General features: G+C 42.5%; 1 protein-coding gene across 1 annotated transcript; it reads right to left on the minus strand.

Annotated features, from left to right (window-relative positions):
• Positions 1–282: 282 nt before the first annotated feature.
• On the minus strand, positions 283–46,001 carry IL15RA (interleukin 15 receptor subunit alpha). The gene is made up of 6 exons (XM_067030630.1): positions 45,917–46,001; positions 12,994–13,188; positions 11,138–11,230; positions 8,017–8,049; positions 3,819–3,903; positions 283–1,100 (listed from the first exon to the last, which is right to left on the minus strand). The coding sequence occupies exons 1-6, from the start codon at positions 45,999–46,001 to the stop codon at positions 1,004–1,006; spliced, it is 588 nt and encodes a 195-aa protein (XP_066886731.1). The 3' UTR covers positions 283–1,003.
• Positions 46,002–66,092: the final 20,091 nt, after the last annotated feature.

Consider the following 66,092-nt stretch of genomic DNA (forward strand, 5'->3'; position numbering starts at 1 on the left):
ACAAAAGTTATAAGCATCAAAGTATGAAAGAAAAGAACACTGTAGGGAAAGAGACAGTGTGTACACCAGGCATGCCTGGGTCACAACCTGCCACCCGTTGCTTCTGACGTGGAAATGCTATTAAAAATTCTCCAAAACTGTGATCTGACTTGGATTCAGACAAGACTTTTTCTTCTCCTTTGAGAAAGAAAAGCTGAGCTCAACCGTTTGGGGCTCTGCATTCCTGATCTCCTTTTTTAATTTGTGGTACATTTCTCGTGATTCTTTCAGTGCATTTTTTTTGTATTGAAAATAGACATTTTATTTTGTTTATACAAGACACAATTTCAAAATATAAATCTTATAATATGTAGCTATAAAAGACAAGGATATAAATATAAATGCACATCTATAGAAAATGTCACCAAGTTCAGTTTTCTTTCTGAACCTTTAAATCAAGAGGATTCATTGGGCACAATCTCTCTGCTCCCTTTCAATGTGTGCAGAGCACCTAGCTGAAAGAGAGGTTTTAGGAGCTGAAATGCTGGTGTCATCCTTGTAAACATCTCCCAAGCCAGGAGGAGCCTCGTAATTCACTTGGAGCCTCGAGCGCATTTCTTTTCTTTGTAAACTGCAGGTCCAGGTGAGGAAGAGAGGAGAGAGAGTCGAGTGGATAAACTGTCCTCAATAAATGTCATGATGAAATAAAAGCCCTGATAGGAAGACCTGAGGCCTTCACTCTCTCCTGGGAAAGTGTCCACCGCTGGGACTTTGGGGACTGGGCCTTATGCCCCAGGGCAGGGAGCGAGTGTCCATCCTGAACCCGGAGAACCCACTCATATGGGCGGTGCCTGAGCTGGGCAGTCGGTAAAATGGTACCAGGATGTTTTCTCACCCTGGCGGACTTTTCCCCGAGGCCACCGCCCCGAGACTTCTCTAGGTCCTCTTTGGCTGGAGCAGAGCTGGTCCTTCACTGTGGCCTTTGCTGTCCTCGGCGTCCCCTGGAGCCTCCTAGGTTGTGTGGTTAGTTTTCTGTGCCCTCCCCTCTGGCGCTGGTTCCTCCGGTCATTGGCACGACCTCCATGCTTTCCATTTCAACACTGGGTATCTGGTAAGCTTGCCTGTAATTCACAGGTTTTGAAAAGAGGAGAGATTAGGTCAAAAGATAGTTCATTTGGGCACTCTGATGGAGAACACCTAGATTGCCTCCACTCACAGGTGGTATTTAAATCTTATTTTGGTAATTTAAGCCCTTTGTCCACCAAGGTTTACCAATGCTGTTGGAGTGGCCTCCAGCACCTTGCCAATCCTCCCTCTGCTAAAGGTGGTGGTTCAAATGCCAGGCGCTGTGGAAGGAGCGAGTCACCAGGAGCCCAGCTAAGCCAGGTGTGACAATCTTAATAAAAATGGTGTAATGGTTACAAAGCTTTTAAAACAGCTCCTGACAGTTACTTAGTAAGTGTTAAATAAATAAACAAATATTGGACTTCCCTGGTGGCACAAGTGGTTAAGAATCTGCCTGCCGGGCTTCCCTGGTGGCGCAGTGGTTGAGAGTCCACCTGCCGATGCAGGGGACACGGGTTCGTGCCTCGGTCTGGGAGGATCCCACATGCCGCAGAGCAGCTGGGCCTGTGAGCCATGGCTGCTGAGCCTGCACGTGTGGAGCCTGTGCTCCACAGTGGGAGAGGCCACAGCAGTGAGAGGCCCACGTACCACCAAAAAAAAAAGAATCTGCCTGCCAATGCAGGGGACACGGGTTCGAGCACTGGTCCAGGAAGCTCCCGCATGCCACAGAGCAACTAAGCTGTGCGCCACAAATACTGAGCCTGCGCTCTAGAGCCCATGAGTCACAACTACTGAAGCCCATGCGCCGCAACTACTGAAACCCGCATGCCTAAAGCCCGTGCTTCGCAACAAGAGAAGCCACCATAATGAGAAGCCCGTGCACTGCAACAAAGAATAGCCCCCCTACCTCAACTAGAGAAAGCCTGCGCACAGCAATGAAGACCCAACGCAGCCAAATATAAAGAAATAGATTAGTTAATCAAAAAAACCCCCAACAAACCAAATATTAATCAGTCCTTGAGAAGCCAAGAGTAGGGGATGCAGAGCATCTTAATTCCACAGTTCTTTGTCTGTCATTGGACATGTGTTTTAGGCCCTGAGTATGTGGGTCTGTGGATTATACAGTCTACCTCCTGAGGATAAGCAACTTTTAGGACATTTTAGAGTAAGCACTTTGAGCTCCTTGGAGTGAGGGCTAAACTGTAAATTAGGACTCTAGGCCAATTTACCAAAAACAATTTTCTAAAAGCCAACTTGTTGAATGACAAATCTACCTAATAAACTATTTGCAAATTATCAGTTTATAGCAAGAATCGACTCACCAAATGCCCAAGTAGTCACACTTATCAGGTTTACCAATTCTTGTAGATATATTTATGATTTTCCATAATATAGTCAGTGAATATTGATGTTTTCCTTTTATGAGCATATTTATTGGCCATATATATCAAATTTACAAATCCTTTTAAAAATATATTTTAATGTATTCTTAAAAAAGATTGTGTATATATTCTTTTCTAATATAGTCAATGAATATATTCATTATTGGGACTTCCCCAGCTGTCCAGTGGTTAAGACTCTGCCTTCCAATGCAGGAGGCATGGGTTTGATCCCTGGTTGGGGAGGTAAGATCCCACATGCTGTGGGGTGCGCCCAAAGACTAAAATAAATAAATAAATAAATAAAGTAATGGAAGGAAATTTAAAAATATATATATTCTTATAATCTCCTAAGAATGTAATCCCAAATACAACATTTTATGTGGAAATTATTTAGTTGTAATGGTGTTCTTAAAACCCTTTTAAAAGTCATTTTCTATTTTGCTAATATTTTAGCATTTGGGGGGATTTTTTGATGAATTTTTATGAAAAATATCAACCTTATTTTATTGATTTCTAAACTGTGAGGTTTGTGGCATTTCTTTTGCTTGGGATGGTATTAACAGCTTTTGAAGATTTGTGTGGATTTTTTGATGGCTGCTTTTCATTTTGGCTTTACAGTAGCATTTCATGGAATGTTCATTTTGTCAAAGTTAGGCTCAAAGAGTGATATAATCTTTGTATTGATATAATATTTAGAAAACAATATTTTATAACTAGTGACTAAAAGTTTAGTTTCAACACACCTGATATGTCTGGAACAGCCATATCACTATGGAATTCTAAAATACTGGCTACTAACTGATGGAAGTACAAAATCAAGGCTAATATGCCACTTGAGGCTTTTACAAAGGAATAGTAAAAATGCATAAAGATTAGAAAAATAATAAAAACTGAAATTTCAGCAAGTGGCAGAAACAATCTTGCCACTACTGCTGAAATATAGAATTTCAAGTATTAGAAATTCCAAGGCCAACATGAATGAGCCTATTTATGGGGAAGCATATCTGTATTTAACGAGTACATTCAAGAAGAATACATCCGTGACTATATCATCAGAATTGCAGATCCATCAGATTGGTTATTTGGAACCTTCTTTCCTTCTGAATCAGCTTTCGGTGAATTGGCCCGTGTCATCTGTTGGCTTCTGGCTGCCCGGTTCGGACCAGTGGCCTGTGGGCTGCTTTGGAAAGTGAAGGGCACAGGCCCGACTCCGTGACCTCTCAGCCTCGACACTCCTTTTGGCGAACACAGACGGGGTGCATGGAAGTGCGTGCGTCTGCAGCCAGGAAGGGGGGTCTTCCCTTGGACAGGGCAGGCCCGGGGTCCTCCGGATGCAGCCCTTTTCTTGGGGGAGGAAGCATCTTGTGCGGTGCGGGTCGTCTGTCTACTCACCTTGACCTTATGTAACGTACGTAATGTACCAGAAGACATACCACGCAGACTCCACAGAGCACGGTGACCGACATGGAGACAGCCGCTGGAAAGAGAGCAGAATTGAGTTGGCATTGAGCTCGAAGGCCCGGCAGCAGATTTGTTTCTGAGACTGAAAATTCTTTACAGTTTACATTCCTGCAGTGAGATCCAGATGCCTTCCTAGCCAGCTCACCGTTACTAACAGTTCCCTGAGGTCCAGCTGTTCAGCCTGTTCTACGTCTGGGCATAAAGGACACTCCTTTCCCACCAACGCTGCCAGTTCAAACCGTCCCCATTCACATTATCCGCATCCTCGACCTTCATGATCAACGTGGCATGGGTGACGGGGCAGGGACGGGAGTGAGGCCGGAGGAGAAAGTAAGGGCCTCAGTGGTCAGAAGCTGGGCGTGAGCATCAGCGTGAGGGGACCAGCACCCCAGGAGGAGAGGAAGCTGCTGCTAAACCCAAAGGTGGGGAAATAGGGCAGGGATCCTCCTCTGTGGTCCCCACCACAATGTCCCCCTTTTCTCCACCTTCACAGAATCCTGATTTAGAAACAATAGCAGGCAGTGCCATTTTTCTTCCAATTTCATCTTACTATGTTTTTTTTATTTGCAACTTTCTACGGTGGTGTTAAGAAGGGTGTCATGAGGCAGGTGTTACAGATTAGAAGAGAAAAAGGTAACAGCTGAGTTGAAAGGACCAGCATTGGGAGGGGAACTTGAGGGTGGAGGGCCCCAGGCACGATGGCTTGAGATTGTTAGGGAGGGTGGAATCTTCACATGGAAGCCAGAGGGCTGAGCCTGAGGGCAAGCTGAGCAGAACTATCTTTAAAACATTTGTATCAATCATAAGCGCCAAACAGATTTGGCCAGTTTGCCTTACAATTGTGAAATCTCCCTGCAAAAAAATCGCCTAGGGCTTCCCTGGTGGCGCAGTGGTTGAGAATCCGCCTGCCGATGCAGGGGACACGGGTTCGTGCCCTGGTCCGGGAAGATCCCACATGCCGCGGAGCGGCTGGGCCCGTGAGCCATGGCCACTGAGCCTGCGCGTCCGGAGCCTGTGCTCCGCAACGGGAGAGGCCACAACAGTGAGAGGCCCGCGTAACGCAAAAAAAAAAAAAAAAAAAAAAAAAAAAAATCGCCTATGTGCCCTGTATGTAAGATGACAAGGCCGAACGTCTGGGGACGCAGGAATCTCACTGTGGACCAGGAGGCACATTCATCTCCTGAACTGTTGAGCTTTTCAGACCTGCACCTATACGGACAGCAAACAGCCGTGTGTACAAGGATGAACACCCATGACGTGGCCTTAAAAATAGAACTTTCCTGAAAAACAACTAAATATAAGGATGAAGGGAAATACCCAGATTCTCTGCAGGGTAGAAGGGGAAATGGGTGAAGTTTTTCTCACGGGCAGTTAGCAACGTGTAACAGAAGCTTTGGAGAAGTCCATTTCATTTGACTCTCTAAGTCCACTACTAGAAATTTATTCTAAGGAAACAGGAAATATATTTACAGTATTCACTAAAGTATTGTTTAAAATAATTTTTTAAATGTTAATCGAAATCTCTTATCAGTAGAAAATTAGTTAAATAAAATGTGACATACCCACACAATGGAATATTATTCAGCTTTTTAAAACTATGAAATCTACATTTGTTAACATGGAAAGATGTCTACAATGTCTTAAGTAAAAAAAGCTGGTTGACATAAAAACAAATAAAAAAAATTTTCCAGTAAGCCATGTGTGTATCCATACGCACAGAAAAGTCTTGAAGACTATATACCAAAGTATTAGGTAATACTTTAGGATAGTAGATAACCTTCTTTTCTTTTTTAAAAAGTGTTTTTTTCCTGATATTTTTGCAATGAATCTGTAATCCGAAGAGACACTAAAGTTACAGAAACATAACTAGTTGCACCTAAGTAAATAAAAATAAGCATAGAAAAGTTGTTCCAAAAGTAATGGAAAACATGGGAAATTAGTGGAAGTTGTTTTGAGTTTTTAGACTTAACATTAATCATCATTATGACTAAAAGACAAATTTTTTTTAGCAGAGATGTGACTCTCTCCGTTAAACTATTCCTTCATGTTGACTAATCGTGTTGGCATGCATTTACTGTTCATGGAGAGGTTTATTGGAAAAGGCAAGCTGATGTTAACTATAGTTCCACTTTCACAGTGCTGCTTCCTGTTTCTTCTTACTGAGAATAAAAACTGCAGACTCAAACTCAAGTGAGAAGAGCGTTCCTGAGCCAATGATATAACACAGCAATTTGAATTTAGCCACTTGAACTCAGACCCTTGGCCTCTTCCTCAGTAATTTCTAGGCAAACTTAGTAAAGAAACCAGAATCACCAAAACAATGGATTAATATATCAACTGCCACGTTCTCCACCCTTTTGTGTTTCCTAGGGGGGTGCATGGATTGGAGAAAAAGGAAAAGAGATTTGGCGAGACAGAGGAAAGAGGGGAGAAAAGGTGGATGATTGCACAGGAGCCCCCGCCTTGACTTCAACCCTACAGTGATGTTGGGTCTATAGTGGGGAAGGCAGCCGAGGTGGCCAGTGGTCACTCTTCAGTGTGGGTGATGAAAGGGTCCTCTGTACCCACAATGAGGGATCACCTCACACCGGTCAGGACGGCCATCAACAACAAGTCTACAAATAGCAAGTGCTGGAGAGGGTGCAGGGAAAAGGGAACCCTCCTACACTATTGTTGGGAATGTAAATTGGTGCAGCCACTATGGAAAACAGTCTGGGGGTTCCTCAAAAAATGAAAAACAGAACTACCATATGATCCAGCAATCCCACTTCTGCCTATATGTCTGGAAAAAAATGAAAGTACTAATTTGAAAATATATGTGCAGCCCAATGTTCATAGCAGCACTATTTTCCAAGCCAAGATGTGGAAGCAACCCAAGTGTCCATCCCCAAATGAATGGATAAAGAGGTGGTATATATATATACAATGGAATATTGCTCAGCCATTAAAAAAAAATGAAATTCTACCATTTGCAGCAGTGTGGATGGGTCTAGAGAATATGATGCTTAGTGAAATGTCAGAGAAAGAGAAAATACTGTATGATATCACATATGTGGAATCTAAAAAAATAATACGAATGAATGTATTTGTAAAACAGGAACAGCCTCACAGAGAAAAACTTGTGGTTACCAAAGGAGAGAGGGAAGGGGGAGGGGCAAATTAGGGGTGAGGGATTAACAGATACAAAACATTATACGTAAAATAGATAAACAATAAGGATATACTGCACAGCACAGGGAATTATAACCATTATCTTATAATAACATAAATGGAGTATAATCTGCTAAATTACTGAATCACTATGCTGTACACCTGAAACTAACGTAATATTGTAAGTCAGCTATGCTTCAATTTTAAATGTGTCCTCTGTGAACATCCAGGGAATCGTCATTTCTCGGCGGTCCCTGCAAACTAGTTCAGTCTCGGGGTAGTGTATTTGATGTGCCGTGTGCCTGCATCTGCTGAAGGTAGTTTTGAAGTGAGAATGTCAATTCCTTATTCCTGGGCAGTGGTTTCTTTTCTGTTTCTTCCAGTACTGAGCACTGTGCTGGGTTCAGAGCGGATAATCAGTAAATACTTAATTGATCAAATTAAACTGTTAACCTTCCATAAGCTGAAGGACATGTAAAGTGCCGTTTGCTTTTTAATGAGAAATCTGCATTTCATTGCAGCTTAGGACCATATCTGGCACAGGATAGGAACTCAATTTATATTGTTTGAACAGATGAATGACGTAATATAGGGGTAGCTCCTGTTAAAGACTGAGCATATAAACTGCAGCAAATGTATTTCAGCTATTGAAAGATGAGAGGTATAATACAGTCTGAAAGATAAACCCTTTACTGCTGGTGCACTAAATGAATATGGCAGTGTAATGTGATGCACCAACTCTGGCTTCTACGCCAGTAGCCTGACAGTGAGAAACTACCAACATTAAGATAAATAGTCAAGCTAGAATTCCATAAACAGGGGGATCATGTAACTTACCTAAACAGAGACACTTCTGAGAGTGAAAGAGGCAGCTGTTGGTGACCATGCTGGGACAGCAGGCATAAGCCAGGTCCGCCCAGCACCCTGGCACTGAGATCCCCTGAGCATAAACACCACAAGGACAAAGGAAAATACTTACCGGTCACAGCTCTGGGATTGTACTGATATGCACCTGCAGAGAAGAGATTGCAGCTCAGTTATGGCCATGGTCCTAAAGGCACTAATTTCTCACTAAGCAAGAGAGATCCTGGACAATTTGGCTCCCATCTTAAAGCCTTGAGAGAGACACGGCTAGCAAAACCAGCCTCACTTTAGCACAGAACCAGGGTCATTGATTTGATTGATGCTGGGCCGTGCTTTAAGAATCAGATACGCCCTTAGAGAAGATGCCAATTACCAAGTGCTCCCCCATCCCACACATTGTGATTCCAGATCAAGGAAAGCTTCCTCTGCCCTCCCATATCGGGAGGAGGAAGATCTTATTCTGATTCTTGGCAAAGCCTCTGCCATGTGGATTAATACGGGGAGGCTTGTCACATGTAGGAGACAGGCTTTCTCTCCCCGCTGAGCTGAGCCAGGGCGGAGCGCAGAGAACCAAGGCTGTGGCAGGGAGCAGGCGGCAGAGGGTTGCTCCGTCATCCTGACTTTGGATTGGATGGTGTGGTGTGATGCGATCGGCTTGCTCAGGATCTGTGACTCAGAAGCAGCCTTTGGGAGCTGCCCTCTCCTCCAGCACGCAAAGCCAGCACTAACCGGGCGGGTCCTGCGAGGCCGAGGGGGTGTGTTCCGGAGCCTTGGCTGTTGTCTGAGCTGGGACTTGGGAGGGCTCATTGTTGATTACCCTTGTGGTCCCCGCAGAAGGAGCTTTGGATGGCATCAGCCTGGAGCCTGGTCCAGTAGCCAGCCTCGTGGCCACTGTGGTGTCTGACTTGGAAGTAAAAGCTGGCTCTGCAGGGAAGTGCAAGACATGGACAACGAAAATATTGAGAACATTGTCTTTTCTCAGCTTTGGAAGAGAGTGTACTAACACCGGCTCTCGTGAGCCTGCCCCAGCCAGCCCGCCCCCAGCAAACTCCTCCACGGCTCTGGGGGAAAACCCCTTGAGTGGCTAACATCTTCATCCATCTGGAATGGCCAAGGGGCTTTTGAGGACGCTAGAGGATTTATGGTTATTTATCATGGGGCACATAAACTAACCATCCCAAAGATCTGTGTAGAACCAGGCACTAGAGAAGTGTTTACTAGGAGACCCAGCTCAGATAAACAGTGGAACTGTACTGGCCAAAAGACATTGGGATGCTGATTTTAGTTTACTTTTTACATGTTTGCACAAAACATTTGAAATCAGGGGAACCTGAGATTTGCCCCTTCTGACCTTTAGAGAGGGGACCTGAGGGACGTGTCCTGGCTTGGCCCCCATCTCGGGGAGGGTGGGCCACCTGCCTTGTGTTTAAGGTCCTTTACCTCCCCATCCCTCACTGGCCAACGGCTGCCCCAAAGTGTAAAGTGTAGTGGCACAACTCTGCTATTCTCTTTCTGTGAAAAGTGGGTCTTCCACTGTGACAGTACGGCTTAGGAGCCCAGCCCTGGAGCAGAGGGTGCGCAAGGGTGGCTGTGAGCCCCGCATCCCGGGCTGTCGGCCATACAGCCGGGCCGCTTCCCCACGCTCTCCCAGCCACGTGGGCAGAGCATGGGCACCCGTGGCCACGGCGCCCGCCTGGGAGGTCAGTCTCATGTCTGAGGTTTCACTGTGCAGCTGCGTCTGCCAAGTGTTCGGGGCATGAAGGCAAGGCTGGGGGAGGCCACCCGAACCAGGTGTGACTTGGACCAAAGGGATTCTGGGTACTCCAGCCCCTTCCTTCCATTTGTCATCGGCTAAGTAACTGGGAGGAAACCTTGCTCCCGCCTCTCCATCCTCCCTTCAGGAGTGGTTCTCAGCCTTGGGCACCAAGTAAGGGTCCCCAGGAGAGCTTCTAGAACCCTAATTCCCAGATGCTCCCCAGACCACCCAGAGTTCCAAGGAGATTTCAACGAGCATCCACGGTTAAGAACCGGCTCTCCAGGGAGGCGGCCCGAGCAGCACCGTCAACCACAGTGTGATGGCTGTGCCTGGAGGGAAAGGAGGAGACGGGTACCAGGAAAAGCCTCACAGTGCGTAATGGGCCACAGAAAACCAGGAGTCAAGAGAGGGTATTAGCGGATACAGTGCACGTTGTCCCAGGATGTTCCAAGAGCCTCCAAGAGCTCGGATTTTCTTAACATCAGGACAGTGCTGAGGAAATTGGGGTTTACCCAAGACTCGGTAGAAATGCAGAACCCTGGCAGCTTCGTGCAAGCGTCTGTACTAAAGCAATCACAGGTTATTGGGAGACGGCTCTGCGTGGGTCTCTTCTGGTTCTACACATCTTGCCAGCAGGGCACTGACAGCCCTTTCTTGGCACCATCTTTCCAAGGATGCTTAGATGGCCTTGGAAGGTGGAGACAGTGCCTCCCCCTGGAACACAGGTCAGACATATTCATGCCAGCAGTGAAACACTCAAGTTCCTGCTCAGGCTTCCCCTCCAGTGACGTAGGCTGCCCGTACTGGCATCTCTTTAGGCCTGCTTAAGGCATGTGGGGACGAGGGACTTGATGAAGCCTGCTGATGGTCCTGCTGCCTGTGGTGCCGGGTAGGAAAGTCCTCCATCTCTGACCCAGGAGGGTCAGGTTTTCTGCCAGCGCCCATGAGACCTGGGAAGGCTGACGTGCAAGGCATTCAGAACCTCAGACCCTCCCTCGTTCTTGAGGCTACGTTTCTACCATAAAATGTGAGATGTCCTATTAAGAGTGGATTTTAGGGCTTCCCTGGTGGCGCAGTGGTTGAGAATCCGCCTGCCGTTGCAGGGGACACGGGTTCGTGCCCCGGTCCGGGAAGATCCCACATGCCGCGGAGCGGCTGGGCCCGTGAGCCATGGCCACTGAGCCTGCGCGTCCGGAGCCTATGCTCCGCAACGGGAGAGGCCACGACAGTGAGAGGCCTGCATACCAAAAAAAAAAAAAGAGTGGATTTTAAACCGTTATTAATTATGTACCTGTGAAGCCTGGCTCTCAAGCTACTTTGGTGTAAAAGGGAAAATGAAACTAATGTCAGTCCTCATTCTTGACGTGAATAAGAGGTGTTTGCAGTGGAACCCTGGCAGTGGTCCACGAATCTGAGGGTTCTCTGGGGACCGGATGGCATCAGGGGATGAGAGTCCAGAGAGAGTCTGTGATGTTCCCACCTTTTCCAGAAGGGTTGGGGTTGTCTGGCTCTGGGGTCACCCCTGTCGGTGCTGCTGTGGAGGGTGGCCTTTGGTGAGTCAGGGAGGCGTCTCCTAGAGAGAGGATAACCACATGGCGTTTATGATGCTGAGGTGTGGCTTCAGAACTGGATGTAAATAGAAAATAAATATATAAATTTAAAGTGGACACATCTGGCTCCCTAGGCTAGGCCAGAAGCACAAGAGATAAACAAGCATCAGTCTGCAGTTCCCACTGCAAACAGACTGCACACTTTTTTTCTAGCCTTTCAAAAAGACTGCACAAGTTAAGTATCACATGCGTTTTATTTTTGGCTGGGATGATAGCAGCGATATCTACTCAGCTTTATAACGCTGGCTTTTGCGTGGGAAAATAAATGATTACTCAACGGATTGTTTTTGGCACAAGAGGTTGGGGAAAATAATGGAGGCAGTTGTTAGTGGTAAAAGGTGGGGGCTTTGGGGATGAGACCTAAAGTTTCCTTCAGTCTTTGGGTTCTAAAAGTCTACGATTCCAGGCCTCGCCCCCTTCTTTCCTCTCCCCTTCCGCCTGCAACCCGCCCTGTTCAGTTCTCCATCCTCGATTCATTCACCCAGAGGAATTGGAACTTTGAAGAAACAGTCACTTTCCCTACAGTGAAAGCCCTTATTTTTGCCCCTGGACTATGGTTCCAGTGGGTCCCGGACTAGACCGAGGAAGACACCTGTGTTCTCCCTGCAGTTACTGCTCAGACCCGTCCTCACCCCGCTCATCCCTCCAATGGCCCCAGGATGCCGTGGGCACCATGTTCCCAGCCCAGCTATTCCTCTGCAACAGCAGAAGGCTCCCTCCTTGCCCGGCCTCTGATGCCTGCATGGTGGCCACGCAGCGGGAAGGGAAGGGGGTACAGGGCGATCTCAGCGCTACAGGTTCAATACAGATTCACAAAGCCAGAGGGAGTCTGGCTTTTCTAGGAGTCCCCCAGCCGTGAGTTTGCTGTTGAACAGCCCCGCTTGTCTGCTTTCCCCAGAGAGGAGTGGCGAATTTTCACAAATATTATGTGAGAAGGTATCACTGCTGGACATGCACCACCTGTGCAATAAATGTTTGTTAAATCATCATTCCCTTGGAAGACCACAGATTAACCTTTCTTTTTCTAGAGAACGGGTCTTAGTATTCCTGAAAATCACACTATTGGCTTCCACTCCAAGATTGTTTGACTTCTGGTGTGGTTATCCAGCTGTGGATGGTTAAAAAAAAAAAAAGGGATTATGGAGATCTTTCCTCACACTCAGTCTTGAGCTCTGGCAAGACCCCAGACATGATTACTGGGCTAAGGGGGTCTCTGCTCTGTGGGTCTCCACGCTGCTCTCTGGGGAGGAGAACGGGGAGTGATTTCCTTGTAGGCTGTCTCCTAGGGAGGAATCGGGAATGCTCTCTGGGAAACAAGCATGCTGTGAGCACACACCTTTGTCTGTAACCAAACTCTTGCTTCTGTGATCTCAAAGCACTGAGGTAATAATAGTTAATAAATTTACCAGATTTCTCTTAATCCTCCTACAAGCCACAATGTTGACGTCAGGTCCATTTTCTAGATGAGGAACAAAGAGATCCAAGACATTAAGGCCCTCCCCCCAGGTCTCACGGATGGTTAAGTGGCAGAGCCAGGACTTGACCCCAGAACTGTGTGACCCCAAAGCCCATGTATTTTCACCTCCCGGAGGTGTGTTTAGAAGCCCATTGGTTTTATTAGTCTCAGTCTTCAACCCAGATATCAAGGCCACTCATTCTGCTGCCCACACTGCAGTCTGCTCTCTGCGTGGCCTTGGCAAAAGGGGCGGAGGGCCAGTGCACTTACTGATGCACTTGAGATTGGGAGTGGTCCAGTGGGCGAGGTTCAGAGTCTTGTTAAACACGCACTCGGTCAGGCTGGAGGTCCCGGCTTTACGCTTGAAGCCAGAGTTACAAACATACCGCTCCCTGGAGTTGAGGTTGTAACTCTTGACCCGGATGTCTGCATGTTTCACAGATGTGGGAGCTGGGCACGTGATGCCTGCAGAAGTGCAGATGAGATGGGAGAGATGAAGAGATTTCAGCTTGCTCCGTGGGAACACTTGGGTGGTAGTAAGTTTATAGTCGGGGTCCGGATTATCGTAGGGGCCCCTGGGGATACACCCCAGGTTCCAAGCATGTGGAAGATGTTGAGGAAGGGCCCCCCACTGTCTAGAAGCTGTCCAGAATCTTGCCTCAAGTACCAGCCGTTCAGCATAGCTAGATACCAAGGGTCATCAAGAGAGACCCCTCTCTCTTGCCTTCCACTCCCATCAGTCTCCAGCCTCAATATCTCTTAGCCTCTGGATTGCTATCCCTACAAGCCTTTGATCCATTTCCACAAGGCAGCTGGCATCATCTTCAGATGACTTCAAGTTTGATGACTTCACTCTTTCTTGGTTGCCCACTGTTCTGAGAATAAAAACTAAAATCAAGGCTCTGCTGGACCCGGCCCTGTCTGCCTCTCCAGCTACTCTAACCTCTGGCCACACTGGTCTCTGGTCCCCTCATGCCTCTCACCATGCACTTCCCCCACCCACTCTTGGCTGGCCATCTCCTGCCACCCTTCTTAGCTGAGTTCAACATTGCTTCCTCAGGAAAGCCCTCCCTCAGCCCCACAATCAGAATAGCTGTTGGCATTAACCAGGACCCCGCGGGGTAACCACTGGCCATAGATGAAAGGCTACACCGATGAGGACTGGAAGAATATTAGTCGTGTGTATATTTATATACTGTTTTAAATATATGAAATACTTCATAATAAAAAAAGTAGGGGAGGGGATTTTAAAATACCCTGCCACAGGAAGTCAGAAACGTTGGCTGACCACAGGGCAAGAGAGGGCTAAACCATGCCAAGTGTGGGTATTCAGTGCTTTTGCTGCTAAATGAATGTGAAAAATGTAGGAGATCTTAGAATTAGGAATTTTCTCCTTTCTCTGGGCAAGTTAGGGCAGCTTAGGGTAAAATTGAAGCCAAGAAGACTTGTGAGGCCATTTGGGAGGATTCTGGACAGGCTTTTGGGAGACAAGACACAAGTCATTCCCAGCAGACTGTGGATGTGACAAAGTGCACGTGGAGTTGAAAATAAGATACGCTTTATCAGAAGAATGTTACCAAAAGAAGGTAACAGCCAGAACTAGAACAATTAAAGTTTTCTTAATAATTGCCCCCTTCTAATTAGTTGGAAGTTGAAAGATTTGAGCAAGATTTAGACCCTAAGATTTTCTTTGTATGAAACTTGATGGCTAAAACCAGTGTCCTGGGGTTTGCCCCATCCTGGACCTTCATTTCATGTCCGAGGCACCTCTCTGTAGACAGATGCTCAATAGATCTGCAATCAGCTCCATAGCTGGTCTAGTGCTGTTAGCATGACACCTAGTGAAGTCCTTTGTTTTCATATCTGAGTTTGGGAACAGGCTAGGATCAGACAGTGCTAGTCTGAAAGTCTGCTATTTAGCCACCTGAGAGTACTGGGAACAGCCCAACTCCCAAATGGATGAGGTGGGCTCAGTCACCTATCCGGATGAGACAGTGTTCTATCCAGATTAGAGCCTGTGCTGTGCCCGGAGGGGGACAGAGTCTGGAAAATGTGACCATCTTCCACAGTTTTGCATGATGTGCTGAGGATGCTGGATTCCAGAACATGAATCTTCATCTGCCTTGGAAAATGTCTCTGTCTTCACCCGCGTGTTCTGGTGGTGCTGAGTTCCTTCTACAGCCTTCGAATAAGCCAGTCTTGTTTGATTTACCCCAACAGAACCTGTGCCTGCTTCCTAGAAATCTGAACCTTCCTTTGGTCGGGCAGGATCTGGGGTCAGCTTTGACTAGCTACGGGCCCCCCAAATAGCAGCTATCACCATCCTTCTCACCTGCTCCCTGTGGACTGGGCCGCCTCTGTCCAGAACCCTAGCTTTCTGGACCTGGGACTGCCCCTCTGCCCAGGTCTTGTCCATCGTCTCCTCCAGAGGGCATCCCCTGGATTTCCACATTCCCCAGCTGCTGGCCTAGGTTTGGATGTCAGAAAATGACTGCCAGAATCACCAGGACACTTAATCACCTGACTCTCAGCGTCACCACTACCTGGACCCCTTATGCCACATCCTGCTGGCCAGGTGGGCCTCTTTAGATATCAGAATCACAAGGAGCCATCTCCAGGGACTTCCCTGGCGGTCCAGTGGTTAAGACTTTGCCTTCCAATGCAGGGGGTGTGGGTTCGATCCCTGGTCGGGGAGCTAAGATCCCACATGCCTCGCAACCAAAAAAACCAAAACATAAAACGGAAGCAATATTGTAACAAATTCAATAAAGACTTTAAACATGGTCCACATCAAAAAAAAAAAATCTTAAACAAAAAAAAAGAAGGAGCCATCTCCAGATTCAGAGTGTGGTTGAAACAATCCACGATCAAGTGCCTGGCAGCCTGCAGACAGGCCTGCCCCTGCTGGGCCAGCTGTCAGACCCTCCCCTCCTGCTTCAGGCTCTGTCACTGAGGTGTCAGCATCCTCATACCGGAGCCCACCTGAGCTCGGTGGGTCAGTCACTCCAGGCTTTACTTTGGTCTCCCTAGTCTCAAGAGGGAAAATGGATTGTTTGCTTTTTGTTCTTAATCCAACCCCTGACTCTTCTTTTAAAGCCCCATTGACATCTAATATTAGATTTTTAAAACTATAACATACAGCTTTCCATCCTTTATCACTCCATCCTGTTGGTGACAATGTTCTCTTTTCACTTACGGGGCTTCTATAGTGGACTCAAACATTTTCATTTTCTTTTCAATGAGATCATAAGATAATCGTTATTTCAATGTACCAGTTTTCTAAAATATTTTTTCCTACTAATTTGTATAAACAAAGTTCATAGCGAAGAGAAGAAATCTGGCTGTTTAGGTTTTACTTCCTTCATCTTCCTCTCTCTCCCATCTGGTCTTTGGGTTGTACCTCTTTCGCCTGAATCCCTTCCCAAACATTTTTAATCGCTGTGTAGTCCTCAAGTTCAGCTTAATCCACTGAGTCTAATTTCAAATGATGTTCTTTTTTAAAAAGTATTTATTTATTTGGTTGCACCAGGTCTTAGGTGCGTCAGGAGGGCTCCTTAGTTGCAGCTCCAGGGCTCCTTTAGTTGTGGCTCACCAGCTTCTTAGTTGCGGCTCGTGGTCTCCTTAGTTGCAGCATGTGAACTTTTAGTTGCGGCATACGTGTGGGATCTAGTTCCCTGACCAGGGATCGAACCCAGGCCCCCTGCATTGGGAGCGCGGAGTCTTATCCACTGTGCCACCAGGGAAGTCCCTCAAATGATGTTCTGAATCTATTGATCTTTCCTCGGCCACCTCTTTTCAGTCTTCACGGTTTTCTGTGTTGTTTTCAGATTTGGGATTTTTGTCAGCAAATTGTTCTACATCTTCTAAGTCTTAAAATACTCCCCTCCATTTAGGGCAGTGGCTTTCACCTTTGAGTGTCTGTGGCACTCTCTGAAATAAAACATTTGTGCCCTCCCACTCAAGGGGATTTAAAACATTGAGGCAATGGCAACGGTGTCAGCAAGTTATAAAGAGCCACTGCCACAGCATAAGGGGATCCATGCTAATATGTAACTCACTTGGTCATCCTTCAGGGCTGGCTGCTATGTGGGTGGGATAGTTTATTGCATATAAAAGTACCTAAGTTTATGGCATATATAATAATTCAGAGTTCTTACAGCCTTCAGTAAATATGCAGTCTTCTTTGTGGTGGTTTGACTTCACCTTAGATTCATAGCAGGTAGTACCCCTCCCAGCTTGACACCCCTTCTGTCAATCGTTGTCATTGCCGGTATATTCACTTGAGCAACAGTGAATTTTACACACTGATCAGGAAATGTACTGTGCACACAGTTGAGGACCTCTGCTTTAGAAGGCAAAGCACGCTGGGCCAGATCCTGAGTGAAGGAGTAGTGACTTCTTGTAGCATCCGTAGATTTTCCTCCCAAGCCCATCTCTGCTGTTAAACCCGAGGGCAAAGGTCTGAAGTCACTGTCATCCCTCCTTTTCTTCCTGATTCTCTACTGGAACCAGTCATCAGTGAGTAAGACAGACTCAACCCAGGGTCCTCACTGTTGGAGGAAGAAGTTACAACTATGGAAACGGGGAGGGGACGATTGGAATGCACCCTGTGGTGCTGGGATAGAATTGGGGTTGGAGGGGTCAGGATGTAATCATAGTGTGTGTGTACACGTCTGTGTACACGTGATTCTGTGTGTACACGTGAGTGTGTGCGCACACGCTACCTGTGTCCTCTGACAGTGCCTGGAAGCAATGACATATAAGCAGAAAACATATTTAGTACCAAGATCTTGGTCTCCACTAAAAGGAACCTCAGCTTCTTGGAGAAAAGGCTGACCTGGGGCCGGGAGAGGGAAAACACAAGGTGAGCGTGGAATATCTGGTACCAGAAAGTAGGGAAGGGCTTAGAGAATGATGGCAACATGTCAAAAGGATTTGGTGGCCAGGTTGAACTGGCTATGGCTGGCCCATCTGGGACAATCTGAGTGTCAAAACAAATATACCAACAGATTAAGGAATAAAATAAAACAACTCAAGTCTGTGCTAATATAAATAAATAAAGGACTAATGACTAAATAGGGGAGAAGAGAAAGCCTTCAGTATAATGCTAACTAATAAATATAGACAGGATGATGGAATAAGAAAAAGGGACAATGCATGCAAAAATGAGGGACATAGTATTTACATAGTGTGGCAGATTTGCCCTGCGTCAGTTTAGCTGAGCTGGACACACACGCCCCAAATTCCCCTCCCTGCACGGTGTCCAGTTAGCCTGTGACACAACAAAGATTTTATGTTCAATCTGGAAGGAGGGAAGGAGCATCCATGTTCCTTTGCACTTGGGAGACGGAGGCCGCTGCCGCTCACGTACTGTCGCTTATCTGCAGGTTCCCTTGGGTGGCCAAACAGCTCCTCCAGCCCCGTGACTCTTTGCTGCAGCTTCTCCCACCTTTGGGCCAGGTGTGTATCTACTGCCATGATGAGGAGCGCCAGCTTCACCTGCTGGACACGCTCCTCGTGGAAGCTGGAGTCTCGGAGGGAAGATGAAAGACCAACATGGGATCCAGCTTGGCCTCACAGCTCCCAGGTGGCTCTTGCTTCCCCCACTTTATGACCATCTTCCCACTCAGACCGTGGCCTGGAGGCTCCGGCTCCAGACACAGAAGGAACAGCTCACCTAGATGGTGACCAGCTCCCACAGCTGCACAAGGTGGTTCTGCTCTTCTTAGATTCTTAGGCCCACAATCCTGACTGGTACATAGAGTCCTGAAGAATCTTCCCACAATTAGTTACTAGTTACAATGGGGAAAATGGTAACTCTATTGGAGAAAGCTGACAAACACCACCTGCACCAAGTGATCAGAAGTAACATCACCAACACTTGGACAAATAGCTGTCACATCCCTCCTGATCCAATTCACTGACAAGGACACAAGCATCACATCTGTGGTCTCTCTCCCCCAAACCCATAACTGGAATCTAACCACGAGGAAACACCAGATGAACCTAAACTGAGGGACATTCTGAAAAGTAGTTGGCCTGTATTCACAATCAAGAAAGATCAAGAGGGACTTCCCTGGTGGCACGGTGGTTAAGAATCCTCCTGCCGATGCAGGGGACATGGGTTCGATCCCTGGTCCGGGAAGATCCCACATGCCGTGAAGCAACTAAGCTCGAGTGCCACAACTACTGAGGCCCTCGTGCCTAGAGCCCATGATCTGCAACAAGAGAAGCCACTGCAATGAGAAGCCTGTGTACCACAATGAAGAGTAGCCCCTGCTCACGGGAACTAGAGAAAGCCCGCACGCAGCAACAAAGACCCAATGCAGCCAAAAAAAAAAGGCAGGGGGTATGTTCCAGACTGAAAGAGGCTAAAGAAATGTGACAACTAAATGTGATACATGGTCCTGGATTAGATCCAGAATTAGGAAGAAAACAGCTAAAAAGGACATTAATGGGACAATTGACAAAATTTGAATATGGACTGAGTATTAGATAATAATATGTCAAGATTAAATTTCCTAATTTTGATAGTTGTACTATGATTATGTGAGAGTGCTGTTTTTTAGGAAGGTATGTAAGAGAATGTGTTCTTAGGAAACATACTGAAATATATAAGCATAAAGAAGCATAGTGTCAGGCTTCCCTGGTGGCGCAGTGGTTGAGAATCCGCCTGCCGATGCAGGGGACACGGGTTCGTGCCCCAGTACGGGAAGGTCCCACATGCCGCGGAGTGGCTGGGCCCGTGAGCCATGGCCACTGAGCCTGTGCCCGGAGCCTGTGCCCCGCAACGGGAGAGCCCACAACAGTGAGAGGCCCGCGTACCGCAAAAAAAAAAAAGAGAGAAGCATAGTGTCACCAACTTAGTTTTAAATGCTTCAGAAGAACGTGCACGTGTATAATAAACGTAGATTTATTTAGAAAGAGGGGGAGTGGTAAAGCAAATGGGGAAAAATGTAAACAGCTGGCGAATCTGGGTAAAGAATATTCCGAAGGTCTTTGTACTATCTTTTCAACTTCATGGTAAGTTGAGGTTGTATCAGAATAAATAAGTTTAAAAATACGTATCCAAAGAAAAACCACCTGATGAGAGGCACTTGGGGCCCTTTCTTTGAGATTTCCTCTTGAAGGAAACTCTGTGAGCCCTTGACAACTCAGACCAAGATTACCTTTTGGTCAGGAAAATTTTAATTATTTCCCTAATTGTGGTTTTCATGGTGCCGATCTCCCCTTTCCTGTCCTCTCTCCACACCTTTTAGAGTTTCTTCCTCATTTCCTGGGGCCAGTAATGGTGCTTCTGCTCTTTCTACGTTTGGTCATGATCATAGCGTTAGTCTCCATCATGGCCACATTGGAGGCCTTGCTCTGCCACATCAACTCTGCTCCTTACTGCCTTCATCTTCCTTACTGCCTTCATCACCAGAACCCCCTGGATGGCCTGTTAAAACACAGGGTGCTGGGCCCTCTTCCCGGAGCTCCTGAATCAGTAGGTCCAGGGCAGGGGCCGAGCATCTGACTTTCTTTTTTTTGTTTGTTTATATGTTTTAAAATTTATTTTATTTATTTTTGGCTTCATTGAGTCTTCATGGCTGTGCATGGGCTTTTCTCTAGTTGCCGCAAGCGGGGGCTACTCCTCGTTGAGATGCACAGGCTTCTCATTACGGTGGATTCTTGTTGCAGAGCATGGGCTCTAGGCGTGCAGGCTTCAGTAGTTGTGGCACGTGGGCTCAGTAGTTGTGGCACATGGGCTTCAGTAGTTGTGGCACGTGGGCTCAGTAGTTGTGGCTTGCAGGCTCTAGAGTGCAGCCTCAGTAGTCGTGTCACACGGGCTTAGTTGCTCCGCAGCATGTAGGATCTTCCTGGGCCAGGGCTCGAACCCATGTCCCCTGCATTGGCAGGAGGATTCTCAACCACTGAGCCACTAGGGAAGCACTGAGCATCTGACTTTCTAACAAGCTCCAGGTGATGGTGATGCTGCTGGTCCAGGGACCATGCTCTCTGGTATTTACAGGCACACGAGTCTCTTGGCATCACAGCAAGTTATGGTACTTTTCAACATGCATTAGCACTTTTTGTTCATACTTTTCCAGGTCATGGTGTTGATTCTATCAATGAGGATTTCTTTTACAGGTTCTTCCTGATGTGATTTTCTGAATTTCTGTTCTAATACTTTATTTTTAATTAAAAAAATTATTTTAATTTTTTGACTGCACCACACGGCATGTGGGATCTTAGTTCTTCAAGCAGGGATTAAACCCACACCCCCTGCATTGGAAGCACAGAGTCTTAACCTCTGGACCGTGTTCTAATACTTTTTAATTGGATCTCATTCCCCCACCTCCATCTCAAAAATATTGTGTGTGTGTGTGTTTACCTTGGCAGTACCACACTATAAGATCTTAAATTAAATCTCAAATTTTTCCTACCAAAATCTTAAATCTGCATCTGCTTTGCTGTATGTTAACAGAGCTGGGGAAATACTTAGAGGTGGAGGGGTGGGGTGAGTGGAGAGGAACGACCATAAAACTCAACTCTAAAAACATCTGACAATGGACCAGAATGGATAGTGTCATAAAAATACTAGACTTTGCTCTATGATAAAATGTTCCTTCCTTCTGAGGGAGCCCGAATCGACCTTGGATCTTTGGACGCCTCAGGTTGTATCATTGGTGACTGGATGGTCTCCATCCAGCCACAGACCAGTAACTAGAGAATACAAGAGATGTGAGGTCCCCAGGGGAGAAGGCTAGGCAAAGACTGGATTTAGTTGGCAGGAGTGTATTTAACTGGTTTTTCCTCACCTGCCCCTTTCCTTCCTTATGCCAATTCTGCTCTTTGGAGCTGACAGCATTGTTGTCCTGGGCCTGGAGGAGCCTGTGATATCACAGAGTCAAGTGCTGAGTCTCTGGGGGACTGATGACCTCTGCCATGGGTTATTCTGAAGCCTCGGAAGGGAGAGAGAGCCTGAGAACCCCAAGCCCACCCCAAACACCATACACACGGTGATTCACAAGACCAGGCCATTTCCTTGGGATTGCAAAGACAACTTGCTCAAAGCTATGTTTGTCTTTTTGTGATTGGCTTATTTCACTTAGCATAATATTCTTAGCATAATCCATATTGCAGCATATTGCAAAATCTCCTTCCTTTTTAAGGCTAAATAATATTGTGCTGTGTGTGTATACCACAGTTTGATTATCCATTCATCTGTTGATGGACACTTGGATTGCTTCCACAATTTAGTTATTGTGAATAATGCTGCTATGAACATGGGTGTACAAATATCTCTTTAAGACCCTACTTTCAATTAATTTAGGTATATACCAGAAGTGGAATTGCTAGTTCATATGGTAAGTCTATTTTTAAATTTTTTTAGGAACTGCCATACCATTTTCCAACAGTGACTGTACTAATTTACATTCCCACCAACAGTGCACAAGGGTTCCAATTTTCTAAATCCTTTTCAACACATTTTTAAAAAATTAACAGTCATCCTAATGGGTATGAGGTATATCTCACTGAAGTTTAGATTTGCACTTCCCTAAAGATTACTGATGTTGAGAATCTTTCCACGTGCCCGTTGGCCATTTTTATGTCTTCTTTGGAGAAATGTATATTCAAGTCCTTTACCCATTTTTCAATCAGGTTATTTGTTTTTTTGTTGTTGAGTTTTAGGAATCTACATATTCTGGATATTAAACCCTTATCATATATATGAATTGCAAATATTTTCTCCCATTCTGTGGGTTGATTTTTACTTTCTTGATAGGGTCTTTAATGCAAAAATTTTTGATATTTTCATAAAGTCCAATTTGTCTATTTTTTCTTTGGTTACTTTTGCCTTTGGTATCACATCCAAGAAATCATTGCCAAATCTAATATCATGAAGCTTTTGTGTTATGTTTTCTTCTAAGGGTTTAATTGTTTTAGGTCTTACTGATCCATTTTGAGTTAATTTTTGTATGTTATATTAGGTAAGATCCTACTTTCATTCTTTTGCATATAGATATCCAGTTTTCCCAGCACTATTTGATGAAAAGACTGTCCTTTTCCAATTGAATGGTCTTGGCACCCTTGTCAAAAATCACTTGGCCATAAATGCAATGGTTTATTTCTAAGCTGTCTATTCTATTCCATTGGCCCATATGTCTTTATGCCAATACCACACTGTTTTGATTACTGTAGCTTTGTAGTAAGTTTTGAAATCAGGAAGTATGAGTCTTCCAATCCATCTATTTATGTCTTCTTTAATTTCTTTCAGCATATTTTGTAGTTTTCATTGTATAATTCTCTCACTTCCTTGATTAAGCTTATTCCTAAGTATTTTTATTCTTTTTGATGCTATTGAAAATGGAGTTGTTTTTGTAATTTCCTTTTCAAATTGTTAGTATATAGAAATGCAACTGATTTTTGTGTGTTTACTTTGTATTCTGCTCCTTTGCTGAATTGATCTATTCAGACATTTGTGTGTGTGTGTGTGTGTGTGTGTGTAATCTTTAGAGTTTTCTATATATAAGATCATACCATTTGCAAACTGAGATAATTTTACTTCTTCCTTTACAGTGTAGATGCCTTTTATTTCTTTTCCTCGCCTAACTGCAATTGCTCTGGCTAGAACTTCCAGTACTATGTTGAATAGATGTGGTGAAAGTAGGCATCCTTTCCTTGCTTCTGATCTTAGAGGAAAAGCTTTCAGTCTTTCATCATTGAGTATGATGTTCACTGTGGGTTTTCATATATGTATTTTATTATATTGAAGTAGTTTTCTTCTATTCCTAGTATTTTGAGTGTTTTTATTATGAAAGGGTATTGAATTTTGTCAAATACTTTTTCTGCATCGAGATGATTATGTGGTGTTTTCCTTTCATTCTGTTAGTGTGGTATATTATATTTATCAAGTTTCATATGTTGAATCATCGTTGCATTCCACGAATAAATCCCACTTGGTCATGGTTTATAATGCTTTTAACATGCTGCTGAATTCAGTTTGCTAGTATTTTGTTAAGGATTTCACATCAGTGTTCATAAGGGATATTTGTATGTAGTTTTCTTTTTTCTTTTTTTTTTTTTTTTGGCTGCGCTACGTGACTTGTGGGATCCTAGTTTCCCGACCAGAGATCGAACCCAGGTGCCCTGCAGTGGAAGTGCAGAGTCCTAACCATTGGACTGCCAGGGAATTCCCTGTAGTTTTCTTTTCTTATTCTGTCTTTGGTATCAGGGAAATGCTGGACTCACAGAATGAGTTAGGAAGTGTTCCTTCCTTTTTAACTTTTTGGAAAAGTTTGAGAAGGATTAATATTAGGTCTTTAAAAAATGTTTAATAAAATTCACTAATGAAGCTATTGGGTCCAGGGTTTTTCTTTGTCAGGAGATTTTTGATTACTGATCCTTACTAGTTATAGATTTATTCAAATGTTCTATTTCTTTGTGATTTAGTCTTGGTAGGTTTTGTGTTTCTAGGAATTTGTCAGTTTCATATAGGTTATCTAATTTGTTGGTGTATTTGTATAATTTGTTCATTATACTCTCATAATCCTTTGTATTTCTGTAAAATTGGTAGTAATGTACCCACTTTCATTTCTGATTTTAGAATTTGAGTCTTTGCTGTTTTTTTCTTAGCCCATCTAGCTAAAGGTTAGTCAATTTTGTTGATCTTTTCAAAGAACCAACTTTTGATTTCATTGATTTTCTGTATTTTTCTATTCTTTATTTTGTTTATCTCTGCTCTGATCTTTACTATTTCTTTCTGCCATCTTTGGGATTACTTTGTTCTTTTCTAGTTCCTTGAGGTATAAAGTTAGGTTGTTGAGTTGAGATCCTTCTTATTTTTTTCTTATTTTTTTAATGTAAGTGTTTATAGCTATAAATTTCCCCCATAGCACCACTTTCACTGTGTCCCATAAGTTTTGGTATGGACTCTCTGCTTCTTTCTAACTTCCTCTTCTGAGACTCCCACAATGCGTATGTTGCTGGTTTCCACAGGTGCTTTAGGCTCTGATCACTTTTCTTCAATCTTTCTTCTTTCTGTTTCTCAGACTTGATAATTTCTGTGGTCCTGTATTCAAGTTTGCTAATTCTTTCTTCTGCCTGTTCAACTCTGCCTTTGAATCTAATGAATTTTTCATTTGAGTTATTGTATTTTTCAGCTTCAGAATTTCTTTTTGGTTCTTTTTTAGATTTTCTATATATTGATATTTCCATTTTGTTCATACATCATTTTCTTTGACTTTCTCCACTTCTTCCTTTAGTTTTTTTATTAAGTTTTAAAAATTATTTATTTATTTATATAAATTTATTTATTTTGGCTGCATTGGGTCTTCGTTGCTGATCACGGGCTTTCTCTAGTTGTGGTGAACGGGAGCTACTCTTTGTTGCAGTGTGCAGGCTTCTCATTGTGATGGCTTCTCTTGTTGTGGAGCATGGGCTCTAGGCATGGGATTGAACCCGTGTCATTGGCAGGCAGATTCTCAACCACTGCGCCACCAGGGAAGCCCCTTTCCTTTAGTTTTTTGAGCATCTTTAAGACAGTTGTTTTAAGGTATTTGTCTAGTATATCTGCCATCAGGTCTTTTTCAGGGACAATTTCTGTTATTTATTTTTTCTTTTGAATGGGTTTTACTTTCCTGTTTCTTTCTATGACTTGTGACATTTGGTTGAAACTGGACATTTGAATCTAATAATGTGGTCCCTCCTACTCCAGGGTTTACTTTTTTTGTAATTAAAAAAAAATTGTGGGCTGTCTTTGTGCCAAGGGTCAGCCTGAGGTGTAAACCTAAGATCTTCTTGGGTGTTTTCTGAACTTCTCCCTGGCTTACACAGTCACTTTCTAATTTTCCCTGTATATGTAGTTGTTTTTGAATGTCCTAGTCTTTCATGTCTGGGCCCCAAAAGCAAAAACAAAGAAAAATGAAGGGGTGGTGGATAAAGAAGAGTGCTACTCCTTTAAACCCCCTGGGAGTCACTTTAGCTGGTTTAGGAGGGGCTGCAACAACGGGGGGGAGATATTATAGCAATGGTTGCCCAGCCCTTTGGTGGCACCTCTGTGATCAGAAGCAGCAATCATTCATCACAGCACAGATCCCTGATATTTGTAGGACAGGGTCCTTGTTGCCCATCCTGGCTCCAGCAACCTGTATGCAAGCTGCTCCAGGAACACGTGCACAGCTTCCTGCCACATGGTTGGGGGTGGGGGATGGGTAGCTGCTACTGTGCTAAGAGCTGAAGCTGACCACAGGTGAGTGCAATTTACCATCCAGTTCTTCCTCTGAACCTCGCAAGCCTTCAATAGACTCCAGAGTTCCAAATAGTTACATCAGACAAATTCTGCCAGTGTAATTATTGTCTAAGTGGGGAAATAGATTCCAGATGCTCCCTACTCTGCCTTCTTCCCAGAATCCTCTCCATTTTACCCTGTTCTTTTGAATGTTACCCTGGATATACAATTCTAAGCAGATGGCTTTACTTCCGAGCACTTGAAGCTTTCTAGCTTTTATTGTTGCTCTTGCTACTGAAAAGCCCACCTGTGTGCCTACTTATTGTTTCTTTAACAGTAATTGTCCTTTCTTTCTGGATACTTAAGATCGTCTCTTTGTCTTTGGTGTGCTGCAGATTCATTGCAATGGTTCTTGGTATGGGTTTCTTTTTTGTTTATCTTGTTTGGTTGAGTTTCCTAAATTTGATCTTTCATGTCTTTGATGGCTTTGATCAGTTCTGGAAAATACTCAGCTGTTATCTTCTTGAATGTAATTTCTTCTACTTTGTTCATATTTCCTTCTTCTGGAACTCTGATCGTGTGATTCTTATTCTGTCTGTCTTAGTTCAGGCTGCTATAACAAAGTACCATAGACTGGGATACAAAAAATGTGTATTTCTCACAGTTCTGTAAACTGGAAGTCCAAGAATGGGGTGCCAGCATAGTCAGGTTCTGGTGAGAGCCCTCTTCCTGGTTTACAGACTGCTCTCTTCTTGCTGTGTCCTCACATGGTGGGGGGAGAGAGAGAGAGAGAGCGGGAGCGAGCGAGAGCACAAGAGCAAGCATGCTCTGGTCTCTCCCTATTATCAGGGCACTAATTCCATCAGGGCTCCACCCTCACGACCTCATCTAAACCGAATTACCTTTCAAAGGCCCCACCTCCAAATATCACGTCTGGGATTAGACTTTCAGCACATGAATCTGGGGGGACACAAACACTCAGTCCTTAGTTCTAGCCTTCATATTTTTAAAACTCTCCTATTCACCATCTGAGTAATTTCTTCAGATCTGTCTTCTAGTTCACTGATTTCTCTTTAGCTGGCTGTAATTTGATGTTTAATTTCTCTATTGATTTTTTTTTTTGAGTAAGGATTTGAATGTTGATTTTTTGCAGTTGATTATATCAGTTTATTGTTGACAAGTTTTTTTTTTAATTAATTAATGGCTGTGTTGGGTCTTCGTTTCTGTGTGAGGGCTTTCTCTAGTTGTGGCAAGCAGGGGCCACTCTTCATCACGGTTTGCGGGCCTCTCACTGTCGCGGACTCTCTTGTTGCGGAGCACAGGCTCCAGACGTGCAGGCTCAGTAGTTGTGGCTCACAGGCCCAGTTGCTCCGCGGCATGTGGGATCTTCCCAGACTAGGGCTCGAACCCGTGTCCCCTGCATAAGCAGGCAGATTCTCAACCACTGTGCCACCAGGGAAGCCCCCTGTTGACAAGTATTGATTAGAGTAGATCAATAATCATTTAGTCCCAGAAGTTGTATTTGAGTTAAGATAGTACTCTCCTCCTCAGCACCCTCTTCCTCTTCTGTACATTCCTAAAACACTTTTTACTGTGTGTTTTTATATAAAAGTATATAAAATGTTTATGTGCAATTTAAGGAATAACCATGAAAAGAAGACTCATGGAGAACAGTATGGAGGTTCCTTAAAAAACTAAAAATAGAATTACCATATGACCCAGCAATCCCACTACTGGGCATATACCCTGAAAAAACCATCATTCAAAAGGACACATGTACACCAGTGTTCACTGCAACACTATTTACAATAGCCAGGTCATGGAAGCAACCTAAATGCCCATCGACAGATGAATGGATAAAGAAGATGTGGTACATATATATACAATAGAATATTACTCAGCCATAAAAATGAACAAAATTGGGTCATTTTTAGAGATGTGGATGGACCTAGATTCTGTCATACAGAGTGAAGTAAGCCAGAAAGAGAAAAACAAATATCATATATTAAAACATATATGTGGAATCTAGAAAAATGGTACAGATGAACCTATTTGTTGGGCAGGAATAGAGACATAGATGTAGAGAACAGACGTGGACACAGTGGGGGAAGCAGAGGGTGGAACGAATTGGGAGATTAGGTTTGACATAAATACATTACCATGTGTAAAATAGATAGCTAGTGGGAACATGCTGTATAGCACAGGGAGCTTAGCTCGGTGCTCTGTGATGACCTAGATGGGTGGGATGGGGGGGGGATGGGAGGGAGGTCCAAGAGGGAGGGGATATAAGTATACATATAGCTGATTCACTTCATTATACAGCAGAAACTAACACAACATTGTAAAGCAATTTTACTCCAATTAAAAAAAAAAAAGAAAAGAAGACTCATGTACATATCAATCAGCTTAAGAAGTAGAATATTACCAGTAACTTAGGGGCCACTGAGTACCATCCCTAGCTGTAGCCCCCTTTATCTCTCCAAGAGATGAACACCATACAATACTGATGTTTGTAATAATTATTCCCTTGTTCTTATTTATGGTTTTATACCATATAAATATTTCCATATAATATATAGTTCTTATATTTTTGAATTTTTTATAAGTTGAATCATACTACATATATTCTTCTACATATGCTTCCATCACACAATGTTATGTTTTTTATTTATGTTGATGCATGTAGCTGTAGTTTATCCACTTCTGGTATTAAATTATTCTATTGTATGGCTATGCCATAATTTATCCATTTTACTGTTGTTAAACATTTGTATTGTTTCTAGTCTTTTTGCTATTACAAATAATAATGCTATGAATATTCTTGCATATGTACAAGGGATGCACACGGGAAAGTTTCTTTAGGGTATTCTCTTAACAATGGCATTGCTGGGACATAGCACATTATCATTTTTACTAGATAATATCAAATTGTTTTCCAAAGTGACTATATCAGATTATACTTCCACCAGCAGTAGTTCATTTCTTGATACACAAACCCACTATACTTGTCTGTCTTAATTTTTGTCCAGCTGGTGGATACGACATGGTATCTCATTGGACTTAACTTGCATTTCCCTGTTATTAATGAGGTGTTTATGAAATATTTATGTTTCTTAATGAAATTTCTGTGTTTTTTGCCAGTTTTTAAATTAGGTTCTCTTTTGCTTTTTGATTGGTACATGCTTTTTATGTATTCTTGATATAATTCTTTGTTATTTAGATAAGTACAACTACTTTTTCCCAGGTTATGGCTTTATTTTCTTTTTGGTGCATTTGGATAAACAGAAATTTTAAAATATTAATGTAGTCAAATTTATCACTGTTTTCCACTTAGGATTAGAGTTTTTGTGTCTTAATAAGAGATCTTTCCTAACTCAGGGTTATAAAGAGATTCTCCTACATTTTTCTCTAAGAGTACTGTATTTTTGCCATTCTAATTGAAGTCTTCTGTCATTATGCAATTGATTTTTGTGTATGATGTGAGGTAAGAATTCAATTTCATTTTTAAAAACAAAGATAGTCAATTATCTCATTAAGATTTATTTTAGGCTATCTTTTCCAACTCCATAATAAATTATGTTTCTGTATTTTGTCTCTTTTCAGGCCATTTTATTTCATTGATTTATTTTTCTATCTCTACACCATGGAGTTAGGTAGCAAATCCTGATGTTTAATAGAGCAAGAAACTCTCCCCTCATGTTATTCTAATATATTTTCTTGGCTATTCTTGACTTTTTAATATAAATTTTAGAATCAGCTTATCAGTGATCACAAAGAATCCTGTTAGTATTTTTCTTGGAATTAAATTGAATCAAAAGATAGATCTGGGGAGATTTGACATCTTTAAGATATTGAGTCTTTTTACCTGAAAACATTGTATAGCTCTCTACTTATTTAAGGTTTCTTGCAAAAGTTTTAATTTTATACATAAGGGACTGACATGTCTTTTGTTGCTTTATTCCTAGCTACATAATTTTTTGGTGTGCTTTTCTAAATGTTATCTTTTAAAAATACATATTATCAAAATGTGTTTTTTGCAGATACATAGAGAAAATATTGATTCCCAATTATCGACTTTTAATTCAGCACAATCTTGCTCAGTCTTTTACAATAATGTTTCTGTAAATTATGATGTAATAACTGTCATATATCTGAGAATAATGAGATCTTAAAAAAATTTTCCTATCTGTATAGCTTTTATTTGTTTTACTTGTTTTACTGTTTTGCTAGGACCTCTTGTTTAAAGTTGAAGAGGAATGGTTATAGTGTGAAGCTTTATCTTCTTCCTGTTTTGAAAGGATATATTTAGGTTAATCTATTCTTGAGTTAGTTATGGTAAATTGTTTCTTTTTTTATATCTCTCTTAATTCTTTTTTTATACAGCAGGTTCTTATTAGTCATCAATTTTTTACACATCAGTGTATACATGTCAATCCAAATCGCCCAATTCATCACACCCCCACCCCCACCCCTGCCCCTTTCCCCCCTTGATGTCCATATGTTTGTTCTCTACATCTGTGTCTCAATATCTGACCTGTAAACCAGTTCATCTGTACCATTTTTCTAGGTTCCACATATATACGTTAATATACGATATTTGTTTTCTCTTTTTGACTTACTTCACTCTGTATGACAGTCTCTACATCCATCCACATCTCAACAAATGACCCAATTTCGTTCCTTTTTATGGTTGAGTAATATTCCATTGTATATATGTACCACATCTTCTTTATCCATTCATCTGTCGATGGGCATTTAGGTTGCTTCCATGACCTGGCTATTGTAAATAGTGCTGCAATGAACATTGGGGTGCATGTGTCTTTTTGAATTATGGTTTTCTCTGGGTATATGCCCAGTAGTGGGATTGCTGGATCATATCATAATTCTATTTTTAGTTTTTTAAGGAACCTCCATACTGTTCTCCATAGTGGCTGTATCAATTTACATTCCCACCAACAGTGCAGGAGGGTTCCCTTTTCTCCACACCCTCTCCAGCATTTGTTGTTTGTAGATTTTCTGATGATGCCCATTCTAACTGATGTGAGGTGATACCTCATTGTAGTTTTGATTTGGATTTCTCTAATAATTAGTGATGTTGAGCAGCTTTTCATGTGCTTCTTGGCCATCTGTATGTCTTCCTTGGAGAAATGTCTATTTAGGTCTTCTGCCCATTTTTGGATTGGGTTGTTTGTTTTGTAAATATTGAGCTGCATGAGCTGTTTATATATTTTGGAAATTAATCCTTTGTCTGTTGATTCGTTTGCAAATATCTTCTCCCATTCTGAGGGTTGTCCTTTCGTCTTGTTTATGTTTTCCTTTGCTGTGCAAAAGCTTTGAAGTTCCATTAGATCCCATTTGTTTATTTTTGTTTTTATTTCCATTACTCTAGGAGGTGGATCAAAAAATATCTTGCTGTGATTTATGTCAAAGAGTGTTCTTCCTATGTTTTCCTCTAAGAGTTTTATAGTGTCTGGTCATACATTTAGGTCTTGAATCCATTTTGAGTTTATTTTTGTGTATGGTGTTAGGGAGTGTTCTAATTTCATTCTTTTACATATAGCTGTCCAGTTTCCCCAGCACCACTTATTGAAGAGACTGTCTTTTCTCCATTGTATATCCTTGCCTCCTTTGTCGTAGATTAGTTGACCATAGGTGCGTAGGTTTATCTCTGGGCTTTCTATCTTGTTCCATTGATCTATGTTTCTGTTTTTGTGCCAGTACCGTATTGTCTTGATTACTGTAGCTTTGTAGTATAGTCTGAAGTCAGGGAGTCTGATTCCTCCAGCTCCGTTTTTTTCCCTCAAGACTGCTTTGGCTATTCGGAGTCTTTTGTGTCTCCATACAGATTTTAAGATTTTTTGTTCTAGCTCTGTAAAAAATGCCATTGGTAAATTGATAGGGATTGTATTGAATCTGTAGATTGCTTTGGGTAGTATAGTCATTATCACAATATTGATTCTTCCAATCGAAGAACATGGTATATCTCTCCATCTGTTGGTATCATCTTTAATTTCTTTCATCAGTGTCTTACAGTTTTCTGCATACAGGTCTTTTGTCTCCCTAGGTAGGTTTATTCCTAGGTATTTTATTCTTTTTGTTGCAGTGGTAAATGGGAGTGTTTCCTTAATTTCTCTTTCAGATTCTTCATCATTAGTGTATAGAAATGCAAGAGATTTCTGTGCATTAATTTTGTATCCTGCAACTTTACCAAATTCATTGATTAGCTCTAGTAGTTTTCTGGTGGCATCTTTAGGATTCTCTATGTATAATATCATGTCATCTGCAAACAGTGACAGTTTTACTTCTTTTCCAATTTGTATTACTTTTATTTCTTTTTCTTCTCTGATTGCTGTGGCTAGGACTTCCAAAACTATGTTGAATAATAGTGGCAAGAGTCGACATCCTTGTCTTGTTCCTGATCTTAGAGGAAATGCTTTCAGCTTTTCCCTATTGAGAATGATGTTTGCTGTGGGTTTGTCATATATGGCCTTTATTATGATGAGGTAGGTTCTCTCTGTGCCCACTTTCTGGAGAGTTTTTTTAATCATAAATGGGTGTTGAATTTTGTCAAAAGCTTTTTCTGCATCTATTGAGATGATCAGATGGTTTTCCTTCTTCAATTTGTTAATATGGTGTATCACACTGATTGATTTGTGTATATTGAAGAATCCTTGCATCCCTGGGATAAATTCCACTTGATCATGGTGTATGATCCTTTTAATGTGTTGTTGGATTCTGTTTGCTAGTATTTTGTTGAGGATTTTTGCATCTATATTCATCAATGATATTGGTCTGTAATTTTCTTTTTTTGTAGTATCTTTGTCTGATTTTGGTATCAAGGTGATGGTGGACTCAGCATGAGTTTGGGAGTGTTCCTTCCTCCACAGTTTATTGGAAGAGTTTGAGAAGGATGTGTGTTAGCTCTTCTCTAAATGTTGGATAGAATTCACCTGTGAAGCCATCTGGTCCCAGACTTTTGTTTGTTGGAAGATTTTTAATCACAGTTTCAATTTCATTACTTGTGATTGGTCTGTTCATATTTTCTATTTCTTCCTGGTTCAGTCTTAGAAGGTTATACCTTTCTAAGAATTTGTCCATTTCTTCCAGGTTGTCAGTTTTATTGGCATAGAGTTGCTTGTAGTAGTCTCTTAGGATGCTTTATATTTCTGCGGTGTCTGTTGTAACTTCTTCTTTTTCATTTCTAATTTTATTGATTTGAGTCCTCTCCCTCTTTTTCTTAATGAGTCTGGCTAATGGTTTATCAATTTTGTTTATCTTCTCAAAGAACAAGCTTTTAGTTTTATTGATATTTGCTATTGTTTTCTTTGTTTCTATTTCATTTATTTCTGCTCTGATCTTTATGACTTCTTTCCTTCTGCTAACTTTGGGTTTTGTTTTTTCTTCTTTCTCTAGTTCCTTTAGGTGTAAGGTTAGATTGTTTATTTGAGATTTTTTTTTGTTTCTTGAGGTAGGCTTGTATAGCTATAAACTTCCCTCTTAGAACTGCTTTTACTGCATCCCATAGGTTTTGGATCATCGTGTTTTCATTGTCATTTGTCTCTAGGTATTTTTTGATTTCCTCTTTGATTACTTCAGTGATCTCTTGGTTATTTAGTAACATATTGTTTAGCCTCCATGTGCTTGTGTTTTTAACGTTTTTTTCTCTGTAATTCATTTCTAATCTCATAGTGTTGTGGTCAGAAAAGATGCTTGATATGATTTCAATTTTCTTAAATTTACTGAGGCTTGATTTGTGACCCAGGATGTGATCTCTCCTGGAGAATGTTCCGTGTGCACTTGAGAAGAAAGTGTAATCTGCTGTTTTTGGATGGAATGTCCTATAAATATCAATTAAATCTATCTGATCTATTGTGTCATTTAAGGCTTGTTTCCCTATTTATTTTCATTTTGGATGATCTGTCCATTGGTGTAAGTGAGGTGTTAAAGTCCCCCACTATTATTGTTTTACTGTCGATTTCCTCTTTTATAGCTGTTAGCAGTTTCCTTATGTATTGAGGTGTTCCTATGTTGGGTGCGTATATATATTCATAATTGTTATATCTTCTTCTTGGATTGATACCTTGATCATTATGTAGTGTCCTTCCTTGTCTCTTGTAACATTCTTTATTTTAAAGTCTATTTTGTCTGATATGAGTATTGCTACTCCAGCTTTCTTTTGATTTCCATTTGCATGGAATATCTTTATCTATTCCCTCACTTTCAGTCTCTATGTGTGCCTAGGTCTGAAGTGGGTCTCTTGTAGACAGCATATATATGGGTATTGTTTTTGTATCCATTCAGCAAGCCTGTGTCTTTTGGTTGGAGCATTTAATCCATTCATGTTTAAGGTAATTATTGATATGTATGTTCCTATGACCATTTTCTTAATTGTTTTGGGTTTCTTTTTGTAGGTCCTTTCTTCTCTTGTGTTTCCCAGTTAGAGAAGTTCCTTTAGCATTTGTTGTAGAGCTGGTTTGGTGGTGCTGAATTTTCTTAGCTTTTGCTTGTCTGTAAAGCTTTTGATTTCTCCATCAAATCTGAATGAGATCCTTGCTGGTTAGAGTAATCTTGGTTGTAGTTTCTTCTCTTTCATCACTTTAAATATGTCCTGCCACTCCCTTCTGGCTTGTAGAGTATCTGCTGAGGAATCAGCTGTTAACCTTACGGGAGTTCCCTTGTATGTTGTCATTTTTCTCTTGCTGCTTTCAATAATTTTTTTTTTGTCTTTTATTTTTGCCAGTTTGATTACTGTGTGTCTCAGAGTGTTTCTCCTTAGGTTTATCCTGTATGGGATTATCTGCACTTCTTGAACTTGGGTGGCTATTTCCTTTCCCATGTTAGGGAAGTTTTCGACTATAATCTCTTCAAATATTTTCTTGGGTCCTTTCTCTCTCTTTTCTCCTTGTGGGACCCCTATATTGCGAATGTTGTTGCGTTGAATATTGTCGCAGAGGTCTCTTAGGCTGTCTTCATTTCTTTTCATTCTTTTTTCTTTTGTCTGTTCCAAGGCAGTGAATTCCACCATTCTGTCTTCCAGGTCACTTACCCGTTCTTCTGCCTCAGTTATTCTGCTATTGATTCCTTCTAGTGTAGTTTTCCTTTCAGTTATTGTATTGTTCCTCTCTGTTTGTTTGTTCTTTAATTCTTCTAGGTCGTTGTTAAACATTTCTTGCATCTTCTCAATCTTTGCCTCCATTCTTTTTCCGAGGTCCTGGATCATCTTCACTATCATTATTCTGAATTCTTTCTCTGGGAGGTTGCCTATCTCCACTTCATTTAGTTGTTTTTCTGGGGTTTTATCTTGTTGCTTCGTCTGGTACATAGCCCTCTGCCTTTTCATCTTGTCTATCTTTTTGTGAATGTGGTTTTTGTTTCACAGGCTGCAGGATTGTCGTTCTTCTTGTTTCTGCCGTCTGCCCTCTGGTTGGTAAATTGTTTCTTAATAGGAATTGTTTGCATGGTATATCTTGTTTCATCCTTTTATTTTTAACCTATCTTTGCCTTTATATTCAAAGTATTTTATAGTCAGCATATGGTTGAGTCTTGTTTTTTTAATTCAGTCTTATAGTCTGTTTTTTTAATTGGTGTGTTTTGATCACTTATATTTAATGTAATTATTTATGTGGTGGATTTTTAAAATATATATATAAATTTATTTATTTATTTTTGGCTGCGTTGGGTCTTTGTTGCTGCGTGGGGGCTTTCTCTAGTTGTGGTGAGTGGGGGCTACTGTTTGTTGTGCACGGGCTTCTCATTGCAGTGGCTTCTCTTGTTGTAGCGCACAGGCTCTAGGCACGCAGCCTTCAGTAGTTGTGTCATGTGGGCTTCAGTAGTTGTGGTGCACAGGCTTAGTTGCTCTGCAGCATGTCGGATCTTCCCAGACCAGGGCTCGAACCCGTGTCCCCTGCACTGGCAGGCAGATTCTTAACCACTGTGCCACGAGGGAAGCCCTATGTGGCTGGATTTAAACCTGCCATTTTGCTAGTTTTCTATTTGATCATTGTTCATTTTCCTTTTTTTCTGCCTGCTTTTGTATTGACTATTATTATTCCATTTTATCTTGACTATTGGCTTATGATATGTACCACTTTAAATTATTTTTAGTGGTTTCCTTAAAGTTTACAATATACATCTTTATTTTATCATGGGCTACCTTCAAATAATATTATAGCACCTCACAAATGGTTAAGAATCTTACCAATGCATACTTACAATTTCTGTCTGCTAACTTTTTGCTGTCATACACTTTACTTTTATATATTCTATAAACCCACAATACTTTACTACTATTTTTGCTTTTGACAGGAAGTATCTTTTAGAGTGATGAAAAGGAAAAATATATTTTATTTACCTCCATTTTAACAGTTTCTAGAGCTTTTCTCTTTGTAGATCCAAGTTTCTATTTATGATTATATTCCTTTTGCCTGAAGAACTTCCTTTAATGTTTCTTGTAGCACAAGTCTGCTGGTCATGAATCCTTTCACTTTTTGTTTGTCTGAGAAAGTCTTTTTTTCGGTTTCATTTTTGAAAGATACTTTTCCCAATTATTAGAATTCTGGCTTGACAGTTTTGTTTTGTTTTGGCACTGTAAAGATGTCATTCCATTTTCTTATGGCTTGCATAGTTTCTGATGAGGTCTACTGTAATTCTTATCGTTGTTCCTTGTGTATAATGTATCTTTAGTCTTTTTATCATGACTTTCTCTTTACTTTTCAGCAGTTTGAATATGATGTCTAGCATGAGGTTTTTGGTTATTTTTTTTGGCAAGGGGCCATTTATCCTTCTTGGTGTTCTCTAAGTTTCCTGGATATGTGACTGAATATCTTTTATAAATTTGGGGAAATTCTCAACCATTATCTCTTCAAATATTTCTTCTGCTCCATCCTCTTCTGTTTCTGGAATTCTGATTACACATATATTAGACTACTTTCTATTGTACCACATCTCTTGGATACTCTTCTATGGGTTTTTTTTTCTTTCATTTTTTCTCTTTATGTTTCTCTTAAGAGTAATTTGTACTGACCTATCTGCAAGTTTACTGATTCTTTTCTTGGCTGTGTGAAGTGTTCTGATAAGCCTGTCAAAAGCTTGCTTCATTTTGTTTTTTAAAAATTTTCTAACATTTCCATTTGACACTTTCTTATGATTTCCATCTCTAGGCTGAAATTCCCCATTTACTCATGAATCCTGTCCATCTGTTTTACTTGAGCCTTTAATATATTAATGATAGTTACTTTAACTTCCAGTCTGATAGTTCCAATTTCTGGGTCATCTCTGAGTCTTGTTTATTGCTCTCTCTCTTCATAGTGGGACTGTGCTATTGTCACTTTTTTGTATGTCTCATAATTTTTGACTGAATGCTGAACTATGTATGTAGAACTGAGATAAATAGTATTTATGCCTGAAAATGTGAACACTTCTGCTAAACTGATGATGTGGGGAGGATTGAGTCAATCTAGTCAGCTCTTCAACTGGATTTGGATTTTGTTGTTGCTATGGTTACCTTCAGAACATCATTGGCTTCAAATTCCTCTAGTCTTATCTTGTGCTTAGGGTGGGGGCTAGAGTGGCAGAAGATTTTTCTCAGTGCTCCTGCTCCACCCTCGTCTTTTGTCCTTTTCTATTTATCTAAACCATAGGGGTTATCTCTCCACACTCTTGCCCACCCCACCTTGAGCAGTTGACTGCTGTGTTTTTCACTTGGTGCTTGCTTGCCTGGATGTGGTGGCATCAGGGGAAGTTCTCTGTGGTCTTAGTCCAGCCCCACTCTTAGGCTGGTCCTGTGTGCTTGGCTTTCAGGGTTGGAGTTTTCAGTTATATTGCTTTCTCCTTTCATGGCAGCCAACCTCTCCCTTGTATCTTTGACAGGTTTCATGCATTAAAAAACTTCCTTCAGGGCTTCCCTGGTGGTGCAGTGGTTGAGAATCCGCCTGCCGATGCAGGGGACACGGGTTCGTGCCCCAGTCTGGGAAGATCCCACATGCCACGTAGTGGCTGGGCCCGTGAGCCATGGCCGCTGAGCCTGCGCGTCCGGAGCCTGTGCTCCGCAACGGGAGAGGCCACAACAGTGAGAGGCCCACGTACCGGGGGGGGAAAAAAAAAAAACTTCCTTCCTCTCATTCAGCAGCAGCAGCAGTGGACCTCCAGTGGTATTTAGTGTAGGATCTTGACACAGGACCAAGTATATGTGGGGTTATTTATGGACTTGATATTCTGTTCTGTTGATATATTTGTCTGTTTGTTAATCCTGACACCAATACCATGCTGTCTTGATTACTATATCTTTATAATAAGTCTTAAAGTCAGGTAGTGTAAATCCTCTAACTTTGTTAATTATTTTCAAAGGTGAGTTTGGTTCTTTACTGGGTTATAGAGTCAGTATATCAATTTCTAACTGGAAAAAAAAAAGCCTGCTGAAAGTTTGATTGGAATTGCATTAAATTTATAGATCAAGTTGGTGAAGAACTGACATCTTAATAATATTGAGTCTTCTCAATATCCATAAACACAGTATCTTTCTTGATTTATTTATGTCTTCAGTAGTTTATCAGAAATGTTTTATAGTTTCCAGTGTACTAATCTTGTACATCTTTTGTCAGATGTATTCCTAAGTATTTCATATTTTAATTCCAACACAAATGGCATTATTTTTATTTCAATTTCTAATTGTTTGTTGCTAGCATTTTGTATACTGATATTTGTAAATTAATTGTATACTCTGCAACTTTCCTAAACACATTCTAGTAGCATTTTTGTAGATTCCACAGGATTTTCTATGGAGATGGTCCCATAGAAATTTCATGATTCTTGGTTGTATTATTTTAGTGGTTGCTTTCGGATTTATAGTATGTGTCTTTACCTCATCACAGTTTACCCTCAGGTGAAATTATACTACTTCACATATATAGTATAAGAGCCTTAAACAATATACTTTCATTTCTCTCTGCCCAGCCTTTGTGCTATTTTGTCATACATTTTGTTTCTACATATTTTATAAGCACCACAACATATTATTATTATTATTGCTTTAAACAGTTGACTACCTATTTTATTGGCTATGGATTTGCACTATTTTTTTTTTTTTTTTCAGTACACAGGCCTCTCACTGTTGTGGCCTCTCCCGTTGTGGAGCACAGGCTCCAGACATGCAGGCTCAGCAGCCATGGCTCACGGGCCCAGCCGCTCCGCGGCATGTGCGATCCTCCCAGACCGGGGCACGAACCCGCGTCCCCTGCATCGGCAGGCGGACTCTCAACCACTGCGCCACCAGGGAAGCCCTTGGCTATGGATTTTAATAGATGTTTGCTCTGTATTATTTATCATTTCTGGGTGTTTTATTCAGCAGGACAGTTTTTCAGAATTCCTACTCTGTCATTTTGCTAAAAAAGGGAGTCTACTTTCCGTTGTGAACAGTCCTCAAAGATAGATAAATCCATGAATAACTGATACATGAATCCACAAGGGTATTAGTATACTGCAGCCAACCCAATCAGCCACATAGTGGCCAGTAACTAACTTTACAAAGCTAGACTCTCTCACAAGTGCATTGGAGATAACACATTTGATTGCATCAATAACCTTTCATTTCAGAGGCCTTAATCACATCTTTTGATACTTCAATTATAATTTCTCTATATATTCTCTCATAACATTGTTCCCTAGATATTCAGTGTAAGCAAGTCTCACCTTGTTTACAATATTGTAAGCTCCTGAAGGTGGGGAATATATTTCTCTGGTACTCTTACAGCTCTAAACCCAGTATGTGATGGGTGTTTTCTCAAGTTAGTTACTAGCTTATGAATCTGTAGAGTGGAATGGATGAAGTAATGGAAATGGGAGAAAATGTAAGATTCTGGCATTTTCATAGCTCTTAAGTAGCAAAAAATATACATAACAAGTCCTAACAATCATTTAAATGAAGTCACCAAAATAATTGTATAGGGCCACACCTCTTTCACTTTTCAGAACCTGTGAATCAGACTTTTTTATCAAGTCAGTTTACACAGTCTAGTATGAGTAAGTAGCCCTGGCCTAGTCTTGCATCCAGAGTTCAAGGGTAGCAGGCCTCTCCCATTCTTCAAGGAAAGTCAGAATCCATTCCAGTATTTTCTTTCTCTTATTCCACCATTTAAATGCCTATAGAATGCTGACTGCGGTAGGATACAAAGACATATAGGATATGGTTTCTGCCCTCAAGCTCTTGTGACGCTAACGCCTCAAAAGCATAAAAGCCTCTCTGTGTTTGCGGTCATCCATTTTCCCTCATTATTCTTCTGGCTGAAACGCCAGCCAAGCCAACACATTTTTTTCCTGTTGGCACTCAGTGTAAGTACCAACCACAGCCAGTACCAACCACACTCATCAATTCTCTTCTCTCTCAGGCTCATTCACTGAGCTTCTTAATCTACCTTTTGTGTAGTAGGTGGATTCATCACAGTTCAAGTCCTTAAATTATGACTTTTGAAGGCTTGGAAGACTTGAGTGGCTATAGGTTGAAGGGCAAACAGAAAAGGGAAGGAGTGTAATACCTTCTATACTTGTAGAACTCAAAAGGAAATCTGCCCCCTCCCCCCTCCCTTACTGACATTGCCTTGCTTCAGGGTTTCATCACCACTTACTGGAACTATTGCAAAAGCCTCCAACTTAGCTTCCAGCCTCCAGACCCTCTTGACTACAGTTTGTTATTCACACTCTTGGTAAGAGTAACCCCTTCCACCATGCAGCTCCAATAATAACCCCCAACCAGAGCCCTTAATTAGGTCCCTTCTGCACAGAAGAAAAGTAAGTCTTTCCAAGTGGAAATATTCAAACAACATCAGTCATGTGTAATGAGTAACATGGATATGACTCCAAGAGTATATACTAGGGGATTTTATACATGAATTTACTTAGTTACAACTATTCGGTAAAATCAATTTGGCAGAAGTGATTTAGCCCAATACAAGTTAGGTGGAGTGATGGTTTGATTGAAAAAGAATATCCTCAAACATTTCTGCCATTTAAATAAGACTTTGAGGGCTTTCCCCTGCCTTTTTTGTTCTTTATAGCTAATTTTCATCCAATTATTCCTACTCTGTGCTTTTTAGAATATCAGACATTGTGAAACAACCTAAATATCCAACCATTGGGAGGTAACAGAAGCCTACAAATAGCTCTAACAATAAGGAATTGTTCAAACAAGTTGTAGAGGATTATAAATGTATGTATATAATGCACAAATGTTATATGAAGTGACTTTATAGAACCTGATTTTGAGTAATTTGCAAAATTTATAAAGCCACAAAAATATTGCCAAACAAGATCGGCTATAATTAATTAAAGATGAATTAGAAAAAAATTCCAAAATTCTAGATCTTTTTTGCATTATTTCTTTTGTAGTTTTATTTATTTCCTTTCATTACAAAAGCAATTCAAATTATGACAGAAAAATAAGAAAAGGCAGACAGCTACACACACAGAGAGACATACACACAGACATAACCTATAATTTTTCTACTCAGTGACAACTACTTCTAGATCTTCTAGTAAAAAGTGAATCATATGATGCATACTATTTGAAAGCAACCCTATTTTATTTATGCAGTCCTCCACTGTTGGACATTTAGGTTGATTTCAACAAATCCCATATTTTGTACACTTAAGTTTTTATCACTTTTTTTGCTATCAGTAGCAGCACAAAGCAATAATGAGATAAAAATGATTTGGAAAAAAAAAGGTTTTAGCAAAACTTCCCAGATTCTGAAAAATGGTTTAAAAAATGTTTAAAGACATAAGTTTTACAACCACCCCAAAGTACACTAGCACCCTGCACAACAAAATCCAAACTGATGAGTAGGGATATTCATTCATCTTCAAACAAATCATTGTCATTTCCAGCTGCTCTGGACAAATCATCTGCAGCCTTTCAGGTTACAAGGATCTTTAAGAAGCAAATGACCTCCTAGCCAAGATGATGGGTTTCCCCTCCAAATCAGGCCTTTTGAATAAGAACAGATGACAACAACATGCTGTGTCTGTTAGCGCTGAAAACTAGCAGGAACAGATCTGAGACTATTATTTACCCAGCTAGTTGTAAGGAATGAGCTGCCCTGTATAATTCCTGACCAGGATCATACTGCCAAGTAGCAAATCTAATCATCTGTATCCACTTCTTCTAAGCTCACTTAAAAACATCAGTCACCCTCTGTTCTGTTAGCTTTTTGTCCATCTTTACACCAATACCACACTGTCCTGATTACTGTAACCTAACTCTCAATATCCGAAATGCTCATCCTCCAACTCAGTTGTGTTTCAAAGTTGTTTTGGCTATCTAGGTCTTTTGCATCTCCGTGTGGATTTTGGAACCAGTTTGTCAATTTCTATAAGAAAGCCTGCTGGAATTTTGATTTGGGGAGAATTGACAGCTTAACAATATTGATGTGTCCAATGCATGAACATGATATACCTCCCTTTACCTAGATCTTTAATTTCTCCCAGCAGTTGTTTGTGGTTTTCAGTGTACAGGTCTTTCTCATTTTTGTCAGATTTATCCCTAAGTATTTCATACTTTTTGATGCTATTGCCAGTGATATTGCTTTTTAAAAAAATTTCAGTTTCCAATTGGTCGGTGCTAATGTATAGCAATATAATTGATTTTCATGTACTGATGTTTTGTCTACAGCAGCCAACACATATATAAACAGCTGATGCTCAAAATAGGTGTAAGAGCAATTCAGCAGAGATATCTTTCCAACAAATGGTGCCAGAATGACTGGATATCCACATGCAATAAAACCCCAAACCAAACCAATATAAAACCTTCAAGTCATACTTCACATTATATGAAAAATTAATTCAAAATGAATCACAGAAATCAATGTAAAACCTAAGCTATAAAACTTCTAGAAGTAAACATAGAAGAAAACCTCTGTAACCTTGACTTAAGCAAAGATTTCTTAGATGTGACACTGAAAGCACAGTATATAAAAGAAAAAATTAATAAGCTGAACTTCATCCAAATTAAAAATTTCTGGGCTTCCCTGGTGGTGCAGTGGTTAAGAATCCGCCTGCCAATGCAGGGGACAGGGGTTCATTCCCTGGTTCAGGAAGATCCCACGTGCCAAAAAACAATGAAGCCTGTGCACCACAGCTACTGAGCCTGTGCTCTAGAGCCCACGAGCCACAGCTGCTGAGCCCACGTGCCACAACTATTGAAGCCCACGTGCCTAGAGCCTGTGCTCTGCAACGAGAAGCCACTGTGATGAGAAGCCCGAGCACTGCAAGGAAGGGTAGAGCCTGTGAGCCACAACTAGGGAAAACCCATGCACAGCAATGAAGACCCAACGCAGCCAAAAATAAATAAATAAATTTATATTAAAAAATTTCTGCTCTTCATTAGACACTTATGAGAATGAAAAGACAAGCCACAGACTCTGAAAAAATATTTGCAAGTCATATATCCAATAAAGGACTTGTATCCAGAATATAGAAAGAACTCTCAAAACTCAATTCAATAACCCTTTTTTTTTAAAGGGCAGAATATTTAACTAGACACTTTACCAAAAGAAGATATATTGATGGAAAATAAGCACAAGAAGAGAGACGCTCAACATCATTCATTATTTGGAAAATGCAAATTAAAATTATGAGAGACCACTCACTACACATCTATTAGAATGGAACGATTAAAAAGACAGACTGGCCACACACATGCACACACACACAGGTTTTTTTTTGGTAACTGTGAGATGATGATGAATGTGTTAACTAACCTTATTGTAGTAATCATTTCACAGTATGCACATATATCAAATCAACATGTCGTACACCTTAAACTTACATAATATTATATACCAATTACATATATCTCAATAAAGCTGTAAAAAAATTAAAAATTTTTAAAAAACAACAAAAAAAGACTGGCCATACCAAGCACTGACAAGGATGTGGAGGAAGTGGAACTCTCACCCACCGTTGGTGGGAGTGTAAATGAGTACAATTACTTTGGAAAATAACTTGGTCGTTTCTTTAAAAATTAAACATACACGTCACGTGATCCAGCCATTCCATTCCTAGCCGTTTTCTCTACCCAAGAGAAACAAAAACCTCTGTCCACATAAAAACTTATATGTGAATGTTCATAACAGCTTGATATGTAATAGTCAAAAACCGGAGACAACCCCAAAAATGTCCACTAACAAGTGAATGGATTAAAAAAACCTGCAATATCCATGAAGTAGAACAGTGCTAGTAATAAAGAAGAATGGGCTGTTGATACAAGTTACAAGGCTGGAGAATTCTCAAAATAATTACTATGAGTGAAAGGAGCCGAACAAGAAAGAGTACAAACTGCATGATTCCATTTATATAAAATTCTAGAAAATGCAACAAATCAATAGTGACAGAAAGCAGATCTTTGTTGCCTGGGGGACAGGGCTGGGTGGTCAGGATAAATGCAAGATGTAAGGAAGCTTTTGATAGTGATGGTCATGTTTACTCTCTTGACCGTGGTGATGGTTTCGTGACTATACATTTTACCTCTAAACTTGTCAAATTGTGCCTTTAAATGTATACTGTTTATTATCTGTCAGTTGTACCCCTAAGAGAACTGTTTAAGAAAAACTAAGAAACACCAGGAGCTAAAAGATGTCAGCAATGCCTTTGTGGGGTCAAAGAGCTATGCTGGTTGATGAGCTTTAGAGAGCTTGCCTGCAGTGTCCTCTGCATTTGTAAGCAGACGGCTCATCTTTGCTGGGTTCTGACTAAAGCTGAATTTCACTTTCACATTGTCCAGTAGAGTTGCCCCAGTGCTCTGGCTGTGCCCCACATCTCCCCAGGGGTCATGTGGGACACTGGCTAGCCAACTGACTCCATCACCCACATAACTCAAATTCTCAGAAGTTGGGGGAAATGCAAACATAGTCTCAGGAAAATTAAACTTTAGGAAAGCCTTCAGAGCTACGGGTTCACAGCGGGCCAGCCAGCCACAACTGTGGATGGACGCCTCTGATGGAGTAATGGTAGACTGGCCCGACTGAAGGTAAATTATTAGGAGTGTTGCCTTAAACACACACACATAACACACACACAGAGATCATGGGATTACTATCTCCTGGAGAGTCCATGGTTGGTCTTTGGGGTCCCAAACCCCAAAATTATTTGCAAGTTTTGGAAGTATGTGCATTCATATATTTTTCAGAGGAGAGGGTTCGTAGCCTTCATCAGACCCTCAAAGAGCTCCGTGACTGTAACAAGATTTAAGGCGCGCCAACGTGGATAAAGCCAGACCCATCTCTCCTTTCTCCTCCGTCTTGTCTAGCTCTCGGGACGAAAATCTACAACCTATGGGACACTCGTTCGAGACTAACCGGGAAATGACATCTGTGCGACCTAAAGTTCTTCCCGAACACACCCAGCCATCCTCAACTTCGTTCATCCCCGTTTCCCTGGGGGCGCGTACTCCGGGGCGCGCCCCCCGCCCCCCGCCCCGCGCACTCTCTCGGTTTCCTAATGCTGAAGAATTTGGAGCTGTTGCCAGGTCCCCCAGGTGTGCAACCTGCCCGACACGTTTTCACTCCTCCGGGACGCACGCAGTCCGTACCCCGTCCTACCACCACCCACCCATATAACCTGCTTTGGTCGGAGGGTAGTCACCAGTAGTCTTCCCCGGACCGTCCCGCCCCTCGGGGGGACTGCTGGCGGATGAACACGCGCACAGCTTTCCTAGCGGGGCTGATGCGTTTCTCGAAATCGCTGTAAAACTCCCAACTCCGAGGCCGCATTGCAAACCCCGGCTTCTTCCCTTTGCCTGGGAAATTGGGGAAAACGTGGAATGAAAAGCCCGGCCACTCGCTCCCTGCCTTGAGAGGCCACGCGAGCCGGGGCGCGGGCCCCTGAGCCGAAGGTCCCCGCGTCCCTCCAAGTGTCCCCGGCGCGCGGGCGCACACCCTTGTGCTGGGGACCGCCCCCAGCCCGGCTTCCCGCTTCCCGCGCGCTCCCTACCCGGCGTCGCCGGCGGTCCGAGCAGCAGCAGCAGCAGCAGCGCGGGGAGGGCGCCGACCCCGCAGCCCCGGAGCCGCCCCGACATGGCCCGGCCTCGGCCGCGCCCCCGCCGCCTTCTCCCGGGCTCGCCCCGGCCGCGACGCCCCGCCGCTCGCGCGCTCAGATACCCACTGCCCGGGAGCAAGCGGCGGGCGCAGCTCCGAGACCGGCCGCTCCGCTAGCCGCATTCATTTTCGCTTTCGCTTTTGCTTTAGCCCCCGAGGGCTGGAGAGGAGAGAAGCGGTGACAGACCCGTGACTCAGCATCCCCACCCCCTCCCCTGGAAAAAGCCCCTATGACCCCCGCGCCGCCGCCCGGTCCCCGCAGCGCCACCGGCAGCGCGGGACGGGGACCCGGACTGTGCCCTGAGGAGGCCCGGGGTCCTCCCCGGCTTTGCCCTTCTTGCCCCTGGTGACCCCAGCAGTCCGTTCCGTCGTGTGTCCCCGCGACGAGTGGGAGAAGCTGTCGGGAAGCAGACTAGTTCCTGTGAGCACGGCCGGTGGGCGTCACACCTGGCTTCGGCTCCACTCGGTCACCTCGCCTCGCTTGTCTCCGCTTGTTGCTCCGACTTCGAAGGTCCTGGACCAGGAGCCTGGCGAACGAGTGGCCGCGCGTCCCGCTGGTCCGGGCTGGTGACGCTGAGTGACAGCGGGGATATCTCCGCGGCGCGGCTGGCCCGGTCACCTGCCCGGTGCGCCCGGGCCCAGACCGGGAGCGAAGCCCAGGGCTCCTGACCGAACCTTGCCTGGCTCCCGGCACCGCCACTTTTCTTACTCCTGCTGCGTCTTTCTTCCCCAAGAACATTTAAACTATTTGAATCGGGCGTGGGAGGGAGGACCGCCAGTTATTCACCTCTGTGCCTTAGACGATTCGGCGAGCCTACCATCCTGCTGCTTTGCAGGTGGCTTTTTTTTCTTTCTTGGGATCTCCAGTGAAGCCTGACACTGTTGAGAAGCGGGTGTGCAGTGAGAAAGCTCGGGACGCACAATCAGAAATCCCCAGTTCTGGGAGTAAAATTAGGCAGGATGGGTCGTCTCTGGGCTCGGATCTCCATCTGTTCCCCCAGTGGTAACATCCTGAATAACGCCAGTACAACAGCACAAGCAGGGAATGTCATGGATGCAACCCCCAGACCTTACTCAGATTTAGTCCGTTTTCCATGCACTCAATGGAGCGTGCGTATTCAGTTCTGGGCACTACACATCATATATGTAGGTGTCTGTGACAACCACTGTCAAGACGGGCAACAGTTATCAAAAGCATCCCTCCCCCTACTACTCTTTTAGTCACAGCACCTTCTCCCTAAGCCCTAGCAACCACTGATCTTTTCTCCATCTCTATAATCTTGTCATTTGAATAATGTTATGTAAATGGAATCATACAGTTTGTAACCTGTAGAGGTCAGCTTTGTTCGCTCAGTATAATTCCCTCGAGATCCATTCAAGTTGCTGTGTGTCAGTAGTTTGTTCCTTTTTATGAGCAGTACTGATGGTTTCTTCTTTTAAAACACAGACCTACTAGAGCATGGATTTGAGGATATGGGGAGGGGGAAGGGTAAGCTGTGACGAAGTGAGAGAGTGGCATGGACATATATACGCTACCAAACGTAGGGTGGATAGCTAGTGGGAAGCAGCCGCATAGCACAGGGAGATCAGCTCAGTGGTTTGTGACCACCTAGAGGGATGAGATAGGGAGGGTGGGAGGGAGGGAGACTCAAGAGGGAAGAGATATGGGAACATATGTATATGTATAGCTGATTCACTTTGTTGTAAAGCAGAAACTAACACACCATTGTAAAACAGTTATACTCCAATAAAGATGTTAAAAACAAAAAACAAACGTGAATCTCTGCCATCCACACCCAAACAGCCCTGTGCTTTTGTATGTGTATTATTTTGCTAGGGCTGCCTTAACAAAGTACCAAGAACTAGGTGGCTTAATGACAGCAGGAATTGGTCCTCTGATCTTCTGGAGGCCAGGAGTCCGAGATCCAGGTGTCTGTAGGGCCATGCTCTCTTGGACGGCACCAGGGGAAGATCCTTCCTTGCTTCTTCTAGCTTCTGGTGTTAGCCGGCAATTCTTGGTGTTCCTGGGTGTGTAGGTGCGTCACTGCAGTTACGTGGCTGGCTTCTCCCTGTGTGTCTTCACCTCGTCTTCCCTCTGTGTCCGAATTTCTCCTTTTCATATGGACATCAGTCGTATTGGATTAGGATCCACCCTAATCCTAATGACCTCATTTTCACTTGGTGACCTCTTAGAGACCCTATTTCCAATAAGGTGACATTCTGAGTTAGTGGGGGTTGGGACTTCAACATGTCTTTTTGGGGTGACACACTTCCACCTGTAACAATATGGTATCTTGATTTCTGAGAACAAAGTCCAAGACCTGTTTTCTCAGGCCAGAGGAACTGACCTGGCTGCAGAACAGTTGGATCCCTGCAGTACAGTGTCCACACCTCAAGGGTGACTCAGGTGGGAGCTTGTTTGGGGCCTTCAAGTAAGAGGGCCCCTTACAGGGCTGGGGAGCTTGGTCAGCGGCCACCACTCAGAGCAGAGCTGGAGTTGAGGACAGGGCTGTGGGGTCAGGAGAGATGATACCTGGGAGCTGGGTCTTCAGCCATTGGCTGTCCTCTGGAGGGGGGCAGACAGTGAACCCTCAGGATGGGAGGGTAACATGTCACACTGGGCCACCAAGAAGGGGAGGCTCTGGATCAAGGCTAATGGATTATTCCGCAACCCCTTCTCCTCTTCCTCCTTCTTGCTTTAGAATCTTAACTTTTTAAAGTAAGATATAATTCCTATAACAGTAAATTCACCACTTTATAGAGTATAATTCAGTGGTTTTTATTCATGACATTGTATAACTATCACCACTATCGAATTCCAGAATAATTCCATCACCCCCAAAAGAAACCCAGGGACTGTTAGGAGTTCCTCCCAATTTCCCCCCTTCTTAGTCCCTGGTAACCTGAAATCTACTTTCTTTCCCCATGGATTTGACTATTCTCAGTATTTCACAGGAATGGAATCAGACGATATGTCCTTCTGTGTCTGGTTTCTTTCACTCAGTGTAATTTTTTTCAAGGTTCAGCTCTGTTGTAGGGTGTATCAGTACTTTATTCCTTTTTATGACTGGATAATCTTCCATTAAATAGATATTTCACATTTTGTTTATTCACTCAACAGTTCATGGATATTTGAGCTGTTTCCAACTTTTAGCTGTTAGGAATAATACTGCTATGAACATTCATGTACAAGCTTTTGTGTGAACATATGTTTTCAGTTCTCTCGGGTGTATGCTGAGGAGTGGGATTGTTGGGTCACGTGGTAATTCTCAGATTCTTGAAGGACAACATGAACACTCGCGGAGCCTTTTAGGAACCAGGCACAGCTGCTTCCCAGACTGGGGGTGATCGTCCCACTGCTCTCGAAAGGATAGTGTCCTTGGCTTTGGGAGACGCTGACTTAGGAGCTAAGGCAATATAAGTCTGTAGGCATCAGCACGTGGGCGTCTAGCTGCTGCCGCCAACCTGGGGGCACTGAGGCAGTAAAACGAGGCAGAGGTAGTCCAGTCACAGGAGGAGTTGTGCTGAAGAGCAGAAAGACAAATGTTGGCTGTAAGAGGAAGGATTGCTTCTCAATCCTCCAAGTATAAAAAATAACCACATTTTCTTATTTTTGTAAATCTTCCTATCTGGCTCCAAGCTCCCACTTGCCAAGGTCAACACAAATCTGATATCGCTCTCCCCCCATCCTCCAAAGGCAAATGGCTGTCTTCCCTTCCCATGGATTTTGCCAGGAAAAATAGGGAGAGGCCTGCCACCTCTGTCTGTCTTCTTGGTTATTTCTGGGTGGTCATTGTCCAGACCCGCCCTCCGGCCTCTCAGCTGACCTACCTGACCCCCTTTTTTGCACAGCCTCACAGACAATCTAGGCAGTTTCTTTCAACTAGCCAAGGTCTTTGTCCAGAAAAGGCCCATTTGGGTCCACCTCCCTGTTACTCTGCAATCAAATAAACAAACACCAAACCAATAAATAATCTGTAAACTGCATTCCTGGGGTGGGAGAGCCCCACACTGTAGAATACAAAATCTTGTCTGCTCTTGGGGAAGATCACCCCTTACTTTCTTCCCTGTGATAAGTAGAAAAATCTCCAAGAGACCAATCCATTTCTTGATAATTCAGTTATATTCACTTGCAGCCTCATAGCCATAATTTAATCATTTTTGTAGTTGAAAAATTAAACAATGAAATGGATTTTGAATCTTAAAGATTTCAACATGTCAGAGTAGAGTGTGTTTAACAACTATTTAAAGTTTATTTTTTAACTCAAAGTTGTTTGGGAACTTTTTTTAATTGAGGTAACATGCTTTATAACATAAGTTTCATTTGTAAAACATTATATTTCTACTTCTGTCTACCCTACAGTGTGCTCACCACCAAACATTTAGTTTCCCTCTGTCGTCATATAGCTGATCTCCTTTACCCGTTTTACCCTCCCCCATCCCTTCCCCTGTGGTAGCCACTTTCTGTTCTCTGTATCTATGGCTTGGAACTTTTACTTTTTTTTTTTTTTTTTGGTATGCGGGCCTCTCACTGTTGCGGCCTCTCCCGTTGCGGAGCACAGGCTCCAGACGCACAGGCTCAGCGGCCATGGCTCACGGGCCCAGCTCTGCGGCACGTGGGATCTTCCCAGACCGGGGCACGAACCCATGTCCACTGCATCGGCAGGCGGACTCTCAACCACTGCGCCACCAGGGAAGCCCGGAACTTTAACTTTTTAATTGACTTTGGAACCACATTCTCTCCAGTTCTGCATATATGGGAATAAAAGGACCCACACCACCGGGTGGTTGTGAAAATCAGACGAGTTAATAAAAGCATTTTGAACAGTGCCCCACATATAACAAATGCTCAATAAGTGTTACGTATATGATACGCAATGTGTAATATATAATATATTGTCCTTTGTAAATTACTTCAGATGATTGTAGAGAAAGTTATCAGCTAAAAATGTTAAGTACAAGCTAGGGGTGGAGAAAGGGTTGGGAGAAACATTATTTCTGATACTAAGCCGAGCCAGCTGCCAAGGCGGGGACCAGACGTGTGGAGAAGCCGAGCTGGTGTAATGGATTAAGAATATGCAGGTTATGACCTGTTGAATGAGGTGGCACCAGTCACCGCTCGGCAGGCAGCTTTCTCAGCAACCCAGCTCCCGCTTTGGGCAAGCGAAACTCACGGGGGTCGTTTTGATTGGAGGTGAAGTTTCAATACACCCACACAAAGGAAGTAGAGTCACAGACTGATTATTACTCATCCTCGCTTCTCGGATCCCAGAAGCGAGGGGGCGCAGTGACCCTGGGGAAAATCCGTCCACCGTCCCAGGTGGTGGCAAGCAGGAGATGGAGAGCAGGGTAGCGAGCACCTGTTACAAGGTGCTTGGGCGGAAGTCACTAACTTTTCACAGTCTTCACTGTAAGGCGTTATTTTATTTTATTATTATTATTATTATTTATTTATTTTATTTTGTTTTGTTTTATTTTTGCGGTACGAGGGCCTCTCGCTTCTGTGGCCTCTCCCGTTGCGGAGCACAGGCTCCGGACGCGCAGGCTCAGCGGCCATGGTTCACGGGCCCAGCCGCGGATGTGGGATCTTCCCGGACCGGGGCACGAATCCCGAGTCCCCTGCATCGGCAGGCGGACTCTCAGCCACTGCGCCACCAGGGAAGCCCAAGGCGTTATTTTAAAAGGTGCCCCAGGAAAAGCAAAGCGGGAACTTATGGCTGCATCCTCAATTCAAGTCTTATCTAAATGTCCAGACTGGATGTGAGTAAGGTTATCATAGTGTAAAATACCTCAGCAGCAACTCAGAGGACAAAGTTGTTTTTCTCAATAGTTTTTTTTTTTTTTCTCATCACACCAAAGCACCAAGAAAATAGATAGGGAGGCCCCATGAACAGACGGTGAGGATAGAAACTCCATCCTGGGTGGAAGTTCCAACAGCTGGGACCAATATTCTCACTTCTGCTGTAACTTCCTACAGCAAGACAACAGCCAACTAAGATGATAAACTTGTAAAGCAAACCTCCCGGAGCTGAATCAGCTTTGTGTTCCACTTTCAATTACACCATGAGAATCCCCTACTGACCCTCGTTCACCCAAGAGCCCAATTTGGCCTGTCACCCTGGGGGCTCTTCCTTAAATCCGCTGCTCCTCCCCTGCCTGAGCCCGGCCTCTTCTTCCTCCTTTATCTCATCTCCCATGAGGAGGGCTTGAAGAAGAGGAACAGCTTTCATGAGCCTCCTGCTTTCTCCTTTGTTCTTTAGTTCATCCATAAATAACTCAGGATAAATCCAAGGAAGAAAGTAACAGAACCTTAGGGTTTTAAAAATGCAAACCCACGATTTATCCTGGACTCTCAAACCCAAATGCCCTTAAGGACCCGACAGCGGGTTGGTGGGCGTGAGAGGAAGTGAGCTGAAAGCTCTTGCAGACTACAGGAGTAGTGTGTGTCCAGTGCCACTAGAGTTTTAATTTTTGAAGAAACATTGAAAATATAGGTCCTTGTGTGATACCTCCTGGTTTGCAAATAGTGACTATTGCTTTAGAAAAAAATCAAAGCACCATGCAAGCCCAAGAAAGCCCATTCTTAGTCTTTGCAGCATCTAATATGTAGTAATCTTTTTATGCAGACAACTACTCAAAGTGTTTCGATTCCTCCATTATGCTAGAAATCAGAAATATTAATTTATTGGAATGAGTTTGGTTCATGAATTTTAAAATATTAGATCTATGACCAATCACAGTAAGTGACCCATGACCTCTTGGAACATTTTGCAAAAGTTTTTTTTGAGCATGCTCTTTTCTGCAGAAAAGACCCATAACTTTCATCAGTGTTTGTTTCAAAAGGGTCCTTGACCCAAAATATTAAGAATAAAATATCTACAAGTTATAATATTTTATAGACATTGTAATTTTTTTAATGTAAGAACTTATAGATTCTGAGTTGAAAGATAAGGTATTTATGAACCTAAAACTCTTACTGATTTCTTTGGGGTTAGAGTTATTGTTAGTGTCATTTCTTTCTCTCTTTCTTTTTTTTTTTGCAAAATGATTTCTCCAGATATGTTATAAAAAATGTGTTAAGAAACATCTTAATAGTTGCGAAGATTGGAAATAACCCAAATATCCATCAACAGGAAAGTGATTGGATAAAATATGTAACATGCATACAAGAGAATATAATGCAGTTGTAAAAAAGTTAGTTCTCTTTCTACAAATGTGGAAAGATCTCCAAGATATATTGTTTAGAAGACAAATAACCAAACAATATGCAAAGCTATGTATAGTATGCTGCCTTTTATGTCAGAAGGGAGAAAATAAGAATATATTTATATTTGCTTGTATTAGGACATATATTTGATAACACCCTGAAAACACACACAAGAAGGCAATAAATGTGCATTCCTATGGAGGTGGTAGCTGAATAAATGGGACATGGGATGAAGGGGGGATGCTTCAATGTATACGTTTAGTTTTACCCTTTTTTCCATATTTTTGAAACATTATTTATTCTTTTAAAAATATTTACTATTAATTTATTTATTAACTGTGTCGGGTCTTAGTTGCAGCACGCGGGATCTTCTTTGGGGCATGCGGAATCTGTCATTGCGGCGCACAGGCTCCTCTCTAGTTGTGGTGCGCGGGCTGCACAGTGCGTGGGCTCTGTATTTTGTGGCACGCGGGCTCTCTCGTTGAGGTGCACGAGCTCAGTAGTTGTGGCGCACGGTCTTAGTTGCCCCGCGACACGTGGGATCTTAGTTCCCTGACCAGGGGTGGAACCCGCGTCCCCCACTGCATTGGAAGGCGGATTCTTGACCACTGGACCTCCAGGGAAGACCCATATTATTTATTCTAAAAATTAAATTTAAAAAGTCTCATGATGACCTTAAACATCTTGTTTTCAAACAGGAATTGTTAGCTCATGGGTAATTTTAAGAAATTGAAACAAGGCAAGCCAACAGCTTTGATATGGTTTTGCTGGTATACTTTCCAGTGAAAGTTTACTTTGGCCATTTTATTAGGGATACTTCTAGTGTAAAGTATAGTATACTTCTAGTATAAAGTGGCCATTTTAAATAAGAATCCTGGTGTAAACAGGCTTCTAAAATGAGGATGTTTCCAAAATAACTAACCAATAAGAGATTTTAAATCTGGCATTCTGGTAGACCAGAGAGGCTCAATTAGGCAAGGTTATTCATCCCTGAAAGATAGTTCATCTCTTCCAAGCCATCTCTTTACACACTATTCCAAAACCAATAGACATTTTTCTTTTTGTTTGCTGATGTAGTTGCAAAAAATAAAACAACAACAACAAAAAACTGAAAACAGAGATGTGCTTTACATCTTGTCACTTGATTTAAATGGCCGTAAAAGGAAAGGATGTGTCATTCTTCACCCTTCCTCTTTCTTGCTGGCTGAAATGCAGACATAATGACTGGAGCTCCAGCGGTCATCTTGAGCCATGAGGACTCTCAAAAATAGGAGCCACAAGCCACCCATAGAGTAGAGCTAAGATGGAAAGAACCTGGGTCCCTGACACCAGGAGGACCAAAGCAGCTTGGACTGTCTCCCTTTGAATTTGTTGAAGCTGAAAGAGAAATAGACATCTACCTTGTTTGTCATTGCTACTTTTGGTTTTTTTCTTACAACTAAACTTATCCTAACAATACACCTAAAAAGAGACACTATGTTCCAGATAGGCTTGGGTTTTTTCCCTTATAGATTTTCTTTTCATTAGCCCTGGTATTTTCGTTTCCCTGATGCAAGGAAAAACATTTAGTATATTCTTTATTTTCATCAATTTTGAGATACTATTAAGCCTATTTTGACATCTTCATTACGCTTTTGTGATTTAAAATAAATTTTATTATATTTCATTTATAAAAAGCATAAAATTATGTTATATTTTTAAAGAAAAAGGAGTCTCTTATTATTATACATTAACTTAATAATCAAATTTATAATATAACTAAAAGAACATTGATAAGGTTATAAGATGTGTAAGATTATCCTAATTATTCTCTTATCATCTGAGCCTTCAACAAGTTGTAGTAGTAACATCAAAGATCACTGATCACAGATCACCATAAAAATATGATAATAAGGAAAGGACTGAAATATTGTGAGAATTACCAAAATGTGACACAGAGATGTGAAGTGAGCAAATTGTTGGAAAATGGCACCAATAGACTTGCTGGATGCAGGATTGCCACAAACCTTCAATTTGTAAAAAACACAATATCTGCAAAATGCAATAAAATGAAGTGCAATAAATTGAGGTCTGCCTGTAGAGCTGATAGAAGAACCTGCATGCTCATTTCTGGGTATAAATATTGTTTACCTCAGTCTCTACTATTCTTCTTGTTTGTTTGTTTTGCGGTACGCGGGCCTCTCACCATTGTGGCCTCTCCCGTTGCGGAGCACAGGCTCCAGACACGCAGGCTCAGCGGCCATGGCTCACAGGCCCAGCCGCTCCGCGGCACGTGGGATCTTCCCGGACGGGGGCACGAACCCGTATCCCCTGCATCGGCAGGCGGATTCTTAACCACTGCGCCACTGGGGAAGTCCCTCTACTATTCTTGTACACACAAAATTTGACATTTAATCCAAATGACATCCCCCCAAAACAAAATGAAATGGGATAAAATAGTCAACGGAGCCAGACACAGAGAAGGTGCAGATGTTGAAACTATCAGAAACTTTAAAATGACTATAATTAATATATTAATAGGGTATAGTGGAAAAAGTGCACAACAAGCCTGATGGGGAATTTGACCAGATAGATGAAAACTCTAAAAAAGAGCTAAATAAAAATGCTGGAAATGAACAGCATTTCTTTATGGACTAAATTGTGACCTTCCCTCTTTCCCGCCAAATTCATATGTTGTAGCCCTAACCCCCAATATGGCTGCATTTGGAGATAAGGCGTGCCCTAGCAGACTAATAAGACCATGATATCAGACATGAAGAATTCCTTCAACAGGCTTTTTAGCAGAGGGAAGAATCAGTTAACTTGAGGAAAGGACAATAGAAATTATCCACACTGAAACATGAGGAGTGAAAAGGGAGGACAAAAAATACCAGCATCCAAGAGCTTTGGGATGATATGAAATGGTCTAACATATGTGTTACTGAGTCCTAGAAGGATGGGAGACAGGAAGATAGAAGAGATAAAAGCTGAGATTTTTCCCAAAGTGCATGAAAAACAACAAATTCCAGATCCAGGAATCTCAAAGCACCCTGGTCAAGATAAATACAAATAAAAACACAATTAGCACATCATTATCAGACTTCTGAAAATCAGTGATAAGGTGGAAAATCTTAAAGACAGCCAGAATGAAATAATGAAATAATCCATAAGGAAGATATTACATTCTGAAGACTTCACATCAGGCACTGTGCAAACCAGAAGATGATAGAGTGACATCATTAAGAAACTGAAAGAAGGGAATTCCCTGGCAGTCCAGTTGTTAGGACACCGTGCTTCCACTGCAGGGGGCATGGGTTCAATCCCTGGTGGGGGAACTAAGATCCTGCAAGACACGTGTCATGGTCAAAAAAAAAAAAAACTGAAAGAAGAAAAAGTCAACCTAGAACTTTAGACTCAGTGAAAATCTCTCACACAAATGAAAGAAAAACAGTGTTTTGTGGGCTTTTTTCGGCAAATAGATGCCAAGAGAATGTATCACCCATAGACCTTCACTACAGGAAATGTTAAAGTAAATTAATTATTTAGGCAGAAAGAATATGAGACTAGAAAGAAGTCTGTATCTACACAAAGGAATGAAGAGTACTGGAAATGGTAAAAATGTGGGGAAATATTAAAAAGTTTTTTCTTATTTTTAATCTCTTAAGTGGATAATTGACTCTCTAAAGCAAAAACAGTAACAATGTATTATGGGAATTATAACATATGTAGAAGTAAAATGCATTTCAACAATAGCACAAAGGATGGGCGAGAGGAATTGGGAATGTACTGCTGAAAGATTATTACACTTAAAGTGAAGTGCTAAATTATTATTTAAAGATAGACTATGACAAGTAGAAAATGTATATTCTTTAGAGCAACCACACACACACACAAAAGGTATAGATAATAAACAATAGTGGAATGGAATGGAATCATAAAAAAATTTTTTTTAAACCCAGGAAATGAGAAAAAAAAAGTAACAAGGAATAAACGGGACAAATAGAACACACATAGCAAGATGACAGATTTAAATGCAACCATATCAACAATTAAATATAAATGGTTTAAGTAACCCAATAAATTAGAGAGATTGTCAGATTGGATTTAAAAAGCAAAACCAACTATATACCATAAGAAACCCAGTTTAAATATAAAGAGAAATAGGGTAAAACAATGGAAAAAGATATGCTATGTTAATACTAATCAAAAGAAAACTGGGGCTGTATTAATTCAAAGTACACTTTGAACAAGGAACAAAGAATATTACCAGGGATAAAGAATAATCCTAGGATAAAGAGGGACATCATATACTAACAGGATAAATTAATCAAGAAGACATTGCAGGGTTTCCCTGGTGGCGCAATGGTTAAGAATCCGCCTGCCAATGCAGGGGACACAGGTTTGAGTCCTGGTCCGGGAAGATCCCACATGCCACAGAGCAACTAAGCCCGTGCGCCACAACTACTGAGCCTGCACTCTAGAGCCCGCGAGCCACAACTACTGAAGCCCGCACGCCTAAAGCCCGTGCACCACAACAAGAGAAGCCAACGCAATGAGAAGCCGGCGCACCACAACGAAGAGTAGCCCCCACTCGCTGCAACTAGAGAAAGCCCGCAAGCAGCAAAGAAGACCCAACGCAGCCAAAAATAAATAAATAAATAAAATTAAATTAAAAAAAGAAGACATTGCAGAAAACTTTCAACAAAGTGAGTATAGAGGGAACATCCCTCAACATAATAAAGGCCATATATGACAAACACACAGCTGACATCATACTCAACTGTGAAAAGCTGAAAGCATTCCTCTAAGATCAGGAACAAGACAAGGATGCCCACTCTCACCACTTTTATTAAACATACTATTGGAAGCCCTAGCCACAGCAGTCAGACAAAATAAAGAAAGAAAAGGAATCCAAATTGGAACGGAAGAAATAAAACTGTCCCTGTTTGCAGAAGATTAAACAGATGAACAAGAGTTGAAAAGATGAAGATTTGAATTTTAATATGATAAAATTTATCAGTTAAAAATTTTTTTTTTATGGTTATGAGGATTTGTTTTTTGTTTTTTTTTGTTTTTGTTTTTTGTCTTTTAAAGAAATTCTTTCTTCGGGAACTTCCCTGGTGGTCCAATGGTTAAGACTCCATGCTTCCAATGCAGGAGGCGTGGGTCCAATCCTTGGTCAGGGAACTAAGATCCTGCATGCTCTGCAGAGTGGCCAAAAAATAAAAATAAAAAAAATAAGAAATTCCTTCCTCAAAGGCAGAAAGATATTCATCTTTATTTTCTTATAAAAAGTTTAAAGTTCAGCTTTTGACCACTAAGTCCTTACTTAATCCATCTGGAGTTAACTTATTTGTGTGCTATGAAATAGAGATCTAATTTCATTTTTTTTAATGGAAAACCCACTCTTTCTAGCTTTGTTTATTTTATTATTTTTATTTATTTATTTATTTATTCTGTGGTACGCGGGCCTCTCACTGTTGTGGCCTCTCCCGTTGCAGAGCACAGGCTCCGGACACGCAGGCTCAGCGGCCCAGCCACTCCGCAGCATGTGGGATCCTCCCGGACCGGGGCACGAACCCGTGTCCCCTGCATCGGCAGGCAGACTCTCAACCACTGCGCCACCAGGGAAGCCCTAGCTTTGTTGACTGAATAGTCCCTCTGCCATGCTACCTCCTTCATCATTCCCAAGTTTAACTCTCCATAAATAAACTCTTCCAGGAAAGGTGTGTCTCCACGGGCTCAAGAAGGGCAACATCTCTGGTGAAATATACCGGGTGACTCAGATGAACACCGACTTTATTTCAAGTCATCCCAAACAAGAAAAAGCCAAAGTGTATGCATTTGACAATAAATAAATATATACACACATTTATACTGGGGGTGAAATGATAAAATGTGATGACTGATAGGTGTCCATGAAATATAGAACTTTCTTGCAGTTTTGAAAGACTGAACCTTCATCTTTGATGAGAGGTCCAGGGATCCATGCAAGCAAGAGCAATCTTGGATTCCTTATGAGCCACGGAGAACAAGATTTAACCTTCCTTTCCACCTGAGAAAGTAGAGGGAACAAGGCTCAGATTTTTTTTTTTTTTTTTTTTTTTTTTTTTTTTGTGGTACGCGGGCCTCTCACTGTTGTGGCCTTTCCCGTTGCGGGGCACAGGCTCCGGACGCACAGGCTCAGCGGCCACGGCTCACGGGCCCAGCCGCTCCGCGGCATGTGGGATCTTCCCGGACCGGGGCACGAACCCGTATCCCCTGCATCGGCAGGCGGATTCTCAACCACTGCGCCACCAGGGAAGCCCAAGGCTCAGATTTTGGCAGTGGGTAAAGAAATATACTCTCAACCAGGTGTGTTCTTTCCTGATGAATGTTCCGTTGCAATTCCTCAAATCAGTCTGTGAAATCAGAAAGATTGTTTCCAAGACCACCTGGAAGAACTAACAAGAATATATTTCTCTTTTCATTCACTTGGATCCAGATTAATTGTAGAAAACTTAATCCAAATAGCAAGAATAGGAATTGAAATAATCATTAGGGCCCTGAGGAAACACTCCTATTATTGAAGTGGACTCCATGATGGTTCTGCTAGGGATCTGCTCCAGGGGAGGTGCTGGGTGTCGTATTGAGATACCCTAGTGCTCTGGTGCTCTGCGGAGCCTATAGGGCTTGAAGTCAGGCTGCTGGAGTTTGAGTTTTCCTGCACGCGAGCCTCTCTCTGCCTCCCTTTTCTCATCTGCCAGGTGGGAACAGAAGTGGGGTTGTCTGGGATACAGTGAGATTCCAGGTAGGGTCCTAGCCTAGGGCCTGACCTCTTTCAGCAGCTCATTATTATTACTATTAGTCATCATTATTACTCTTAGTAATAATAGTAGTAATTATTATTTGGCATTTTAATGATGTCTAGCGGACTTGGGTTTTCATGGGCAAAGCTTATAAATAGGACATTTTCTGTGCCCAGTTATGGTTCATGCTTATTTCCTTCATTTTAATCCACAGCAACATGCCGTTGACCTCTGATTTCTTGAGGCTGGACCTAATCTGGAAGGTCAGAGCCATATTTTAAGGTAATTTCATGCTAGTTATTATGGGACTCCTGAGTTTATGAAAGAAAGCATGCTTGGGTTTGTACTTGCATCAGATCCTACATGACTTCATGGGGAGATTTGGTTTTAAGGGTCATTGAGAGCAGATTGTGCCATAGCCTTTATCTCTTTTTTTCAGGTATAAAAATGAAATAACAAGAAAATAAAACACAACAAATTACATATTTTTGAATAGTCTTCAGATAACACAGCTGTCTCTTAAAACTCCAGTCCCTACCTCCTCTCTTATTTATTGGCCAAAGCAAGTCACAGAGCCGTGCCTGAGTTTAAGAGGGTGGTCTCGGGCTTCCCTGGTGGCGCAGTGGTTGAGAGTCCGCCTGCCGATGCAGGGGACACGGGTTCGTGCTCCAGTCTGGGAGAATCCCACATGCCGTGGAGCGACTAGACCCGTGAGCCATGGTCACTGAGCCTGTGCGTCTGGAGCCTGTGCTCCGCAACGGGAGAGGCCACAACAGTGAGAGGCTTGCGTACCACAAAAAAAAAAAAAAAAAAAAAGAGTGGTCTTGGGAACCTTCTGCATGGTGGAGCGCTGAATATTTGTGAGCACTTGTACCCATTAGAGGCACAGTGTGACCCACTGTACTTGCAGTTTATTTATTTTCTAATATTTTTGTCTCTAAGGGTCCCAGCACATGGTTTGTCCATATAAAATGACTGAGACATCTCTAGGGAGGGAACTACGAGAGAAGAGGAAAGGAAAAGCCCACAAACCCCACAGATGTACTTTTGGGGAGCAAAGATGCCATCTGATTCCTCCAGGAAGAGTGAGCAGACAGACAGCTGCCCTCACAGGACCCGGGTGGCACAAGCAGTTTAGACTAGAGACAATAATTTCTGATTCTAAACCTCTGACCTGCCAGGTGCATTCTGTCCTGTCTCGCCCACTCCATGCTTTCCCTTGTCCACAGCTCTCAGGTCAATTATTAACTCATAGTTTTGTTTAAAATTCTATCCCAGGATTCCATTACCCACTTCTATGGAGGGGGGCCGTCTCTCTTCCATTTCTGCCCTGATGTCTCCAAGTGGTAAGTGAGGGTGTCCTGTTTCAGGCCCTGAGGGTGACCTCTCACAGGTCCTTGGGTGCCATCAAGTCCTGGCAGGAGATCTGCTGACATTCTTGGCCTCCGCTCCCTCCCTGCACCCAGGCTTCTTCCTCGCTGAGGCCTGGAGAGTGTGCGGTCCTTGCCCGCAGTCCCCTCGGGTCCCCACATGGGCACGTGGAGACATCTGGATTCTGTTCAGGCCACGTTCGCCCCGAGGGGAACTCAGAGCTTAGACCACCTCTGGAAGCTCTCTCTGGCTTTTCCCACTTCTAGGGGTGCAGGATTTGTATTCCTGCCTACTCTCAAAACAGCCAGACTTCCCTAGGCTCTTCTTTTTTTTTTTAAACAGCTTTATTGAGATATCTTTGACATATAAAAATTATATACACTTAGGATGTACAACTTGATGTTTGATACCTATATACATTATGAAAATAACACCAGGGTCACGCTAATAAACGTCTCTGTCACTCCACAGTTGCCTCTAGGTGTGTGGGTGTCCCAATTTAATGGGGTGCCTGTATCAGAACCTACCCCCCTCCGCAGAGCGTGGAGCAAGGGAAGGTAGAGGCGCTGAGCTAGACCGCACCCTTTCTCTTCTTTCACCTCGAGGAGGGCGGGGGAGAGTGGGCCTAGGGAAGGAAACCAGTTCTGCCGGTTGTCCCGCAATCCCTCACCTGTTTTGTCCCATGCCTGGTGGAGTGTTCTTTGAATAACAGATTAACCTCTGGTGACTTTGTTTTCATGAGTACAAGTGTAGGTGGTTGCAGGGGCACAGAGCAGAGTTTGTTGCCTTCATTTCTAGCTCTGCCAGAACATCATACTTTACATATCACCCTATCACACCGTCTGTGGAGCCGTCTGTCTGCAGGTTTTCCCTAGAGAGTGGTGCTACGTATTTGTAAAACGAATATATGGGAAACTCAAAATCCAGGGGCCCTAACAGAGGTTTCAACACATCTTTTACTTCTTTGCTGATTAATGGTATTTACCTGCACAATTAATCACTTTGCTCTAAAGCATTTACTCCACTGAAGATTTCAAACACTTTATACCTTCTCTTATTAGGGTCTATTCTGTCAAGGTAATCTGAAGAGCTTAAGCCAGATTTTCTCTTCCGAGTCTGCTAATGGAAAACACCTAGCCACCCACCTTGCCTGACTGCTTGAAGGTAGTTATTAGCTTTTTTTTTTTTTTTTTTCCAGATGAAATATTCTCTTAACCTACCCTCGTATCAGTAGGATAACATCATATAACTAGGATAACTTATTGTAGAAGAAGAGGTCATGGGTTTTGCATGGCACTCCTTCAGAGGAGGAATGGAATAACAAAGAGATTGGCTTTGAAAATCTCAGCAGCTCTCTCTTTCTGATTCCTGACTTGCTGGAAAGCACCTCTGCTAGGAACATCCCCATGTGAGCCCATATTTTTGGAAAGCCTTCAGGGACACCTTAAATTAACTACAGTCATTCTCTGAAGATGAGTAAGGGAGTAGTCAAATTAGTGCAGAGAATTGATGCCATTTTCTCTGATATACTTGTTCACCTCCTGGAGGGAGAATTTTTTTAGATAACATTTGTGGAACAGAAAACATGTACTTACTTGAAAGTCTGCTTAAATTTCATATGCTTATGTATACGTATAGCTGATTCACTTTGTGATAACAGCAGAAACCAACACACCATTGTAAAGCAATTGTGCTCCAATAAGGATGTTAAAAAAAATAAAAAATAAAAGGAGAATATTTTAAAAAATGTCCTATGCTAATTCTTGTCCCATTTTCCACTGAAAATATTTTGATACCGATATGACTGTGTAAGCCAAATTTGGGGGAGGTGCATGTAGGGTGGATGATTGTTATGGGATGTTGATACAGCTGCTCTAATGAGGGCAAAGGTCACAGTGGCCTAAAGGGGATGGTATTTCTTTCTTTTTTTTTTTTTGGTAGTTATAACTGTTATAAATATCACATCTGCATTTTATTTTTTTAAAAAACTTCATATTTTGTATTGGAGTATAGTTGATTCACAGTGTTGTGTTAGTTTCAGGTCTACAGCAAAGTGATTCAGGTATACATACACATATATCTATTCTTTTTCAAATTCTTTTCCCATTTGGGTTGTTACAGAATACTGAGCAGAGTTCCCTGTGCTGTACAGCAGGTCCTTGTTGGTTATCTATTTTAATATAGTAGTGTGTGTATATGTCAATCCCAAACTCCCAATCTATCCCTAGGGGAGGGTATTTCTGTCTCATGTCCAGTGCAAGAGTAAACAGCTCTGGCGTGGCCCCTCCGTGTCAGACATCCAGGCTCCTATGGTTTTATTTCCCTGTTAAACTTAATGTGTAGTTTTTAATTCCACTGCTTGTTGTAGCTCCCCACTACCCAGACCACCTGCCAGCCAGTGGAAGAGGGGAGGAAGGACAAGGCACACCTGCTCTCTTCAAGGGCACCTTAGAAACTCCTCACTTTACTGCACTCATGTCTCACGAGTCAGAACTTAGTCACGTGGCCCACTCAGCTGCCGGGGAGGCTGGCAAACGTAGTCCTCAGCCGCGGGAGGGCTGTGTTCCACTAAAACCTGGGCTTTCATTACCAAGGGAAGACTGGATTTAGGGGTCATAGCAATCTCTGTCAGAATCATTTATTTTCCATAGCTGGTTTAAATTCCCCGTCTGACATCTCTGCCATATCTGAATTTGGTTCTGATGCTGGCTCTGTCTCTTCAGACTGCATTTTATGCCTTTTAGCATGCCTTGTAATTTCTTTCTTTCTTTCTTTCTTTTCTTTTTTTTTTTTTTTTTGACTGGGCTGCGCGGCTTGCGGTATCTTAGTTCCCTGACCAGGGATTGAGCCCAGGCCCTTGGCAATGAAATCGCCGAGTCCTAACCACTGGACCACCAGGGAGCTCCCTAGCATGCCTTGTAATTTTTTGTTGAAAGCTGGACGTGATGTACTAGGTCAAAGGAACTGAGGTAAGTAGGCCTTATGGTGTGAGGCTTTGTGTTTGTCTGCCTAGGAATTAGGCTGTGTTTAGCATTTACTATACCTGTGGAGGCTGAAATTGCCTACGGTGTCATTGTTTTTATCCCCCTGGCTTTCCCTGGGTTCTCTCTGGGTTTCCCTAGAGACTTTTTCTTAAATAATGTCTAAGAGGGCTTACCTGGTGGCGCAGTGGTTGAGAGTCCGCCTGCCGATGCAGGGGACATGGGTTGGTGCCCCAGTCTGGGAAGATCCCACATGCCGTGGAGCAGCTGGGCCTGTGAGCCATGGCCGCTGAGCCTGCACGTCCGGAGCCTGTGCTCCGCAACGGAAGAGGCCACAACAGTGAGAGGCCTGCGTACCGCAAAAAAAAAAAATGTCTAAGATGTGTGGGTCTTTGGGCTGTGTTTCCCTGTTACCCTACAGGAGCCATACTGATGTGAAGATGAGGTGTGGGGGAGGGATGGTTTTACAATTATCTTACAGTTGTCTTACATTTAGGGGTTAAGTCTCCTTAGTGAGCCTGGGGCTGTGCTTCTCCCCCAAGCCCTCAGGTGGGATAGAAAGCCTGGATAGGAATCCAGGAGTCTGGAGTTGCTATTTCCCTTCTGTGTGGAAGGTAGAGCAGGTCAGAGTTGGGCATTTCCCTTCTCTCTGGTGTGTTAGGCTTAGATAAAACCCAAGATAGTTAGGGAATCAGTTTCTCCCAGGGACAGCCCTCCTTAAGGAGAGCAGAGTGTCTGGTATATTTCAAAATTGGTTCCTTTACCCACCCACCACCCACCCCCACCCCCACCCCCACCCCCACCCCCACTCCCCGCTGCAAGCATGAGGGGGTTTTCTCTGACTGTCACCATGAGGACCTGGTTGACCCCCGGGCGGTGAAACTCATGGAGACGTAGGGCCTCCTATGACTGTACCCCTGGAGTTGATACCTCCCAGACTTGTCCACAACGAGCCTCCAGCAGTCATGGGTTTAGGTTTCCCTGCCCCAGTGTCTGCTCCAGGAGGCCGTTGATTCTTTCAATCCACCTGTCTGTCACTTCACTTTGGGGGCAGAGCTTTGCCCTGTGACTGACGGATCTGAGAAGAGTCACTGGTATTCAGTTCGTTCAGGATTTTCTTCTTACCCCAGCCCCTGGAAACTGCTCATTTGCTTTCTGTCTCTTTGGAGCTGCCTATTCTGGACATTTCACATAAAAGGAATCATACAACATGTGACCTTTTGTGTCTGGCTTCTTTCACTTGGTATAACGTTCTTTAGGCTCATCTATGCTGTAGGCTCTATCAGGACTTGTTTCCTTTCTATGGCAGAGTCATATTGCAGTGTGTGGAGGGACCATGGTTTGCTTATCCATTCCTCCGTTGGTAGGCCTTTTGGGTTGTTTCCATCTCTTGACTGTTTGGCTGTGATGCTGTTATAAGCAGGAGTATACAAGCTTCTGTGTGGACACGGGTTTTCTTCCTTCCTGCGGAACATGCCCAGGAGTGGACGTGCAGGGCCATCTGGTAATTGTTTAACTTTTTGAGGAACCACCACCACCATGGCTGCACCATTTTACATTCCCTCCAGCAATATATGAGGATTCCTATTTCTCCACATCCTTGTCAACATTTGTTACCTCCTCTTTTTTTTTCCCTTAAAGTCATCTTAACAGTTATGAAGTGGTATCTCACCATGGTTTTGATTTGCATTTCTTTTTAAAAAAATTTTTATTGAAATATAGTTGATTTACAGTGTTGTGTGAGTT

Source organism: Kogia breviceps, chromosome 3 (assembly GCF_026419965.1).
Source record: "Kogia breviceps isolate mKogBre1 chromosome 3, mKogBre1 haplotype 1, whole genome shotgun sequence".
Lineage (NCBI taxonomy): Eukaryota > Metazoa > Chordata > Mammalia > Artiodactyla > Physeteridae > Kogia > Kogia breviceps.

Excerpts from the sequence above, each read along its gene's own strand:
- IL15RA (XM_067030630.1), bottom strand. The coding sequence starts at position 46,001 with ATGTCGGGGCGGCTCCGGGGCTGCGGGGTCGGCGCCCTCCCCGCGCTG. Across the intron at positions 3,904-8,016 it reads CAATCCCAGAGCTGTGACCG|CGGCTGTCTCCATGTCGGTC; the intron begins GTAAGTATTTTC and ends CTCTCTTTCCAG. Across the intron at positions 1,101-3,818 it reads GTACGTTACATAAGGTCAAG|GCAAGCTTACCAGATACCCA; the intron begins GTGAGTAGACAG and ends TGTGAATTACAG.